The 60,948-nt window shown below is 35.5% G+C and overlaps 5 protein-coding genes across 8 annotated transcripts; 4 read left to right on the forward strand and 1 right to left on the reverse strand.

Annotated features, from left to right (window-relative positions):
- Positions 1-5,243: 5,243 nt before the first annotated feature.
- LOC144568045 (AT-hook motif nuclear-localized protein 15-like) lies at positions 5,244-6,564 on the forward strand. Of its 2 annotated transcripts, XM_078318274.1 has the most exons (2): positions 5,249-6,251; positions 6,285-6,564. In XM_078318274.1, exons 1-2 carry the CDS (start codon positions 5,406-5,408, stop codon positions 6,393-6,395), a joined length of 957 nt encoding a protein of 318 aa, XP_078174400.1. In that variant the 5' UTR covers positions 5,249-5,405; the 3' UTR covers positions 6,396-6,564. The 2 variants fall into 2 exon arrangements, with proteins under 2 accessions (XP_078174399.1, XP_078174400.1); XM_078318273.1 differs by having other exon boundaries at positions 5,244-6,564.
- A 7,068-nt stretch (positions 6,565-13,632) lies between these two features.
- LOC144568046 (splicing factor PWI domain-containing protein) lies at positions 13,633-18,434 on the reverse strand. Of its 3 annotated transcripts, none has more exons than XM_078318277.1 (13): positions 18,174-18,434; positions 17,884-17,973; positions 17,663-17,785; positions 17,342-17,509; positions 17,123-17,212; positions 16,917-16,993; positions 16,530-16,574; positions 16,342-16,386; positions 15,865-16,206; positions 15,610-15,669; positions 15,317-15,532; positions 14,672-14,776; positions 13,633-14,551 (listed from the first exon to the last, which is right to left on the reverse strand). In XM_078318277.1, exons 1-13 carry the CDS (start codon positions 18,192-18,194, stop codon positions 13,864-13,866), a joined length of 2,070 nt encoding a protein of 689 aa, XP_078174403.1. In that variant the 5' UTR covers positions 18,195-18,434; the 3' UTR covers positions 13,633-13,863. The 3 variants fall into 3 exon arrangements, with proteins under 3 accessions (XP_078174403.1, XP_078174401.1, XP_078174404.1); XM_078318275.1 differs by having other exon boundaries at positions 14,672-14,782; XM_078318278.1 differs by lacking the exon at positions 15,610-15,669 and having other exon boundaries at positions 14,672-14,782.
- Positions 18,435-36,126: 17,692 nt separating this feature from the next.
- Positions 36,127-39,234, forward strand: LOC144568285 (endoglucanase 7-like). Its single transcript, XM_078318579.1, has 3 exons — positions 36,127-36,684; positions 37,610-37,822; positions 37,937-39,234. Exons 1-3 carry the CDS (start codon positions 36,478-36,480, stop codon positions 39,080-39,082), a joined length of 1,566 nt encoding a protein of 521 aa, XP_078174705.1. The 5' UTR covers positions 36,127-36,477; the 3' UTR covers positions 39,083-39,234.
- A 7,094-nt stretch (positions 39,235-46,328) lies between these two features.
- LOC144568100 (uncharacterized) lies at positions 46,329-49,550 on the forward strand. The gene has a single exon (XM_078318330.1). The coding sequence runs from the start codon at positions 46,329-46,331 to the stop codon at positions 49,548-49,550; it is 3,222 nt and encodes a 1,073-aa protein (XP_078174456.1).
- A 4,397-nt stretch (positions 49,551-53,947) lies between these two features.
- LOC144567977 (pyrophosphate--fructose 6-phosphate 1-phosphotransferase subunit beta-like) lies at positions 53,948-59,846 on the forward strand. Its single transcript, XM_078318184.1, has 16 exons — positions 53,948-54,338; positions 54,753-54,914; positions 55,383-55,504; positions 55,603-55,656; positions 55,791-55,897; positions 56,176-56,281; positions 56,353-56,416; positions 56,712-56,800; positions 57,078-57,209; positions 57,780-57,950; positions 58,373-58,488; positions 58,604-58,715; positions 58,847-58,931; positions 59,078-59,122; positions 59,226-59,294; positions 59,574-59,846. The coding sequence occupies exons 1-16, from the start codon at positions 54,164-54,166 to the stop codon at positions 59,651-59,653; spliced, it is 1,689 nt and encodes a 562-aa protein (XP_078174310.1). The 5' UTR covers positions 53,948-54,163; the 3' UTR covers positions 59,654-59,846.
- The last annotated feature ends 1,102 nt before the right edge of the window (positions 59,847-60,948 follow it).

The following is a 60,948-nucleotide window of genomic DNA, read 5'->3' on the forward strand; positions in this document are numbered from 1 at the left end:
ATTAAATTCATAGATATAAATACTTGAAAGATAATAAATTAATACTTGCATGTCTAACTTGATATGAATATAAAGGAAAACTACTCAAACTACATGGGGAGAAGAATTATACACGTTTTTAGAGGTGAGTTTTTTTTTTCCTTTTTCAATATCGTTCACATTTCTCACGATCTATGAGGAATTTTGCGAATCTAAAATCACGAACTTATTATACGCAATTTTATCTTTCAAATGAGATCTATGATGACATACTTTCGGGCTCATCATCACACAAGTATTTATACCTCGTCGTGCAAGTATTTATACCTATACTTGTAAGTACTTATCTCCAATCGTGGACCCCGCATCTCCGCATCAACCTTTCCCAATCGTCCCTGCATCAACCCTTCTCTAACAAAAGTAGTTGACCACATAGATATAAATACTTTAGTTCATAGGTATAAATACTTGTAATACTTGATATTAATACTTTTAAATGTTAATAGTGTCATATGTGAAAAATACTATGTATAAATATTTAAATGATGAAGTATAAATACTCGTGTGACGACGAGCTCGAAAGTATGTCATCATGGATCTCATTTGAAAGATAAAATTGCGTAGAAGACGTTCGTGGTTTTAGATTCGCAAAATTACTTATAGATCATGAAAAATGTGGAGGAGATTGAGCAAATAAAATTGAGGGATAGTGGGGGGGATGGGAGTGGGAAGCAGATCACCTGCCCCCCGGGGTGCAGGAAAATCCTGCCCCCTCAGTCACTGTGGGGTGGGGTCGGGTTTAGGGTGGGTGGGGCCGGGTTTAGGGGACCCACTAACAGTGACTCTGGGGACAAGAGATTCGATCCCATGGGAGTGGGGGAACAATTATCAGGATCTTTTTTTTTAATTGTCTTTCACGTTGTACTGATTGTCTTTCAAATTCGCTGTATTTCATCTTCTACTACTAATTTTTGTATTTTTTTTCAAGTTGTATTTAATCTTCTATTAGCACTTTTATGTAATTTATATGATATCTTTAAAACTGGTAAACAATAAAAAATATCTTTCTTATTTTTTCAATATTGCGAGACACTACTTGAAAGTTGAAACCGAGTATTATTACAACTCGTAAACAACAAAAAATCATGTATATTCCTCAAAAATATTGAAATTATGTATTTTTTTTCTCTAAAATTCATAATAATTTACTCTTTTAAATTTCATAAACTCACAAATTTTTCTAACTAATTGATTTTTCTATTTCAACTCATTTTAAATTTATAAATGACCCATTTATAAATTTAAAATGAGTTGAAACAAAAAAGTTAATAAATTGGTTAAATTTGTAAATTTTTTAAATTTAGAAGAATAAATATGATATTATGAATTCTAGAGAGAAAAATACTTAATTTCAAAGTTTTTGAGAGGTATATGTGAAATTTTCTCCAAAATTATCTTAACCGGATCTAGAAGAGTAAGTTTCGGCCGAATATTCGTATTCGGTTGGAAACCGAATAGGAAATGAGTATTTGGTCCAATATTCGGTTTCGAATATTTGATCGAATATATTTTTCCGCATATTATCTATTTGGTCGAATATTTTCGAATAGAGAATAAGAATCCGAATAAGAACCGAATATTTCTGAATAGAAAATAAGAATCCGAATAAGAATCGAATATTTCCGAATAGATAATAAGAACCGGATAAGAACCGAATAAATTATAATTTTATTTATCCTTATTTGTAGTTTTGTAATTTGTACTGAGAGTTGTTAACTTGTTCTAACTTGTGTTATGTTTTATTTATGTTTATTTGTAATGTTTATCTATGTTTATTAGAGTTAATGTCTATGATTTTTTATTTGAAAATCCGAATATTCGATCACATACTATATATTCGGTAATCAGTGACTTTCTGAATACCGAATAAGAACCAAATATTAAAACACCGAGTAAAATAAAATGAGATGCAACGAGAGTACAATAAGTAATTTATTTGTGAGAAAAAGGAAAAATAAATTAATTAATAAATAAATATTTTTGACGTTGGTACTTGATATTTTGTCGGGACTCGAGACACTGAGGGTTCCACTGGACCCCACTTATACAAAAATTCACTTTGATGCTCTCGGTGCACAATTTAATTGAACTCCTTGCGCCACCCCTAAGAAAGTAGGATGAACAATTTTGAAAATGAACAGTGATGAATTGGTACGAGGTGGCATTCCAGGAGCATAGAGTGGTTTGCTAGCTTGATGCGCACGTTACATCCGCACCGCTGCCACGCTCCTCAATCCCAAAGTAGCCCAAATATTTGAGAGAGGGGGGATTTAAGAATTTTTTTTATAAATCATAAATAATTAAATCAAATTTACGATACTATGATTATTTTATTTTTTTGAAAAATCTTAAGGATCGTATGGTCCTTACGGTCTCCAAAATTATATTTTTTTCAGACCGTAAGGACCATACGGTCTTACCTTTTTCTTTTTTCTTTTTTTTTCATCTACCGCCACAGAAGATCCCTTCCTGCTCTTTTTTTTCCCAGACCGGACCAACCTCACAGTTTCCATATCTCTGTATTTTTTTCCTATTTCAACCATTTTTTGCTATTGTTTTTTTAAATAATTTTAATAATGTCAATTTTTTAATTTTTCTAAAGAAATAATTATTACTAGTTTGATTGAACAAGTGTTATTATTGGCTTGAGAATTTTAATTGGAGACTGACATATAATTTAATTTTTTTAAATATAAATATCCATCTTCTTCCTTCCTCCAACAAACAATTGATTTCTTCTTCTCCACTATTTTCACTTTTTTTTCAGCTAAAAACCAAGCTTTATTAAAATATTGTATTTTTACAGATCGGCCTCTGCATTGTGTTGGTAGCTTTCATCTAAATATTGTAATAAATTTATTTTTTCAATTATGATCATATTTTAGATTGTAAAATTGAAAATGGTGGACGATTGATTGTGAATTTTTTTTTTTTTTTGGGGAAAACACCATGTTTCTCTTTTCATTTCATATCATTCATATATATTATATATTTGACATGTTAATGTAACAAATTAAAAAATAGCAAAAAATGATTGGAACCCCACGGTCTACTCTAATAGCTAACAGACAATAAAGAGGTCTTTAATGTAACTATTTTTTTACTCTATTACCACAACAGACAATAAAGAGGTCTTTAGTTTTTTGCTATTTTTTAATCATATATATTATATAATTGCTATTGTTTTTTGAAAATATAGGCAGACCATGGGAACCACGGTCTCTATTTTTTTATTTTTATTTTTGCTACAGATCTCTTGCGGCAGATAATTGGAAAAACTGAAAAAAAAAAAAAAAAAAATAGAGACCGTGGGAACCCCACGGTCTGGAGAATTGTGAGACTGTGGGAACTCCACGGTCCTTATGGTTTTTTAAAAAAAAAAAGTCATCGTATTGGTTCCATAAAATTCATTTAATTATTTATGGTTTATAAAAAAAATTCGGGATTTAATGTTGAGCATAATACATAGTGGAACGCGATTGTGGAAAAAAATACAGAGGCGAAGACAAACTAACAAAACATAGTAACAAACAACTAATTTAATGTTTGGCGGTAATTATAAGGAGTACAACTAGGGTGTTCTTAAGTTCACTTGGTGAACTCAATTTTAAAACTCGTCAAATTGATTTTAAATGACGAATTGGAATCGTTGAAATCCGCCTGCTCATGAGTGATGCATCTACGTATGGAAATTTTAAACATTCGAATTAATTTAGTATAAAATCAAACTGTCAAAAAACGTTCAAAAAATGAATACATTAAAATTGATTATTAACCTTCTAATTTTGACCGATTGACTTTATACTAAATTAATTTGAATGTTTAAAATTTTCACATGTAGACGCATCACTCGTAAGATAGATGGATTTGAATGGTTTGGATTTGTATTTGAAGCCGATTTGACGGGTTTTAGACTTGAGTTTATCAAGAGACTTGATGAACTTAAGAACACCCTAGTTCTACTCAAATATAAGATATTTTATTTAATGCACGGTCAAAGTCAAACTTAATTACTCAAGCCTAAGGGTGTCAATGGGTACAACACGGATAGGATGGAAGTATTTTCATATTCATGCCCACTAAGAATGACTCTATCTATATCCTACCATTACCCATTAAGATTTGATTTTATCCTACCCTTACCCATTAAAATTATTGGGTAACGAAACGGTAGCGGATGAATAACGAATAATACTACTATAATAATTAGTTTTATTATATTTTACGAATAGAACATCAAAACTCATTTATTTCGCGCATATGCAATGATATTACTTATAAAAAAAAAATATACATTCAATTTCAACTAAACTGTATATTTTTTTATAAAACAAGAGAATCTAAAAACAAAAATATATCTTCCGACAAATTTAATTATTTAATTAAAAAATAATACATACAAATAAAAATAATATTTTAATTACAACAAAAACAATACACTAAATAACAAAAGTACTCACTAATTATTGCTCAAATATTATAATATTATCATATTTTATATAATTATCCTATTGAGTAACGGGTAAGAAATAGTCCTTACCCGTACCCTTACTCGTTTAGGTAATAAAAAAAAATTTCATCACTCATATCCATACACAATAAGGTAACGAAAATAAAATCTTATTCATCCTCGCCTTATTGAATACGGTACGAATTGGATAAATAGCTAAAAGGTATGATTGACACCCCTATCCCCTGACAATACATTCACCTGCGTATTATTCAAATTTATTAGGGTGTAAATGGATTCCGAATACGAAATTTTTCGGGTATTATTACAAATTTATTAGGGGTGCACCTGTCATCGCTTTTTATTATCAGATATAAATTCGGATACAATAAAAATCTATATTCCATTTTAAAGTTTAAAATTAAAGTGATATATGAATTTATAAAAAAAGTTAACTTTAAAAAAAATCTGAATACAAATATAATTATTTATATTTATGTTAATATTTGTGTCTGTATCTATTTTCCAATTAAAATTTAAAACCAATAAATATTCGATGCGTTAGATTTGTGCGATGCACCGGTGTCAGTACTGTTCCAAAAAAAAAAAAAAAAGAACCGACAGGCACCTCCCTGTTCCCCAATTGAATTTGTCTCTTACTATTACCTCTTTATTTTTTTTATTTTTTTTTTGAGCAAAGTCTCTTTACCTTATTTGGTTGAACCAGCCTTTAGCCTTACCTTCTACTCACTATTTTCCCTTCTTCCCGAATCCCTCCTTTCTTATATTTCCATTTCCGCTTCTTCAGTCTTCCCCCCCCAAAAATAGAAACATACATAAATATACTGATACTGATAGTCTATTACAAACCTCTCTTTAGTCTTTATATTTGAGAGAGAAACAGAGAGATCGAGAGATGGCTCATAGTCATAGTCATAGGTGGTGGGCTGAGAACGCAGCCAATCACATCATCAATTCCACCTCCGCGGCTATGTCGCCGTCGTCTCTGCACCTGCACCAGCATCAGCATCAGCTCTCTCATCTGAGCGCGAACCGCCTCGACTTGCAACAGGACAACATGCCCTCCTCTCCCAACAGCAGCGGCAGCAACGACGACGACCACTCTCCATCCGCCGCTGCCGCATCAGATCCCGCCTCATCTGGCGGTGGCGGCACTTCCTCCGGACGTCGTCCCCGCGGACGCCCTCCCGGATCCAAGAACAAACCCAAACCGCCGATCATTGTCACCCGTGAGAGCCCCAACGCTCTCCGCTCTCATGTCCTCGAGATCGCCAGCGGCTCCGACATAATGGCAGCCATCGCAGGTTTCTCAAGGCGCCGTCAGCGTGGCGTGTCAGTGTTGAGCGGCACTGGTGCTGTGACCAACGTTACGCTGCGGCAGCCAGCAGCGCCTTCTGGCTCTGCTGTCATCGGCCTCCATGGTCGATTTGAAATCTTGTCTCTTTCAGGCGCGTTTTTGCCAGCACCATCGCCGCCAGCTGCCACGGGACTGACAGTATACCTTAGTGGCGGGCAGGGTCAAGTAATGGGGGGAAGTGTTGTGGGGGAACTGATTGCGTCTGGACCGGTGATGGTTATCGCAGCCACATACTCTAATGCAACATATGAGATGTTGCCACTGGCAGAGGATGAAACTGATGCGGGGCCACAGCTGCAGGATAATACAAAAGGTATGAAAGTACCTCAGAACGGGTCGGATGGCAACGTGGGCGGCGAAACAAATCAGGATGCGAATGCGAATGTTAATGCAGTGCTGGTTTCAGGCGGCGGGCAGAATAATTCGGCAGTGGCAGCTGCCTATAATATGCAACAACAGAGTCTGATGCAAAACGGGCAGTTGCCGCATGAGGCGTTTGGTGTCTGGGCAAAGCCGACGGCCTACTAGCACTACCATTATCTGTTATTGCTAGTTAGGTCGATTGATCTGCTAAATTTAGGGTTGCACCACTTTTGCTTTTCTTAATTTGTAGAGAGAGAGAGATATATGTATGTTAATTATGTGATCATGTTTCATGTTATAGTTCAATTAGTTAATTAATTAGTCCGGTACTGCATGCATGCATGTTGCTTCTTTAATTAATTATTTTAATTAGGCATTGGCTTTCTATAATTTTCTATGGACCTGCAACACTTTCTTGTAGAAGCTCTCGCCGTTTTTTGCATATATAGTTAAATTAATGCTTTCCTCAGTTCCTGCTTGATATAATCTTCTGACTTTAATTTTAATTTTATTGATTAATTGCGCTGGTTGTCGGATAAGGCTAATTTTTGTTTCTCTGATATAAATATAACAATTTCTGGTACATAACACTTTCCAATATGTGCATGTCCAGTTGATGTAATTCTGATTTTTTTTTCCTTTTGTTGCACTGCACGATGAGCGCATCAAATTGCATACTCGCTCCAAGAGAATATATATATATATATATATATATATATTGCTAAAGAAAATTAATATATATTATGTTCTTAATTTTTTTCATTTGATTGCATTTTTTCTAGGTTAGTAGATACATTATATGTTGAAGTTGGAAGGAGATAGTTGTAGTTAGTGAGGGAGCTTTCTAACTTGAGACTGGGACCCAGAAGGGAATCAAGTTGGATATGTGATTGACTGCTTGTTCTCCGGGTTCTATTTGTAAATAGTGAAGCCATAGTAGAAACCAATTAATGCCATCTTTAATCTGGCCCTAGCTAATATCTGATTTGATTTGATTTGATATGATTTTGATTGCTCTCCTGCTATATGGCTTTCCTAGATGCTTCCAGTCCTTACATTAATTAAAATATGATCTCATATCATGTATTCCTGTCACCAATGTATCCATAATTACATGAGTAGAATTGGGGTGTTCTCAAGTTTGCCAAATTTTTTGATGAATTCAAATTTAAAATCTGTCAAATCGACTTCAAATGATGAATCTGAATCGTTGAAACCTGTCTATCTTACGAGTTATGTGTTTGCATGTGAAATTTTTAAACATTCGAATTAATTTAGTATAAAGTCAATTGATCAAAATTAGAAGAATAATAAATTAATTTTAATGTATTTATTTTTTGACTGCTTCACATTATACTAAATTAATTCGAATGTTTAAAATTTTCACATGTAGACGCATCACTCGTAAGATATGCGGATTTCAACAGTTCAGATTCATCATTGACGAGTTTTACACTTGAGTTCACCAAGAAGCTTGGTGAGCTTAAGAACACCCTAGTTCTACTCTAATTACATGCATGCTGCCTAATTAAGCCAATGCCTCCAAATAATTTTGTACTAGGTTGGTTCCCAGGCCTTTGATTCAGAAAGAGAAGCTTTTATTTATTTAAACGAAAAACTAGAAAAAAAAATATTAAAAAATTCTTGATAGAAAAAAAAAAAAAATTTCCGAAACAATGCTTGTACAATATAAAATAAGAAATTAGTTGCATTGGAATTCCTAGAAAGAAAAATAAAAGAAATAACAGAACTATATATGCTTATCAAAGATCTTTTCCTTGTCATTGCAACTCATGTCTCACTTCCATTAATTACAAATTTCTTAATTTTTACAGAGAAGATAAGATAACATAGAGGCTAAAAGATTAAATTCATCTTTATAGATTATAGATTAATTATTTTATTTTAACAGTGCTATTATGAAAAAGAGTAAAATTGATAATCCTGCCATATATCCTGGGGTGCTTCTTGCGGATATCCTCTTTATGTAATTCAAAAATTGGACGAATTAATTACAAGCTCTCTAAAAATTCATAATTGAAAATTGGCAAATAATTAAAGTAATTAGAGAGCTGTGCCAGTGCCAGTGCCAGTGCCAGTAGAAGGCCAGCATCCATCAATTAATTAGTTCTGGTAACAAACACCATTAGGTGCGTGAAAGTGAAAGCCCGATATTTGATTGGATATATATATGTTTTTCAAGTACCTTTAATTTGGCCGATGAGCTGCTTCATCTCTCTCTATATAGTACTTAAATCGTGCGATATATATGTTGGGATAAGGGTATTATAATACAAGAATTCAGATTTCTTTTTGATATTTTCCATTTTCTATATTTTTTTTGGTATCAGCTCCTACATGTTAATATTTTAATATGTAACAGTCAACTCATGCCGCGACAAATGCAGAGAGAAACCCGATCAATGAATATGATGATGGATGCATTTTGGATTTAATGGTTAGTTGAAGGGGCAAAAAAAAAAAAATCCTCTTTTGAAGTTTGAAATAGGTAGGAGGTGGCGTACTGACGCTACCAATAAATTAAAGTCCTTTTTGACTTGGGCTATCGTAGCTTTTTGACGATATCAATAAACTAAAGTTTGAAATAGGTAGGCGAAGTCAGGCCCTATCGTGTTCATATACATATATATTCATATTTGTATTCATATACATTTTTAATATATTGATCCTTAACGTATGCATGCATGTTTTCCCGTTCAATTCAAGATAGATAAGTTTAATTTACAGAGAATGACTTAATTTTGTATTCTAGACCAAGTCCACAAAGCATGCAGTTAATTCTCAAGTTATATACATCTACGAAGTTTTATAAATTTATAACAGTTAAAGGCAACCTAATAATCTATATATGTAGGGGTATTCCTAATAATATTTTTAATAATATCTGGAAAGCAAAGATTTCTCTTAAGATCAAAGTTTTTGTTTGATTGCTTCGGCAGGATAAAATTCTTACTAAATGCAATTTACTAACTAGAGATTGGCAAGGCAATGTAGATTGTGTATTTTGTGGTGCCCCGGAGACTGTAGATCATCTATTTGTTACTTGTCATTTTATTTCTACTTTGTGGTCTTGGATTGATAATCATAATAATTTTGTTTATAATTGCACGCATGTATCTGATCTATAGAATTTTGAGTATTGGATACCATTAAAGGATGCATTATTGGTTGAATTGATTAGGGCAGCTACTTTGTGGATTGTTTGGTTAACTAGAAATAAAATTTGTTTCCAAAATACCCAAGTACCATCTATTAGTTATGTAGCATCTTCTATTATTGCTATGACATCATATTGGTGTAAAGCGCGTTTAGATAATTCTTATTTCAAGTTATCATTAATTTTACCTTTTGATGTTTCTTCTTTGCCTCAGACAAGTACTATGATAGTTCTACCAGACCCAGACTCACAGGACAGATCCAGTCCTCGATTGGATTCAGACGTGGACCCTTCTCTTGGTTTCGAAGGATCGTCCCTTCTGAGTGATATTAGTGATATTAGTGCTATTAGTGACATTTAGTGGATTTTCTTGTGATTTTTTGCTCTTATGTTAATTTTGTATCTTAGGGCCTTTTATGTTCTTATGATTTGTGTTTTGTGGATAGTAGTTCCTAGTGGTTGAGGTTCCACTAGTTGGGTCTATATTCGGTGCTTTGCACTAATTTTGTATATACTTTGTAGTTTCGCAATGAAACTGGTGGAATATTTCCACTTTTACCAAAAAAAAAAAATCTATATATGATGATGATCATCATTCGACTGATTGAACAAAAGGTTGTGCATTTGTTATATCGGAACATATATATACAGTAAATAGTGTTTTTTTTTGGAGCATCTAGCTATCCCCGTAACAATCTCCCATTTCATCCCCCGATCATTAACTACTTCAATAACTACTAACTACCTAGGGGGACCACTTACTATTTGGGGACCACATAATATTTGAAAGATTTTACAACTAGCGTGCGCAAGTATTAATCTATAATGCATCAAGTATTCATCTATAACACATCAAGTATTCATACCTAATATATCAAGTATTTTTAAAAAAAAACTGGACACGTTTTTAGAGGTGAGATTTTTTTTTCTTCGTTCAATCTAATCAATATTTCTGACAATCGGTGAGGAATTTTGCAAATCTAAAATCACAAATGTTTTTGACATAATTTTATCTTTAAAATGAGATCCATGATGATATACTTTCGAGTTGTCCGTTGTACAAGTATTCATCCTTATCGAGAAAATATTCATCATTGTCGTGCAAGTGCAAATATAGAAACTGGACACATCACTCATCCATCTTTTACACGTTTTTAGAGATGGTTTTTTTTCTCCGTTCAATATAACCAATATTTCTGACGATCTATGAGGAATTTTGCAAATCTAAAACCACGAACGTTTTCTACACAATTTTATCTTTCAAATGAGATCTATGATGACATACTTTCGAGTTGTCCATTGCACAAGTATTCATCTCTTATCGAGAAAGTATTAATCCTCATCGTGTAAGTGTAAATATAAAAACTGGATACATCACTCATCCATTTTTTACATGTTTTTAGAAGTGGGTTTTTTTTTCTCCGTTCAATTTAACCAATATTTCTGACGATCTGGGAAGAATTTTGCAAATCTAAAACCACAAACGTTTTCTACACAATTTTATCTTTCAAATGAGATCCATGATGACATACTTTCGAGTTGTCTGTTGCACAAGTATTAATATCTTGTCACGCAAGTATTCATACATAAGATATTAAGTATTCATTTATACACATTGAAGTATTCATATCTAAGACATCAAATATTCATTCATATATCTCTATTTTTTTTTCAAAATTTTGTTTTTATGTCATTTATTTAATACGCAGTGGCCTAATTCACCATTAATAAAGCTTTGTTCTTTGCAAAACTCGCTACTTCATGAGCAAGGGGAACATAAACATGAAAAAGATTAATTGCATATACATATACAAAATTATTTTGATACGATCGACAGTGACGGATTTGACTCGGTAGAGACGTGCTCTAGTATTCATTCATACACATTGAAGTATTCATTCATACACAATGAAGTATTCATTCATATACGTTGAAGTATTCATTCCTGGCAGAGGCGTGCTTGATTGGGATGGAGTGACGGATGATCTCCGACAGAACGTTCGCTGGAGCAGGAGTAGCAGGCATAGAGGGAAAAAACTGAGGCGAAAGTGTAAGAGGGAGGGAGCTTATTGTATTTGCCATTTCGAGGTGGGAGAGGGATGGGAGCTTATCAAAGGAAAAACGGAGGCGGAGGAGGAGGTGGGATGTGGAGGTGGGAGAGGGAGGTAGAGGCGGAGGTGAGGTGAGGTGTAGGAGGCGGAGGTGAGAGAGGGAAGTGGGAGGCGGAGGTGGGAGAGGGAGGTGGCAGGCGGAGGCGGAGGTGGGAGAAGAAGATGGAGGTGAAAGAGAAAAATGGAGGTGGAAGAGAAATGGAGAAAGAGGAAAGAAATAAAATGTTGTTAGAAATAGTAGTTATAGTTATAGTTAAAATATAAAGTTAGTTGGGGGATGAAATGAGGGATGGATAGGTGGGGGAAATTATAATTACCCTTTTTTTCCTTCCTTTCCATTTTCCATGAACAGATAGTGGATTTATTTATTTATTGGCACGAGACGAGATGATAAGAGAATTCGTATCCTCTGCATTAACTCAAAAAATTTTGAGTTAATGAATCTTAACCGTTCGATTTGTTTTAAGATTTATACAAATTAGATCTGCACTAATATTAAAATACTCCTATATTATAGACAAGAGCCGATTTAATTCCGTTTAAAATTAGACGATTGAGATTCTTTTAACTCAAAATTTTTTCTTTTGAGTTAATGCGGAGGATACGCATTCGATGATAAGAGCGGTAGCGGAGGTGTTATTTTATTAATTAATATTAATGATTGGAAGAGGTGCCTCGTGCGTGAGTGTGGGGACGTGACACCGTGGCAGGACGTTACAAGCGCATATTTCCCACGTGCGAGTGAACCCAACCACGCTCAACTGCACAAAAATCGATCCGTCTCCTCTTCATGGTCCCAGCTTTAAATGTACTAACATAAATAACTTATTTATTTATGATATATTGTTAGGTTTGCGTGTAGGAACCCAGCGGTGGTGCAAGTTGGAGGTGGACTGGAATGGAATGGCAATTGATAGTTGCTACCGTATTTGACCAGAGGCAGAGAGATTTAGAGATAGATACAATGCATCATGCATGCATTTGCTGACTTGAGAGTAGAGAAGAGGCGGCAGCGAAATTGACATGACCCAGTCTAATTGAATTCACGACTGTGATTTGTCGGACGATATTTGTATCATTAGTTGAAACTGGCACAAACTGCCAGTACTAGCAAGCCACCTGATTTGAATTTTGATTTAGATTGCTCAGTGCTTATCGTAACCATAGCCCATAGTTATTACGGTACCAGTACTAGTTTGTATGACTAACGACTAAATATCCCCCAAGTCAGAAAGAACCAATTTTTTAATCTGTAGCATTTAAAATAGTAAATTTAATTTATGACATTATATCAACATTCGCAAGATTGCAAAAATGTCGTCGTTAACAGTATTTTTTTTCACCTCTATTACAGAAACAAAAACATTTTTTAGTTCAATATATTCTAAATAACATTTACTTTAGGACAAAATGTTATTTTATGTCATTGACTACGATTTCACCTAAAGAAAACATTTTATCCTAAAAGAAACGTTACTTGAAATATTAAAATGAAACGTCATTTTTATACTAAGATCAAAATTCAAAATATTGTCAATGACAATATTTCACTCATAGAGGACGACAGAATTTCAATAATTTGCTGATTTGACATCTACGGATAAAAAAATCTGCAAAAACAAAGGCAGTTAATCAACCCTAACCCATAAAGTAGCAAGTAGCATGGGTTAGTACAAAATAGCAAGTAGCAGTGTTATTAATAACAGTATGTGCTAATCGGACGGACATGCGATTAATAAAAAATAATCGACCGATTAGTCAGGAAAAACCGTGATGGTTTGGTCACTGTCAACCGACTAATCAGCCAATTAATTGACTTAAACGCATGTTTTTTACAACACCGGTAAGTAGTAACAGCATGTCGAGATGCATGCCAAATCTCCATCTGCAGCATGCTTAATCATCTCACATCTGACATCTCTATGAGAAATTATATCATTCATGAACAACAGCTATAAAATACGCATATTCAAACAAAAATGCCAACCCATACTGGGAAGCCCAAATCATGTACCTATTTTGCTTCACACTCAGCCTTCTGTACTAGACCCAAGAATATATAAATAAAATCCACCTACCAAGAGAACCAGACAACTCAGAAAGAAAACAAAACTGATGCATACAACAATTCATTCAAATTTGAAGACCTACAAGATTTTTTTTTGTTCATTTAAAAGCAGAAAAGGCTAGCAAAATGTTGTCACGTACCTAACACTTGGTCGCAACCAATTGTGCAATAATCAAAAGAGGAAGTGCTTAGTTTCTTACCTTTTTTTTTCTTTTCTTTTCCTTTCTTGATATTGTTCATCTGCCCAGCATTCTTTTGGATAAACAACATACTATCTTAATGCGTAGCAGCGCTTTTCTTTGCTCGGAAGGACTGAAGAGCCCTCTCCTTCAACTCAATCTCCAGCCTCTTTTGTTTTTCTGACTCCAGTTCGTCCTCCGATCCGTCTCTCATATCAGCATCGATTCCAGTGTCTGACAGAGGCGTGGCAGCAGATTTGTGCTTCTCCCTGTGCTTCTCTTCACGCCGCTGCCTTTTTTCCTCTCTCTTTAGACGTCTCTTCTCCTCTCTCCTTTTCCTCCTCATCTCCTTCTCAGACTCTTCGGATGACTCTGATTCCGAGCTCTCATCTGAGTACTTCCTATGCTTCCGGGACTTCTTGTGCCGTCTCTTATCTTTGTCACGTGATCTCCCTTGCTTCTCCATATCATCATCATCATCTGAACCACTGTCGCTTCTCCTTTTTAGTTCAAGTTTCACAGGATCAGGGTCTGGCCCATATTTCAGTTCTTCCTCGGATTCATAATTTTTTTCATTAGAATGCTTCTTTCTCTGAGCTTCTTTCTTGATCCTGTCCGGGGAATAGTACGTCTCTCTTATAGATTGTTTGTCAGATTGGTGCCTCTGAGGAGAGGTGATATCATCAGGGCTAAAGGCATCTCTTGCTCTCTGTTTGGTAACATATTCTCTTTCTTCAGGCGAGACTGATGGACCATACATGTGTTTCCTTGTCAGAGCCCTCCCTCTGAAACACATTGTAAGAAAAAAAGAAGAAGGTAAAGACAGGTATTACACAAAGTTACTTAAGTCAAGGCATGGTTAGCACGTCAAATAAAAGGAGCTGGCAAGAACAAAAAAAATTAACCTAGAACGAGAAGGTGGCTCCTCTTCTACACTGTCATCAGGGCTATCACGGGGGTGCAACTGTTTCCCAACATGTCTGACAGGACTTTCTGAGATGTTCTCAAGCCTGTGCCTTCCAAAATCATCAAAATGATTTATTTTAATAGATTACAAAAAAAAACATGAGCGAGTCTATGGTACTATGCATATCATGGGTTGTTACCGTGCTACGGCTCTATATTCGAGTTTTCAAATCCTAACCGTCGATCCGAACCGTTCATCTTGTTCTCCATATTAATATGTGTTTGGAGACCAAATTTTACATTTTTTGAAATTTTTTTACTATTTTTTTAGATATTTAGAAAATCACTTGATCTGAAAATTCTGGACCATCCAAAAACAGTGATTTTCAATAAATAAAAAAAAATAGTAAAAAAATTTCAAAAAATGTAAAATTTGGTCTCCAAACACATATTAATATGGAGAACAAGATGAACGGTTCGGATCGACTGTTAGGATTTGAAAACTCGAATATAGAGCCATAGCACGGTAACAAATAGTAATATGCATAGTACCATAGACTCACTCAAAAAACATTCTATTTCAAGGGTTCATTTATTTGGTTCTGTTTGATACAACATTTTAAGGTCAAAAGAAAAAAGGAAACCTTTTATAAATAGGAGAAGGATCATGGTATGCAGATCTGCGAGGCGATTTCGAGCGAGTAGGGCGAGCAGGTGAGTTTTCAGGAGAAGATTGGGGACTCGACATTTTATCTCTCACAAGTACTGCAATCGAGTCTGGACCCTTGCGCTTTGCATAAGCTCGTTCAGCCCTTGCTCTCCCATTAATATGCTGATCTGGCGACCTTCTTTCCATGTCCCTAACAAAAACAACACACTTAGTTTTCCAAATAAACAACAATGCAAGCAAATACAAACATTATTCTGCAGAGCTCACCTTGAATTCACCCTGGACCGATAGGAAGGACTACCACTTTGATCGGGACTTGAACTATTCCTGCAAATTTTATCCACTATCAAACTCAAGTGCCTTCTTGTTTTAATTTTTGAAATTATGCAGGTTCCACACATGAAACCAATCATATCCCAATGTATCAAAGATGAAAACCTTTCTTTCAAATTCCATGATAGTTGCAAATTTCAAATCAGAGTATCAGACAGAAAAAGGCAATTGATTCTGTTGACTTCTTACCTCTTTCTACGAGGAGAGGATCTCCTGGGTGGAGGCGGGGGCACAGGAGAAGGAGAGAGGGGCCTACGCTCGGGCAGCGATGGTGACCTACGCCTCCTGGCAGGAGGAGAAGGGGATCTTCTGGGTGCAAGCTCTGGAGATCTACGACGCGGGTGCGGAGACCTCCTACGCCTAGATGGGGACGGCGATCTCCTCCTGGGGTAGTAAGGAGACCTCCGTCTTGGAGATGAGCGCCTGGGAGATCTATACCGCCGCCTCACAGGAGATATGGATCGTCGCAGAGGAGGTGACCGAGAAGCACGTTTGGGAGACAATGATCTGCTCCTTGCCCTACCATCATTTCTACAAAAATGCAACATACTAGTCAATCAGTAACGGCAGTCAGAAAGAACAAAAAATAAAAGAGCCTTCAAAGGAATTGTAATGGTATCTGCGTAATTATAAGAAAGGAAGTGCACGCTTGGTCAAGTGCCAGACCTGGGAGGTGAGATGCTACGTGATCTACTTGCTGGAGGAGACTTCCTGAAAAGAAACCACCGTTATCCAATTGGTGGAATATGCCAAAAATAATAAATAAAAATACACTTAACTATTAACTTTCTATTTTCTTCCTATTATTTTTTCTTTTTGTGTTCTAAAGGACAGAAGAGTTTGGAAAACATTACCTATTGGAAGGAGAATGATCGTCAAATCCAGATTTTCTATATCTCCTAAGGGTAAAAAAAATAGTTGATTAGGTTTGAAGCCGGAGAAGCTTATAGGGCAAAGAAACACAGGTACATATTTGTCTATTGGGTAATGCACAACAGAGACCCACCAGAAAAGAAGCACACACCAGCACACTATAACGGACAGATTGCTTAAAAATTCACCAAATCTCTGACTTCACAGAGATCATTTGGTCAAAAACATAGATGACAGTGTAAAATTTATAAGACATATCAGGAGTGGCCTCAAAAATGAGAGAAGCATTTCCAGCTTTGCACAGGCTCTGAATGCAGATATATCACAACAACAAATGAAAGAGAAAAAGAGGGTTTTTGAATGCAGACCTTTCCCTTGATTCTGATCCATGCTTTGATTCGCTACCTCTGTTATCATCGGTATTGTGGGTCATTGGTTTCTGATCCTACAGTAGTTTTGAGGTAAAGAAGGATTATCGGGTGGAAGCAATCTATCTGAAGAAACACAAGAAATGTCACAACAAACAAAACCGGTAACCGATGAAAGATATCTGTCTCGGACAAGAAATGCATACCTTTTTCTTCAATTGATCCAGTAGTTGTTGCTCCTTAGCTTCTTTCTCCCGTTTCTTCTGGATCTCCTGCACTATCCTATCACTCTCCGCCTACGCAACAAGCACACATCACACTTACATTCTAATTTCTACCAGATGATTAAAAAAGAAGTAAAATCTGAAGATGAGTTGGCGAATGTGAATTAAAAGATGAGAGAAAGGGGCGGAGTGGGAGTGGACCTTTTTCTTGATGATTTCTTCAGCTTTGGCATCTAAAAACTGTTGGGGCACGCCACTGGCATTTTGCTGGGCACTGAGGAGAAGGCCCCAGAGCTCACGCATGAATTTGGCGGTGTTCTTCTCCATGAAGCCTGTAAGCTGTATCTGTATCTGCTTGCCATCCACCTCCTGCATCTCAAATTCAGTTGACTCTATTAGTCTCACACCAATTAAAATGACATGTTTGTTTGGAAGTTTAGAAGGTCAGTATTTTGCAGTAAGTAAAGCAAAGTGGGAAGTAAAAGTGAAGCAAGCATGTTGAAGAGGGGCAGAAAAGAGAACCTTTGCATCGAGAAGGCCGAAGATGAAGTTGATAAGCACTTCGTCTTCAAAGCCAAGTAGCTCAGTGACACGGGTGGCAATCCATGGTTTCATCACCTCCATTTGCACTTTCCTCATGTCCACCTGCAATTCCAACAGTGTTGACAGATCGTGTGTGTGTGAGAGAGAGGGAGGGGTAATTTATTAATTAATTAAATTAAATTAAATTAAAAGAAAGAAACCAATTGGTCGAGCTCCAGAGGGAATTTCTGAGTTTTGAGCAGCTTGGCTTGCTTGTTGGAGAAGCGAGTATCTTGATCCGCAGAGGTGCCCTGCTCATTCAATCCATAAATTATTCACACAAACTTCACTTGGGTTAATTTTAAGTTACAAAGCAACCGAACTTACTGACATCCGACGGGCAACACAATGAATTAATCAGTTAAGAAGGGCAAGTTAAAAGTAAGAAAGGAGAGGAGAGAGCGATCTATGACTATGATCTATGTGAGTGAGTGAGGTCTATGCGTCTTACCCGGAAGAAACCGCCTGACATCTTGGGTCTACTCAGTCGTTCCTCTAGTCAGAAATCTAGGGTTTCAGAGGAGAGGCAGACCCAGAAGCAGATGCTACGATGCCACCACAACGCAAGGCAACTAGGCAACTAGGTAACTAGGCAAGGAAAGAGAGAGCGACTCTGCGGCTGGCCAGGTCAGGGTTAGAGAGTAGAGAATCGGGCTGGGGAAGAAGGAAGATGCTGTTTCAGTTTACTTTCGTTTCTCAATTTCAACTTGCCAATTAGACTACAGAGACGAAGACTATTATCATTCTATTTCATTTTCATTTTCGGGCTTAGCCCGGGCCCATCTAAAACCTCTCATATCTTCTTTGAACAAAAAAAAAATCGATCCCAGCCCATCTCATCGGTCTGTCCACCTATTGGATTCCATTCAATTCTTATTCGCCTTTGAAATTCTTATTAATTGCAAAAATTTCTCACCAAAGATTCGTCTTGATCTTTAAATGCATATAAACCGCCTTGAAATTTTCAATTTGGAGATAATTTGTTCCTATAATGCTATTTTCTTTTCATCAATGCGACTGTAACGAGTACAATATTATATATATTTTGCACCTTAACTTAATAATATGTTTTCGCTTTAATTATTTTTCTTTTGATAAAAGGCTTTGTAGCCCGTTTTATTAAAGAAACCATGCAGTCTCTGTTACAAAACAAAAAGGTACGAACTATGCTACGCTACCAGAGTCCATTGGTACCAAAATACTCTAGAACTATTGGAGACAACAACCAAAACATAGAAGCAGTATAAGCATATATTACAAACGACCCTAGGAACTAAATAAACTTGGATAAGCTAAATAGCACTGACTTCAGTAGACTCGTCTCCTCCAGGAGAAGGGGGCTTGTATATGACCATTTGGAGTCCTGGTTCCACCTCTTGCACACTAGTGGGGTCCCACACCTGCAGGGGAATGAGATCAATATCCTTTGGCATCCACTCAGCTTGCACAATGTCTTTAACCTGTTTTTTGAAATTTCCTGCCCAATAAGTGATAAGAGAAATGATTAACAATACTATTGTTCTAAAAGTTTTACGAGATGTTGGATTAAAGCAATATTCATTTCTCAATTTCTATATAGTCCAACAAAAAGCACTAAACATGATTAAAAATGATGTTTTGGAAAGTCCTGAGAGAGAGTTGGCAAAGTGCAGTATATCAGTTATAGAAGACCAGTTGGAAAAATGATGTTGGCTTAAACCCATCCAAAACCATAATTGTTGAGCTAGGGGATATAAAATAAACAAGTGGTTGGTAGTTTCCTCTATTTGACAAAATTGACAAGTAGTGGATCTAGTTCATCCCCTTCTACTGAGATTTCTTTTTGTAAGGATTATGTTTCTAGCTACAAGCCACATGAAAGTTTTAATTTTGTAAGGAATAAGTAATTTTCACCAAATCATTGCATTGGGAAATCTAATCCCTCTAAAATTTAAGATCCTATATAGAGATTGAATAGTAAATAACCCAGAGGGATCCCATTTCCAAGACATGATGTCATGAGCATGTGTAAAGGAGACTGTACTAGTAAGATGTCAAACAGATAACCATTCCTATAAGATTACTTGATCAAAATGTACCGAGGATAATATTTTTATTAGAACAGATCTCATACAATGTAGGATATTGAACATGCAAAGCTAGTTTATTATTCCATGCGTCAGTTCAGAATATTTTTACGCTTTAATGTTCCGCCCAAGAAAATATGGAGGATTTTCAAGGAAACTATGCCCTGCTCAGCTCTACTTGTACATTTATTATACCATCCCCATAAAAATAAAGCAGCAACAGTTTATCAACAAAGATTCAGTTTTTATTAACTGTAAAAAGTTTTTACAAAGCAGCAGCAACAAAATAAAAATAGAGAGTTGGTACTAACACATTATTTCAATTTATATAGTATATGTCGACTAAATTATGGTATATCAGAGTTGTTGCCTGGAAAAAAAATCCATTAACTGCCATCCCACCATTGACACAGACAGTTTGGCCAGTGATGTGAGAGGCAGTCGAGAGGCACAAATACCCAACTAGAGAAGCCACCTCTTCTTGATCCCCCACCCTACGAAGTGGCGTCTGCGCGATTATCCCGTCCCTGACTTCCTTCTACTCTAGCAATTGCACATACAAATTCATTTATCAAACACAATTTATAAGGCTTTGAGAACCAGTTTTTGATCTAGTGACAAAGGCAACGCTCAACGTGTGAGAAGTTGCAGGTTCGAAACCCAAAAAGAACAATTCTTTATACATATTAAATAGTTTGATGGCTTGAATAAGCCATAGTTTGCAAGTTCAGTACAACACTTCATGTTAATCTTTACTCTTCATCAACAGTTCTACATTACACTTGCACGAAAAAGAAATGAAAAGAAAATTACATCCTCTTCTTTCATGAACTTGCTGTGCAATTTTTGAGGGAAAAATAATTTGTACACTAAACAGAAATCAACATTTTTTAGGGTATCCAGTCGCTGTTCACGTATCCAAGACGTATCCAGAGGTGTCAGAGCTGTATCGGAGACCGTATCAAGAGATCAAGGATACGCCACGTCAGACAATACGCCAACTGGCATATCCGATACGTATCGGGTGCATATCCGATACGGATACGGAGCCTATATCGGAGTATCCGAGTAACATAGGTTACGAGAAAAGTGCGGATGTACCAAGGGGCGACCGAATTTACTCTTATGTTATCTTTTGCCCTCTCACATGCCAATATTTACCAACTAATTAATTACTGCTGATTTATGTTTGCAATGGCACAAAAAAAAAATTCAATGAATAAGTTACGAATTTCATAAGCAGAGTGAGTAGACACGAAGTAATTTATATTTCAGAGATTACTTGGAGTTTAATTTATACAATCTTGTTGATGAACAGGAAAAAAAAAAAAAAACATAATTAGTTATTTTGCAGTCGTGACTTTGCTCTAGTGTTAGTGTGCCAGTATTTGGTGCCAGTGTGTACTAGTACCTGGTTACAACAAATCAAAAGATGAATTAATTGAAAAATGAGGAGTGATTGCTGGATTATTTCAGCAACTAATGCTGCATCACTAGAAAAAAAAAAGATAAAATTAATGTCTAGAAGTAACTATTAAATAGATATGAACAGAAGTTAAGAGATACCTTTATCTTTAGTGGCAGCATAGATGGATCCAGAAAAAATGGCAACGACTCCACCAACAAAAGAGTCAAGATTGATACTCATGAGGAATGAGTATTCCTCCACCGAGTATGCCATAGTCGGCTTCCTAATGTTGGTGCCGACATTGTTTACCTGAGGCCCCCGTATGAAGAAATATTAATTTGAAGATGAAGTAGTGATAGGCCATGAAAGCAGCGAACGTGTGGTGTGCATGTAAATCATTAAGCAATATAGAGTCGTGTCATATATTTGAAAAATTGAAATTACAAATAACAATATTTTAAAGAAAATAGTATTATGTTTTGTAAAAGTTTAATCGGAAGTACATGGCATTTAAATGTATGAGAATGCATGCGCAATTGAATAAGCCGATATGTATACTCTAAAAAAGGTTTAATTCGTAAATAACATAATGCACTAAAAGTTTGACTTAATTTTGGATCAAGTTGAGGTGTCACAACACAAGTATGTCTCCTCCTCAATTTAGTTGACAAAGTATTATCTCAAATAAATAGCGGAGAGCCGGAGACTGTGGAGTCATTTTGAAAGAGTCCCTCGACCTGCTAACAGTCGCCATTGCGAATTGCCATTCATGAAAAATTAAATGATTGCTTCTTTTCTAATATCTCTTGTTAATCACATCATTTTTTATTTTTTTTAAGTGCGAACTTCAAGAGATGTTGATGTTGAGAGTTTGTCAACTGTTAAAGCGATGAAGCCGAAACTGATTTTGGGCTTCGGCCCAATTAGCAAATTAACGGAAATGATTTCCGAATCGAAATGAAATATAGAGAGAATGTCACGAAGGTATGAGCTATGAATTTCATTTTAGGAAATCTTATTCTTTTGATTTAATCCACGTATCTTAATATACTAGGAAACTTTAAACTAGTGTATGAAATTATAAAAGAGTATCAGAGTAAGTGTTAATAGTTTGATTTAATAAATTTGTGCCATATGCTTTTGTGATTTTTTTTCGAAAGAGTTTTTACATAAAATCTTATCTCTTTTGTTTTCTGTAATTGATTGTTTGTTATTGTTGACTTCTTGTGTGACTTTCATGTTTCTTCATTTGATCGGAAATTAATGCATGTCCGTAAAGTGTTTGATAAAACTACTCCTTCAACGTGGATACAATGCACGTTATAGAAGCATAATTAATATTGTTAGAACACCAATTTTACAGGATCTATTTTGCGGTTCTTTGAATTCGCATGCGAGCACAAATGTAAATTAAGCTGCATGTATTGTCGAGAAAATAATAGTAGACAGATTTAAAGAACTCATAGATTAATATCCAATTAATTTTATTCGTTTTGCCGAACAAAGATAAGATTTAATTAAATAAATAAATGATGCATATATGTTTGTCACAAGTCGGTAGAGAACCAATTAAAACTAGCAGTGGTGGGTCAACTTTAATTAGACAAAGAACTGATATTTCATGCACCTATATAATTCATGAAGCATTTAATTCTTCTTTCCTGCTTGATTGAGCATGAGCAGAGATTAGAGATGCTATCGGGTCGGGTCCGAATACTATTATATTTGAACTCGTACCCTAAAAGTGTTCGGGTCCGAATTTCAATCCATATACTTATTTGATTTAAATTGGGTTGGGTTTGGATCTGAATACCTATCTACCCGAAGATATTTCGGATCCAGTCTTTCGGTTCCGGGTAAATAGATACTCATAACTTGTTTGTAAATTATCGGGTCCGATTCGAATACGGAGCGGTTCCGGATCTGAAGCGGATATATGTCACAACTCCAAAGCATTTGAAAAATCATTTACATTTAAATATAATAATTTCTTAAATATCTCATATCATAAATCATTATAATATAAATTTAAAACTACTGCAAAATAAAAATTATACTATTGATCTTGTTCATAAATAATAAAATATATCATGCTACATAAGACAATAAAAATAATAACTCTATGGTTGAAGAAGATATATAATTTTTAGAAAGTAAAATATTGGAGATGACGATTTTCTTTTCTATGGTTCAAAAAAATCTATGAATTGAATACTAATAATTTGTAGAAATGACATATTAATGAGCAATAAATTTTCATTTTTATGCAGAGGATATTAAGGCAAATATTGAAGGATGTATTCATAATAATAATTTACTTAAAAAATTAATGCGACCGTTACGGAAGAAATAAATTTGGCATCTATCTGTGTGTATAAACATAGCGAATATGTGACTGCATTATATTTTCTCACATTCAAGTTGTGAAAAAAGTACTGAGCTCACCACGGCTTATGCAAAAATTAATATGCAGTTGTATTTTTATATATTAATAGTTATTAATATATGTTTTATCGAGTATTTATACGGGTATCGGGTCGGGGTCGGTTATGGGTCAGATAATTAAATGAAACCCATATCCTACCTATTACAGTATCGGTTCCGATTCGGATCCGAATAAGATATTAAATTATTACTTTTGTAACCATACCCATAATTTAACCGGTTATATTTTTTAAACCATACCCTATCCAAAATAATCGGATCCGAGTCGGTTCCGGGTCATATCTAGTTCTGTTCTGGATCGAATTCGGGTAATCGGGTAAAAATAGCACCTCTAGCAGAGATAAAGGTTGAGATATTTTGTTAAGATAATCAGGGGCGGAACTAGAAAATCTTGATAGAGGAGACTAAAACTCAAAATGCATAAATTGTGATTGGTGGGAATTGAACCCAAGTTCTCCACCAACACAAAATAAGCTCTAACCACTAGACTACAAGTATATATGTAATATTTATGAGAGGGGGCTAACTCTATATAAAATGTTCTAGAAAAATAAAATTCAATTAAATCTTAACCTATATAACAAAAATTTTGAAATCATAGAAATAACTTAGCCACCGTTTGAATAGCTTTAGATCCGCCACTGCAGAGAATATCACATTCTCTCTATCTGTACTGTAACTCCTGCTCAACACCACCATAATAATATTAAATTATTAATAATAATATATACCAGTAATATTATACTATCTCTCTTCGGTTTCATCGATCCCTTTCTATTCGAGCCCGCATCTTCTGCATTGAATATCTTTTGAGTTTAATACATTTTGACAGTCTAATCAGGATTGAGGTCAGGTCCACGCTTATTATGCACGAAGTCCTTTGATATTAATTAGTACGGACCTCAATCGGACGGTCCAGATATATTAACGCACGTTCCGTTAATGTAGAGGATACATATTCTTTCTATTCTCTCTCTCACTCATAATTTTTTTTTTTTTTTGAAAACTTGATAGTAGCTACCAAGGTTCGTGAGGGGAAATCGAACTCTTGACCTTTGGATACAACAACTCTAGAATATTTTCCTAGCCAATTGTGCTCCCTCCCCTTTCTCCTCACTCGTAATTTTTATCTGGAATGTCAATAACACTATTTTTAACTGTTTATTCTATCCATATTGTATTAGATAAAACAGGTATAAATAAAGTTTTATTCGTTGACTTATCGAATATGTATACGGATAAGTTTTTTTTTTTTATTAACTAAACGGGGTAAGGATACAAGTTAAATTTATCTCGTATTCATTAATGTAAAATAAAACTATATATAGATATATAAATATTATATTCAGTTTTTTCTCTTTCTATTTTCTATTTACATTGAACCTAATTTTTGATAAAAAAAAATTATTCATTTTTCGTCATTATTGTCTTTTTTTTCAATCGCTAAAATAGAAATAATCTACGGTACAATATGACTCCCACGTTCCATTCAATTTTCTCTTATTGTCAATCTGCCTAATTCAATCCTCTCCCTCTTCCCCTTTCTTGCGTGGTTGTAGGCTTGTAGCTTTTTCATTTAAGTCTCTTCAAAATTTGGTTTTCTCTTTCGATTATCACAAGTAATCGTTGTAATTTAGTAAAATGAAATTTATAAAACACTTGCAGGCTGAAATTTTTGAGTTGATTTGATAGAGTAGATACATACTTATAAAGTGTTTGATAAAAATGCTTAAATCAAATATTTACTGATTACAAGGTATTTGATTAGAATTCCAAGTTGGAGCATCTAATGAGTGTATACAACTTATAATCTGGTATCTCATATATGGTATCTAGTTGTACGGAGTTTGTATGTAAAATTGTAGGATATGAACGGTTTGTTCTTGAGAATCACTAATTCTGATCCGAGAATAATGGAGTTTCATTTGCTTTTGCATCTGGATTTAAGTGGTAGACTCGGTAGAGAAAGTACAAATAATAATAAAAAAAGAACTGGTTCTTAAGGAGCAAGGGTAAAATTGTCCAGAAAATCTTTAAAAATGGCTCTGAGGGGTCGGATCTTAAGGCGAGGGGATTGCCTCCTTAAGCCAATTCACTAAAGAGCTCTCTTAATCTTACCTAAGGAGTGCTTGTTTGGCAGGATTAAGAGAGATTAAGGCTAAAGAAAGCTTAAGGAAGTCACGCCGAACATGTACATATGATTAACTCCAATAACTTGAAAATCAGTCCCTGTTTTTTTTAACAGTTTAATTTAGTTGTTTAAAATCGATCTGATCGATTTTAAAGTTATAATAATGAAATCAATTACAGTGATAAGTATAGTACACACTAAATTTACTTACATTATTATATTTTTACTTTTTAAATGTATAAATCTTTCGCCGAGTAGTTCGGTTGGGGATGAAATTCTTTTTACAATGCTCGTCCATCTCGTTTTTCCGAGCATAATGAATCTAACATCTCATTGGTTTCTGAACTGTTACGTCCATTTTAGTTTGTCTTACAAATTTGTCCAAATAATATATATTTTTTTTATATCTTATTGCCATAAGTATTATCTAAAATATAAAAAGATGATGCCTTACTAATAATCTGCATTCCATGCATATAGTTGATCCCATAACATTAGAAAATATATATATAGGTTGGCTAATATCAAAGTGGTAGTTCCTAAGTTTTGGTGCTACCAATTCGTTTTTCAATTTTTAAATTTCAAAACATCGATCTGAACCGTTCAAGTTGTTCTCCATATTAAATTATGCTTGGAGACTAAATTTTACATTTTTCTAAATTTTTTTACTATCTATTAAGCCACTTTGAAAACAGCTGATCCAACGGTGGCTTCTGATTTTACTGTTTTGTTAAGCCACCGTTGGATCAACGATTTTCAAAGTGGCTTAATATATTGCAAAAAAATTCAGAAAAATGTAAAATTTGGTCTCCAAGCACAATTTAATATGGAGAACAACTTGAACGGTTCGGATCAACATTTTGAACTTTGAAAATTGAAAAACGAATTGGTAGCACCAAAGCTCAGGAACTACCACTTTGATCTTAGCCAACCTCTCTCTCTCTCTCTCTCTATATATATATAGAGAGAGAGAGAGAGAGTTGGGCTATGGTGCATTGCAATGTATAGCCTCTTTTGTACATTAGACTATAAATTACCGAATTCAAAGTCCAAATAATCGATCCAAACCGTTCATCTTGTTCTCCATATTAATATGTATTTGGAGACCAAATTTTACATTTTTTGGAAATATTTTACTATTTTTTTAGATTTATTGAAAATCGCTACTTTTTATGGTCCAGATAAAAAAAAATAGTAAAAAAAATTCAAAAAATGTAAAATTTGGTCTCCAAATACATATTAATATGGAGAATAAGATGAACGGTTTGGATCGATTATTTGGACTTTGAATTCGGTAATTTATAGTCTAATGTACAAAAGAGGCTATACATTGCAATGCACCATAGCCCAACTCTCTCTCTCTCTCTCTCTATATATATATATATATATATATGAAGAGATGGGCTATGGTGCATTGCAATGCATAGGCCATGGTGTGCATTGGACCATAGATCACTGATTCAAAGTCCAAATGACCGATCCAAACCGTTCATCTTGTTCTCCATATTAATATGTGCTTGGAGACCAAATTTTATATTTTTTGGAATTTTTTTACTATTTATTAAGCCACTTTGAAAATCGTTGATCCAACGGTGGCTTCTGATTTTACTGTTCCAAACAGTCACCGTTGGATCAGCGATTTTCAAAGTGGCTTAATAAATAGTAAAAAAATTCCAAAAAATATAAAATTTGGTCTCCAAGATATTAATATGGAGAACAAGATGAACGGTTTGGATCGGTCATTTGGACTTTGAATCGGTGATTTATGGTCCAATGCACACCATGGCCTATGCATTGCAATGCACCATAGCCCATCTCTATATATGAATATGCTAGCATGCTATGCATAGCATAGAGTCCCTCCATGCAATGGCTCGGATTTCGAGTTTTCAAAATCCTAACGGTCGATCCGAACCGTTCATCTTGTTCTCCATATTAATATGTGTTTGGAGACCAAATTTTACATTTTTTGGAATTTTTTTACTATTTCTTTAGATTTATTGAAAATCGCTGTTTTTTTATGGTCTAGATTTGCTGAAAACAGCGATTTTTAATAAATATAAAGAAATAGTAAAAAAATTTCAAAAAATGTAAAATTTGGTCTCCAAACACATATTAATATGGAGAACAAGATGAACGGTTCAGATAGACCGTTAGGATTTTGAAAACTCGAAATCCGAGCCGTTGCATGGAGGGGCTCTATGCCATGCATAGCATGCTAGCATATTCCTATATATATAAGTAGTATTTTCTTAGGTTAATTTTCAAACTTTGTGAATTGCGAGAATATTACGAGAATATTACGTCTCTCTCACGTCACCCAAGTTTTATATTTGCTCCGCTTAAACCACTTCATCATTTTTCTATCAAAAGAATATATAAAAATTGACATCGTTGTACATGTCAATGAAACACGTACGACATCATCGTTGCTATTTAAAATATAGGGAAAATTTATGTTGTGCCCATATAAACTTTTAAAATAACCAATTTTTCCATCAAAACTGCAAAATATCTAATATTCCCATACAAACTTTATATAATTTATTCTATCCCCTTTCATCTATTTAACTAATTGTTTAATTATTTTAAATATTATTTTGACAAATATACCCTTCTCTCTCAACAAATTTACATTTTATTTTGAAAATATAAAGGACTATACGGGTATTCAATTTCCTCTCCAATTCCTTAAAAATTGGCCACGCATGCAAACCGATCAGGTTCAAATTAAATTATTTTGTCCATACCTTATTAAATTATTTTGGCCACGCATGCTGACCTGGCACATGAAAGTTATAGGTGCGTGGATAATTTTACCAAAATAAAAATGGAACTCTGTTGAAAGAGAAGGGTATATTGGTCAAAATAATATTTAAAGTAATTAAATAAAGAGTTAAATAGATATAAGAGGATAGAAGAAATAATATGAAGTAAGTCTTGGAGATATTGAATATTATGTTGTTTTGATAGATAAATTAGCTATTTTAAAAATTTGAATGGGCACACCAGAAATTTTCCATAAAATATATATCTTGTGTCCAAGAAAATATCAAATTCAGATCAATCTCTTATATAAACAAAGGTGTCGGTGGCACCGGCTGCGCAGTGGTCCCGATTGCCCCACACGCTATACAATTAATCACCGTTTGACCGGGAGCAGCCGGTCAAAACACAGGAAGAAAACAAATTAGCAGCCTAATCCAGGTCTGGACCATACATACTCCGAAAGTTCCAATTTGGTATTATTAGCAACTACTGTACATAACAATAACATAATATGGAAAACAACTTTAATAATACAAAGAAATTGGGTGATCGAATAGCTCCAAGACTTTAGGTGGTGTCTCCGTGTTTTGCTTAATTTTTTCAATGTACTTCATTCCAAGCGTTTTTCAAACCTCTAACGCGTTCCAACTGGAAGGATATATTGATTGATTCCCTCGCTCTCCACCAGCCACTAATTAACCACTTCAAACACATACATTATCTCTTTTAATTATACTCCTTAATGATTAGCATTTGCCTTAATAGGGTACCTAGCCTACTGATTTTTTTTTGTTGCTATTTGGGATTAAGTATAACCTATGTACGGTTTACTTTATTTATGGATAGTGTGCTCCCGCACAACACATTTATAAAAGATGATTCAGTAATTAATTTTGATCATCCAATCAATTAAGTGTAACTAAAACATTTATTTTGCTTTCAAAAGTAGTTTGTAATTACTAAGGTGTCAAGGACACTTTTTATCCGTTTCCACGATCTGTATCGTATTCGAAAAGATGTATAAAGATAAAAATTTGAAATACAAATAAAAATATACTATTGACATCTTAATTTGTAAATATTTTTAAAAACAAGACAAAAAATTAATAATGAATACAACTAATGTATATTACAAAATTTGGTAAAGTACAAAATTTCATAATGTTTTTGTTAACATATATAACGAGTAAGGGTGCAGGTAAAGATCATTTCTTACCCATTATCCTATAAGATAATTTATAAAAATAAATTATATACATAAATATATATTTGTATGAAGATGATACAGGATAAAATAAAGTTTTGTACTTTATTAAATTTTCATAATATAAATTAGTTGTATTCATTATTAATTTTTTGTCTTGTTTTTAAAAGTATTTTATCAAAAGCACGAATTGAGATGTCAATGACACATTTTTATTTGTATTTCGAAAGACGGGTAAGGATAATTTTATTTTGTTAGCTTATCAAGTACGGTAAGGATAATTATTTTTTCCGTTATCATGACAGGTATGGGTATAAAAATAATTTCACTTGATCTGTATCGTACCCGTTGGCTGACACCACTATTGGTAACTTTCAGTAAAATAAAAATATTCACAAATAAATTTATATTATAATAAAAAATAATTTATATCTTTGTCATTTCATTTTAAAAAGCTTCAACAGTGCAGTATAATCATCCAATGAAATAAATATGAACCATCTAAAAAAAAACCTTTAAGTGTACTGAAGGGATTGTCTATCATTATTGTTTTTATTTCCTGAAGGCAAATATTGTTAACCGCATACAATGGGCCAAAAATAATATGTATGAATGGCGATGACAAATTATTTGTGGTTTGACATGTTACATCATATATTTTATTAAGTGATAAAAATCTAGTTAAAATAAAATCGTTAGATGTGATCTATGTTATTTTCTCTATGTGATCATAAAAAAATATTATATTTTGCTTTTGCTTTTATATGAATCAATAAGTTGAAAAATTAATGTCTAGAAATTATTAACATTAGTATGCATTTTTACAAGTTCAAAATGACAACCAAAACAAAGTGGAAATGTCATAATTTTTTACATGTGCATAAATAAAATAATGTAGTTCATATTCAATAGTTTTATTTTGAATTTTAAGATTTAAATTTCGAGTTATTAAAGTTTTAAAAAATAGAGACATGATGGAGGCACAAAATGAATGGAGGCATTTGAACCCCCGTCCTTTTCATATTTAAAAGAAAAAAAAAATCTAGTTACTTTTCAAATATCTTTTTCAGGGAAATCATGTTTAGAACAACTGATTAAGGCAATGCCTTTCATATGAAAGATTGTATGTGAAACTCATGATCATCAATTTGATTACATAAAAAGAAAACCTACGGGCGTTATCTGACAAAAAAAATTTTGATTACATAAAAATGGACTCACGCCAAATTAAATTTAGTATTTTTATAATTTTTCAAAGATGACCATAAAAAAAATAATAATAAAATCAATATTTGCATATCAAAACATGATAATTTTACAAATTAAATAGAAGTAAAGCAACGGTCGATATGCTAATATTAATACATTAATTAGCATTATTTATATGAGTGTGAAAAGCTCGAGTGGAGGTTTAAGGGAATTGACTGATACAAATTAAGTCTAGATAGTGAATTAAGGGAATCAATGGATACTTATTCGGTGCTTAATTACAAGCAGTAGCCTAAATTTCTATCCGTCCAAATTAGTGCCCCTCCCCCACCCCAACAAAAAATAAAAACAAAAGAAAGAAACACAACACTAGTACAAAAAACGCGATCTTCTTGGGCTGGTTGGGTGATCGGCCCCCATTGACGACCGGCTTGTTTACCTTTGGTATGCAGCTGCCAAACATGGGACAAAATGAATATGATCGGTTCTTCAGCTGCCTTAATTTGTATCTCCAAATTAATATGCATTAAAAGTCGGAGATAATAAAAAGTAGTAACTCCTCTCTGTAGGAATAAGTAACCTACTAATCACAATAAAAAAAATGGGCTTCTACATGGTTTTCGAACCGTGTCTATGGAAGTCATGTACACTATATCGCTAAATTTTACATGTTTTTTGAACTGTGTGCAAAAACAATAATCCTATATAGTTTTTTTTATTAAAAACCGTATAGGATGTTTTTTTTTTTTACACAGATTTACTTTAAAAAACGTGTATGATAACTTTTGGTGAAAAAAATTGGTGATTTTTAAAAAAAATTGTGTATAATTCAAGAATTATTTTTAAACAAAAAATCACATCAAATCCTAAATCTGAATTCAAATCAAACTCTATCGGATCCAAAATAAACCCTAGATCTAAATTACAAATATATTCAACTAAATTTTGAATATAAAAATTACAACACTACAACACTACAACACTACATTTATAAAAATATAAACAACAATTACAATTACATCACATATAAATAGTTACAGGAATAACATTATAACTAAAAAAATATATGAAAATATAACAAAAAAAACTCTAGATTTGAGACTTCATATATTTACATGAACAATGTCTAAGAGATATGGTAAATGACAAAAATATCGAAAAATAGAAATGAAAAACTTAATCAGAAATTTCAACTCAAGTTTTGAGGCTCTTCCCTTTGTTTTTTTTTGCAATTATGAATTTCGGAAACAATGCAGCGGTCATAAACACATGCATCTTCTCGCTAGCTTTTCGAAAAGTGGTAATTTACTGAAATTGAACACTTGAGCATCGTTTTATGGCCATTTGAAGTTTCGTCGTCGGAAATTATCTTTTTGGTGAATATATCGTCTCTTTTGCCTTATCTCTCGCCCTAACCTCATATGTGTAGATTTACTTGACTTAGAGAACGACAATGTATTGTCTACAGAGAAGATATAATTTAGAAAAAATAGAGAGAGATACATTATAACAGAAAGACACGGATCAATGATGTAAAAAAATTTGTATTTCTTTCATCACGCACAGATTATAAAGTAAAACCATATAGAATTGTTGGAGCATCATAACATGCCGTCCGAAAATATGCTCCATAATCTTCGAAAACGCCCTCCAACATTCATACACGGTTTTTAATAAAGAAACAGTGTATAATTTGGTCAACTTGTACATGGTTTTACTGTTTACAATCGTGTATGAATATTAGAATACATTTATACACGGTTGTAAGTAGTAAACCGTGTACAATTTGATCATATTTTCGGAGCAAATATTTGGAACAATGTTGTTGTTGGTTTTTTTTTTTTTTGCTTTGAAGATGGATCGATTTAGTGGAAATTTTGAGCAAACGTGTATAATATGCAGTGTATGAATGTTGGAACACATTTATACACAGTTGTAAATAGTAAATCATGTACATTTTGATCAGATTTTCGGAGCAAATATTTGGAACAATGTTTTTTTTGCTTTGAAGACGGATTTAGTAGAAATTTTAAGCAAACGTGTATAATATGCAGTGTATGCTTTGCGTTTATGTACTAGTGCAATAAGCTAAAATTTTAAGCCCGCTCAATTGTAATTGATTAAAGCCAAAAAAAAAAATATATATTAATTTGATTCCAGATCGATGGTGTGCCTATTTTCTTGGACTTTTTTTTTTTTATTTCACTGGAGGACAGAAATGTGACACATAGTTTTGTACAATAAATGAATGCATTTCTTTAATTTGTTTAATTTTCTTCCTTGATGGAAGGGAGCCATCACTCAGATCACAATCAATTCAGTTAAGCAAGGCAATGACATAAGATCACAGGGAAGAAAGATCAAAAGCCATGCTCATAGTTTCTTTCTTTCTTTTTGCAAATAAAAATAAGGTCTATATATTAATATATACCTCCTAACTTTAAATATTCACAAAATATTCTTTAGTTGGATTCAACTTAATTCTTACACAAAAGAGATATTGCCTTAGCCGCTAGATTAAAAATTGGATTTTAGCCAAGATTATTATGTTCTTTTTAAAAAAGAAAAGAAAAAGCAATGTCCAAATCAATGAAATTATCAGATGTTGAATTGGCCATATCACGGTCAGAAGCCCAGTCATGGTAGCTGGAGCAAGAAAATATGAGAACTGAGATTGCTGAGAGGTTTCTTTGTTTTGTTTTTTAATTTATTTTTCTTGAAGTAGATAACTTGCTATCTAAACCTTCTGCAGAAAACCAATTAAGAAGGAACAGTGACTTGGCTAATTTCCTGAAGAAATGTTTGAATGCTCTTTTTTTGTGGTCCTTTAATTTTTTTATTCGGTAAAATGAAAACAAAATTCAAGAAAAAACCATATATACTCCAAATCTGAAGGTTTTAAAGTAATTAAGAAAGATAACAGACATTTTATGCAGATTTTTCTTGTGGTGAGAATGTGAGATCATGTCAGCGATTGAATAGTGCATCTAACGGTTGACATATCAGTTTGCTAACTACAGGTAGTACTTTAATCAATTAAAGTTGCTTAAATTATGCAATGAAATCTCTTTCGTTGGTGGTTCATGCATTTCCATCAGACCTTTTTTTAGCTCATTATCACACATTAGTTGGTAATATCATGCTCACTAATCACGTTGCTTTACTAATTGCACACCTAAAACACTTACAACTCTTAGAGGCTCAAATTGTTTTCCTCAAGTCTAGCTAGGGAGAAATCAACAATTTCAAATGTTCTAATTCGTCTAACAAAAGTACTTTTCTTTCTATCTAAAATATTATAAAAAAGTTTGTAAAAATTTGCAATAAATGTAAAGTTTAATTTCCTATAAAATTTAGATATGTAGATCGAATTGAATGAACTGTATAAATTTTTTAAATCAAAATTTAGAACCATAACACTGACTTATTGATCGATACTATGCATAATACCACAGCCTTAATTATTCTCTCTGTATATAGATAGGAGTGAGTCTATGGTACTATGCATATCACGGGTTGTTACCGTGCTACGGCTCTATATTCGAGTTTTCAAATTCTAACAGTCGATCCGAACCGTTCATCTTGTTCTTCATATTAATATGTATTTGGAGACCAAATTTTATATTTTTTGAAAAAAAATTTACTATTTTTTTAGATATTTAGAAAATCACTTGATCTGAAAATTCTGGACCATCCAAAAACAGTGATTTTCAATAAATCTAAAAAAATAGTAAAAAAATTTCAAAAAATGTAAAATTTGGTCTCCAAACACATATTAATATGGAGAACAAGATGAATGGTTCGGATCGACCATTAGGATTTGAAAACTCAAATATAGAGCCATAACACAGTAACAAATCGTAATATGCATAGTACCATAGACTCACTCTATAAATAGATACATGTATACATAAAATTTTCTTCCATAGAACTCCCTTTCTTTTCCTAGCTATCCATGGTCCAAATAATTGCAATTTTATATGCAATAGTAATACCTGCTCCTCTTCACCCACTAAAGCAACAAATTAACATGGGAGAATACTAGCACATGCACAAAAGTATTTATTGTGATACAATTTTAGAGATCTGATTGTTTAGTTTTCATGTATTCATAAATTAAATTAGAGGAATTTCATTCTCTTAAGCTAAAGCACTCAAAACTTAAATCTATTTGACTTGTTTGAGAATCTTATTGGTGTCAGACAATACCAAAATGTATTTGGGTCATTTATATTTGATTCTGATTTTCTTATATGTTCTCTTAATTTCTCAAATAATCTCTTAAGCAAATTAAGGAAATGATGATAACCTTCTTCGTATATAAAATCATTAATTTATTGTTTAATATTGAATATGCAACCTTTTGCATTAAAGATATTTTTTTAGTTAATTGTCCTCTCCTCTTTTCTCATATTATTTGGTTGCCTAACAAACGCAACTGAGAATTAAAATTTTGAATATTCAATACCAATGGTATTATTTAATGATTCAAGCATGCATAAGCTCCACAACAATGAGTAACACGGTCAAAACTAATTAGGCACATTTTGTCGCTCCAAATCCAATTAATATGTAAACACGCGAGAGGAAGTTGTCAGTCAAAGAAGGCTTCCATAAAATTAAATAATTGCAAAATGAGCATAGTCTAAAAATAGTTGAACGAAAGCCCCACCAAGAAACAAAAAATAAGCCCTTGCATGACTCGTGCTCAAAATATGTACACACACAAAAAAAAAGGAAAAAGACCCTAGAACTCTACAAGGGAGCATCACCATCCAAGAAACATCTCCTGGTCAATATCTTTATAAATTATACATATGTGTGCCCCAGTCTAGATTTCCTGATGCATATATAATTATATCATTCTATGCAACATGTCACTGACAGATGGTGGGCTGTGAATAAAAGGTGGGCTGAATACATGGCAGCGACTTGTTACAAGATGTGGTGCATCATACTCGACGCAAGGGATTTGTTATATTTTTATGATTATTATACCGCTTGAGAGAGGTTCTTTTTTCTCACCATACAAGACCAAGTCACCAACCCAGCGACCCTGATAGATACCGTCTTCAGTCTCACCTCTCCATCTCCATTTCCTTTTCCCCGTATAATATTTCATATTTTTCATTTCCCCTTCCTCCTTGAATAGTACTTCCCAAAACATCCATTATATACGCTGACCTCCCTCTTCCTTTCAATTCAAACCTCTCTCTTCTCTCTCTCATAAGAGAGTCATTGGAAAAAGAACAGCAAAACCAAAACCACAGCGCGTGTACGTACACTTATTTGCAACCTCACTTAGCCTCCCTCTTGGCCTCCTTTCTCTTGCAAATATAAATCATCCTCAGAGAGAGAGGTCATTGGAAGAAGTCGGAGAACATCGGCGTATATAGCACTAGCTGAAGAGAAAACAGATCTATTAATTATTACACGAAATATTAATTTGCGAGATAGATAGACATATATGTGCTGGCAACAACGGCAAGTATCAAGGAATTAAGGTGCTAAATATTTTGGAAAATGGAGATGAAAGGAAAGGTATATGTTGTGTTGGTGATGGTATTGGGCATATTCAGTTGGAGTTGCGTAGCCCTGGAGCATGAATACGGTGATGCTTTGCACAAGAGCTTGCTCTACTTTGAGGCGCAACGCTCCGGTCGCTTGCCGTACAACCAACGTGTGACATGGCGCGGTCACTCCGGCCTCACTGACGGGCTCGAACAAGGGGTTAGTATTTACTTAACTATATATTAATTATGTATATGTATATATATATATATATATATATATATCATCAAATTTGGTAAACATTTTATATATATAGATATACCTGATTATATTTATTGCAAATGTAAGAAAGTAATTGGTATAAATCAATAAATCATGGAGTTGTTTGGTCAAGTTTTGAATTTTGATATTGAATTGTATTAATTAAGAGTGTGAATGCGGAGTTAGGAAAAGTCCACAATCAAATTTGTTTGCTCCATGAACTTTGAACTTTTCAAAAAGTTTAATAAATGCAGTGGTTCACATGGAAAATACAATATATGTGGGGTTGGTTGAAATGATCATCTACGTACAGGAAATAAATCTGCTACGATCCTCAAAGAGATTGTAGGGTCCTACGATTCCAAATCCAACCTTTTATTTGTTTTAAGATTCGTGCATAAAAAACAACTTTTATGGAGATTCATAATACTTATAAAATGAAAGGTTGGATTTGAAATCGTAGGACCCTACAATCCCTTAGGATCGTAGCAGATTTATTTCCCTACGTACATACATACTTTCTTCCAAAAAAGAGGAATAAAGAGTAAACGGGTCACCCACGTAAGATGACGTGGTCAGAAATATATATATATATTATTTCTTAAATGATAATTAATTTAGTACCTAGAATGACAGAAAAAGGCATAATTAATTAAAATAAAATCAAAATGAGAATATATAGGTACGGTTGCGGGTTGCCAATCAATTTATTACAAGCTAGGCTTAGTTTGTTGGAGTGTACCATCAGAATAAGCAAAAAGAAAATTAGGTTGGTTTGGTAATTTGGTTTGAATAAATCAATCAAATCAAACAATTGGTTTGGTCGTAAGTTAACTTGTTATTGATAAAAATTAATTGGCATTTCATTCAAATATTCGTTTAGGTGGATTTGGTGGGAGGGTACTATGATGCAGGAGACCATGTTAAATTCGGGCTGCCCATGGCTTTTACGGTCACAATGCTATCATGGAGCGCCATAGAATTCGGGCAGGAGATGGAAGCCGCTGGAGAGCTCCAGTACGCGCTTGAGGCAATCAAATGGGGCACCGACTATTTCGTCAAGGCCCATACCGAACCCAATGTCCTCTGGGCCGAGGTACTAATTACTACTTGTTTTTCTTTCTTTCCCATTAACCAATTCATTTCCATGAAATGAAATGAAATGAAATGAAATGAAATGAAATGAAATTTAATCCAATGATACGTGTAGGTGGGGGATGGTGACACAGACCACTACTGCTGGCAACGGCCGGAGGACATGACGACGCCTCGCCAGGCCTACAAAATCGATAAGAACAAGCCCGGCTCTGACCTGGCCGGCGAAACAGCTGCAGCAATGGCCGCTGCATCCATGGTGTTCAGAAAAACAAACCCGCACTACTCCCATCTGCTACTGAACCATGCACAAGACTTGTTCGAGTTTGCCGACAAGTACAGGGGGAGCTATGATAGTAGCATAGAGGCTGTGAAGAGCTACTATGGTTCCGTCAGCGGCTACAAGGATGAGCTACTTTGGGCCGCGCTATGGCTGCACCGGGCCACCGGGCAGGAGGAATATTTAGACTATGTGGTGGAGAACGCAGAGTGTTTCGGAGGCACTGGCTGGGCCATGATGGAGTTTAGCTGGGACGTCAAGTATGCGGGTGTCCAGATTTTAGCTGCCAAGCTTTTGTTAGAAGGAAACTATGCACCTCGTCACGAGCGCACTCTGCAGCAATACAAAGCCAAAGCCGAGCACTACATATGTGCATGCCTTGGCAAGAACGCTGGCAACAACCTCGAGAGAACCCGCAAAGGCATGCTCTTTGTCCGTCAGTGGAACAACATGCAACATGTCACTGGTGCCGCCTTCCTACTCATGACCTACTCCGAATACCTAGCTGAGGCTGACCAAGAGCTTGTGTGTCCTGATGGGCCTGTGCAGCCCGATGAGGTTTTCAAATTTGCCAAATCACAGACCGACTACATATTGGGATCCAACCCGATGCGCACAAGTTACTTGGTGGGGTATGGACAAAAGTTTCCTAAAAGAGTGCATCACCGGGCCGCGTCCATAGTGTCATTCAAGAAAAGCGATGGCTTCATCGGTTGCACACAGGGTTACGATGATTGGTTTGGCCGATCAAAGCCCAACCCGAATGTGCTGGTGGGAGCTATCGTTGGCGGGCCCGATCGCCGAGATAGATTCCGGGACCACCGAGGAAACTTCATGCAGACGGAGGCATGCACCTACAACACGGCTCCTATGGTAGGAGTTTTTGCCAAATTGAACAGCCTACTGGTACCTGAACAAGAAATGGTACCGGAACAAGAAAATGATCAACAATCATCAAATCCAGGCTCTCAGTCTTCATAGGAATTGTAAATACAAATAGAGGATATAGGTTTTGTTTTTCTTTTTAAATTTTTCCATGATTAGTTTATTTTTTTATAACCTTTGTATCTATACGCCGGAAAGCTGTCAAATATACACAGAGTTCAATAAATCATATAATTGAATCAAGTTCATTTGCTCACCTCCTTGTACATCATTTAAAAGGAGATTGTGTTCATAGGTGCTAGAACTTACTGCACGAGATCATATGAACATGATCTAGGATAGGATGAGAATTGTTTTACTTTATTTTACTACTTGTTAATAACCGACCGGCCCAATCATCTCGTATCAATCACCTATTTACAAAATTATATTTTTTAACCTAACTACTTGCATCGAAATAGAATAAATTTGTAGCTTGCATTTGGTACCTGCTAAACCTATCTTATCTCATATTCCGAACCATTAGCAACTGAACACGACTGTGATTCCTTTATTGGGTAATAAAACTTGGGCCTATAATAAATAATAGGCTATGGGATTTGGAGTCTTTGAATATTACACTTGGGCCCTTTACAAATCGAAAGCCCGTAAATAGATTATCTGTCGCTCTAGAAGGAAGGGTTTCATTTTGGTTCATATTTCTTAATCACAATTAGCACCGAGATCTGACTCATCTGAGGCTGATGTAGAGAAGGACGATGACGCCAGATGGAATTACCCTAATACCCCTACCCTAATACTCTAAACAACTCCAACTCTCATTCTTTCTTCTACTCTTTCAATTTACCAATGGAAAAGCTCGAAGAAACGGGTAATTTTCAGAGATTGACGCGGCCAGTTTATTAAATTATTAAAAAGAGAATATCCGCGTATCTAAGGGATTTAATTATTTTGGGTTTATTTTTCTAATGGGAATCGGCGGTAATGATCAATGCTTAGAGAAACAGGGGAATATTACGCAAACAAGGGAACAAGAGCAAATTGTTTTTCATAAACCATGCAAAACAAAGTAATAAAAAAAACTAGAGGTTTTTTATGTGACGAAGACTTCGAGAATAAAAAAGAATAAAAAGTACATAAAAATAGTTCTAAACTATATCCCTAATAGGCAATAATTTATGTATATATTGTCTAGTCGGTCAATCTAAAAGTGCTAAAAACAGATCATTTTTTTTTTGAAAAATGATCAATGTTTTTAATACAAACAACCAAAACTCCGCTATTAATGTTTTTAATTAAAAAATGATTAATTTTAAGCATCCAGCTAATATGGTAATGATATACATATTTTGATACAAATTAAACGACATATAGAGAAAAACTAGGTTGTTCTTATGTTCACCAAACTCTTTTGTGAACTCAATTGTAAAACATATCATATTAGTTTCAAATGATGAATTTGAATCGTTGAAACCCATCTATCTTAAAGAGTGATGCGTCTACATGCAAAAATTTAAAAAATTTGAATTAATTTTTTTATAGAATCAAGTGGTCAAATTAAAAGGTCTAGAAACTAATTTTAATGCATTCATTTTTTTGAATATTTTTTACCACTTGACTATATACAAAATTAATTTCAAATTTTAAAATTTCCGCATGTCGACGCATTACTCGTAAGGTAGATGAGTTTTAACTGTTCGGATTCGTCGTTTGAAGTCAATTCAATAAGTTTTAGAGTGCATTTCAAAAAAAGAACTTAGTAAACTTAACAACACCTTAGTTCTACTCGACTTATATATAATAACTTAATAAGTATAAAAGAAAAGTGATAGAAAGTTCTAATACTATTTTTTTAATAAGGTTAATATGGTCCGTTATGTTTGTGCCATAATTATGCATCACATTCTTATCTTTATTTTTAAAGTCTAAAAATCCGATTTGAACTCAATGTGATATCCATATTCAAATATATTTTGAAGACTAAATTTTTATATATATATTTTTACTTTGTTTTAAATAAGTATAAAATCACTATTTAAAAAAAATAGAATACGAAAAGAACATGGCATGACATTTTAAGTTTTTAACCCTACTTGTTTTTTTCTATAGTCTATAAATTAGCAAGTCCGAAAGAAAAAAAGAAAAAGGGCCCAACGATCCTATCTACATAAAATAATAGATACGACTTCAGATGATTACGATATACGGGAACACTTTTTTTTTTTTTTTTTTTTTCAGGTTCTACCTATAAATCTCTTATCTGCGTGACTGCGTCAAATCGCCTCACACCAAATCTCCGAATTGGTTTATGCGTGCGTATCCTCTGAGATATCTCAACTTTTGCGTGACCGACGTGTCCGGTGCCTATTCGGGGTGATGTAGGGGATCAGTATTATGTGTGCTTTGAGATTCGTGTAGAGCGTATTTAAACGGTTGGAATTTTTCATAAAGTCACGCAAAGTTTGAGATATCTCAGAGGATACGAATTCATTGGTTTATTTGGGTGCTAGGTGCTAACAGAGTAACAGTGCCGTTATTGCCTCAACATGCTTCTCGCCTTCTCCATTTGATCCAAACAAAAAGAGACGACGAATATATAGACCATGCAAAGATAAGTTCTTCCACAACCACAGTTCTTCATCCTCTCTTTTTACGTGCCACACTTAATTGAAACTTTATTCAAATATGCACTGAAATGTATTACATTAAAAGAAACATCACTTGATCGAAAGCATTACGATATTTTCTCCACTTTTTTCTTCTGCTTTTATGATAAATCAAATGTCTCGAAAAATGAATGAAATTACGAAAAACTCAAATTTAAAAAAGAGGAGGGTTCAAATGCTTTCATTTTTTGTGCCTCTATTTTAAAAAACTTTAATAACTCAAAATTTAAATCTTAAAATTCAAAATAAAACCGTTGGATATGAACTACATCATTTTATCTATGCACGTGTAAAAAATTATGGCATTTCAACTTTGTTTTAGTTGTCATCCTGAGCTTGTAAAAATGTATACTAATGTGGATAATTTCTAGACGTTGATTTTTTTAACTTATTGATTATATAAAAGCAAAATCAAAATGTGATAATTTTTTATGGACACATAGAGAAAATAACATAGATCACATCTAACGGTTTTATTTTGACGTTTAAGTTTTTAAACTTTGAGTTATTTAAGTTTTTAAAAATGGAGGCATGATGGAGACACAAAAAATAAAGACATTTGATCCTCCAATTAAAAAAAAAAATACTATTTATAACATTTGTCTAGAATCACTGGTATTTTTTTTTTGTAAGTGACCTCTTAATTTTTTTTTTTTTTTTAATTCAAATCCAATGCAATACGTGATGGATACAAGGAGATTTGAGTCGTCATGTTCAGTCGGACACACATCTCAAAACAGGTCCTCTATATCTTTGACCCGATTGGGAGTATCATACCCAGTCTGATATCTAAGATATACATACTCCAGAAAGTTAAATTCAGAATACAAGAATGATTCCCCACTGAAACCATGATTCCAACTTCTCCATTAATGCAATAGCTTCCCATTTACTGCATCCAACCACTTCTCTCTACCATTTATTCTGAAAATTTCCTCTCTGCAAGCTCAAAACGTTTTGCATCTAGCTTTCACCTTTTTACAAATGCTGCTCACCAACTGTTTGAGAAATTGACTGAATGAATTTGCTTTCTGAACTGAAAATATTTCTTAAAATCAATTCCCTTTCTTAACCGGTACTATTTTCTGAACTGAAAATATCTCCTTTCACCTAATTCTTTCTCACACACCTGAGTACCTATCTAGACTTCTGAGAGATTCTTTTTTCACAAAAATGGAAATGGAAGGTAACTTCCCAATGTTGAGTAGGCAAATCATGAAAGGTTGTGTGTATCTTCCAACAAACGGGGTGTATGAATATCTGGCTGAGGGTCTCAGAAAAACAATCTCCGTAAGAGCAACCGATTGGAACTGTAATGGAGTAGGTTGTATCTGTGAGGTTCAAGCTTATCTAGCTAGTAAACATGGGGGACCCCCAGAAGCTTACACTCAAAGAAGACACTCTACTGATACTTACCGTGTTCAGCTCTCGCCTGGAATGAATAGAGAACAGGTAATAGCGGAAGGAGAGGCATGGTGTCACGAATCAGGTTGGCGAATGGAACCATGGGATATGGCTAAACAAGCTAACAATCAGCCGGACCTCTTTAAGGTACTCATCAAAATCACTCACTTCCCTCCAGAATTTTTGAATCCTTTCTTTATTGATATGGTTATAGCACAATTTGGTCAAACTATGCATATCAATGAGGAGAACTTGTGGGGAGATGAATGTACTGAACTGAACGCTAGCCTTACCTGTATTGACCCAAAACGCATCCCATACTCCACCATTTTACCGTACAGCTCACTATGGAAAGAATGTTATATTGAGATTGTGGGTTGGGAATATCTTGGGGATCCGCCGCCGGAGGCTAGATATGAACCTGGGGGCGATGAGGAGAGTCGATCCTCGTTAATAGCAGCTCATGACAAGATCCTTCTCTACACAGCACAAAGGAGCCCCGCTCCCTCATCTTCTTCTTCCAACTCTGCCACCCCTTGTCAGGATCAGGTCCATGATGGACCGGAGTCTGATTCAGTCCATCAAACACCGGTGCATACACCAACACCAGCCAACATACACCATCCCCACAACGGCTCTCTCTCGCACCTTTACCCAATCAAAGAACCTTTCTCCATCTGTCACCTCTGCCCCAAAAAGCCAAAAAATGCCAATGACAACAATACCCCCACCCCTATAGTCAAAAATAGGATATGTTGGGAAGACACAGTGAGGATACCACAGGCTGGTAATAGCAAAGGCTGGTATGCTCTTTCTGAACCCCAAGACAAGTACTCATTCAAGATAGGGGAAATTACAGTCACATGTGAGGAGTTGAAAATCAGGACCCTTTATGTTGGCTCACATGTGATCAGTGGTTATGTGCAAACTGACAGGTATGCGGTTTTCCAAGCTACTGAGCACATTAAATATTTCCATCCTGGGGCAACTCATCAAAAGCCAACTCACCCTAAAAAGGAATTTACCCTAGCACGCCTCAAAAGGCCCAAAAGAAGTTACTTGCCAGAACTAAATGACCCAAAACATTTAAAGCCCATTCACCTCAACCAACAGCTCACTACACCAACCAAGTCATATACCCCCACAAGCACTGCCCCAGGCCTTATACCACACAAACTCAAATCTATAACCACAGCACACACATCCACCCCATCAGCAACCATGAACTCCACTGATGAAGCTTTCATAGCCCAATTCGCGGCCTTAAGCTCCGATTCAAGCATATGCAAAGCTCCCTTGGTGAGGTTACCACATCATACCTCCACAAATGCAAATCTGGACCTCAGCTTACTAGCGCGTATCATCACCACCAAACAGGTAATGGGAGACCAGTTTGCGACCACCATGAAACGTGCTTGGGCGGTACGTGATCCCCCGACCTTCTCCATGATGGAACACAATGTGTGTTTGGTTGAGTTCGCAACAGAACCGGACATGCTTCGGGTACTATACAAGGGGGTGTGGAACTACCGGGGGGAGGTAGTGGCGCTCCGAAGGGTAAGAGAACAGTCAGATCTCATCAACCCCAAGGTTACTCACATAGAAATGTGGACGCAGATGCATCGCATACCGCATCGGATTGTGTCCAAGGAGGGTATACAAATAATAGCACAGAATGTTGCCCCGACACTATCACAGGTAAGTGAAACTTTTGTGGGAGGAAACAAGCACTACAAAGTAAAACTTCACTTACCTATTGATAAACCCCTCAATGACACGACAGGTGCAACCCACCCAATAATAGGTGACTTTCCGGTCTTCTTAGTATATGAAAGACTGTCCAAAATTTGTCTATACTGTTCTAGGATAGGGCATGACCACATGGATTGCCCGGATAAAATTCGAATGGAGAGTCTCTGTACTGATCCACGCTACAGCAACAGAGCTGATATGAGGGGCATTACAGACTTGCGAGTGGGCAAATGGATTAATGACTCCACACTAGTCCCAAACCAGGATACCATCACGTATCAGCCTAACCAACCACAAAATAGCACCAACAACACCATTCCACAGCCCGAGCAGCAACAACACCCTACCCAACCTGATCCCCAGCATACCACAACCCACATCCCACATCAACCAACGGACAACTCACCTTACCAGCCATCTCACCCTATGGGCATGGACCTAAATTATGCAAATCAGCAGGTATGGGCTGTAGCAGTAAATGGGCAGGACCAAAGCCCAAAATCACAACAAAACCACCAAGCCACTACTTCATCAGCCAACCCAAAAGTAAGACAGTTTGTGAATTCCATTGAGGCACGAGAGACTTCCCATGCAAGGAAGAAGCGTGTCATGGAGGCGACCCAGGTGCCGCCTCCGGATCAATTATGAATCTTTTGACCTGGAATATCCGTGGTGCCGGAGGGCCCCGGAAACAAGAATTCCTTATAAATCTCCTCCGGTCCACGAAGGCAGAGATAGCCTTCATAATTGAAACCAAAAGATCCTACAACAAATCTTCTTCTTACCTCCAAAACCTTCCTCTTGACAACTCTACCTGTGTGCCCTCAGTGGGGCGCTCGGGTGGACTATGGCTCCTCTGGGGCAATGATACCAACCTCCAAATAATCCAAAAAAATAAATTTTTTATTCAAGCAAGAATCATACCAAGTGACCAACCTCCCTGGACGCTCATATGCGTCTACGGGGACCCGCACCATTCGCATAACAGTGCACTGTGGCAAGAAATAAAACAGATTGTTCGTACGGAAAACAGATGTTGTTTAATGGGTGATTTTAATTCAGTTTTAAGCTTGCAGGAAAAGTACGGTGGAAGCTCTAGATTGAACAGCAACACAACACAATTTAGACGCTTTCTTTTTGACACAGGCCTTGTGGACCTAGGGTTCAAAGGACCTGCCTTTACATGAACCAACAATCAGCACACCTCCACACCCATCTTTGCTAGATTAGACAGAGTTCTGGTAACTCAGACTTGGTCACAAACCTTCAGCCATGCATACGTTAACCACCTCCCTCGCATACACAGTGATCACGCCCCAATCCTGTTAAGAACACAAAGCCAACCTATACCTAAACCCCAGTTCCGAACTGAAAGATGGTGGTTTACCTCTGATGAGTTTGAGACAGTTTGTAAAACAACTTGGAGTCAGGATACAAATATTACTTGGGACGAAAAAATAACTCAAATGAAAAGGGGTATACAGGCTTGGGCAAAAAACACTCCAACTCCTCAAAACCAAATGAGAACCCTCCAGCAAGCCATATTAACTCACCAGTCACTTCATCCATCCCAACAAAACCCCACACTAGAGGATAACCTGTTACAAAAATTTCACAAAGCAGAGGAGGATCTAGCTCTTTACTGGCGTCAACGAGCAAAGATCCTCTGGCATGCAGAGGGAGATAGAAATACTGCTTTCTTTCAAGCAGCAGCTTCACACAGAAGACGGATTAACACAATCAGGCATGTCCGAATTGATGAAGAAATGGTAATAACGGGTCAAGCACAGATAAGGCAAGCCTTTGTTTCTTATTTTAAGAACATTTATTGTCCTGTGCAAGATCCGCAGACCCTTGACCCAAAAGCCTACTTTTATAAGTTCCAATCTTTAGCTTTCCCACAAATTCCTGACTCAGCTCATCAATCTCTCATTACAGCCCCTTTAGAAAGAGAAATAAAAATGGTACTGGACAATATGGGCCCGGACAAATCACCCGGCCCAGACGGGATTAGTGCGCGATTGTTACAAACCCACTGGAAAATCTTTAAAGAGGATTTAACAGTGACAATAGGCCGGGCTTTCAGAGAAGCAAAGGTCCCGGACGAGTGGCTGCCCAGTTACATCACCCTAATTCCTAAAACTGAAGATGCAGAAAAACCAAAGGATTATAGACCCATCACTGTTGGGAATATAACCTACAGATTGTTGATGAAGATTGTAGCCCAGAGATTGCAACCCCATATGCGAAAACTGATCTCAACCGAGCAAACTGCTTTCCTCAAAGGACGCAATATCACAGATAACACCATACTAGCAAGAGAGATCATTCATTCCTTTAATTCAGCCGGTTATAAGAAGGAGTCATTCATGTTGAAAGCTGATGTGAATAAAGCTTTTGATACCGTTCAGTGGGAATTTATCTATGCAGCAATGCGAGCGGTTAACTTCCCTAATAACCTTATTAAACTGGTCAAATACTGCCTCGAGGCAGGAAGAGTGACGATAATGATAAACGGTCAAAAAGATGGTTTCCTAAAACCAAATAGAGGATTGAGGCAGGGATGCCCTCTCTCCCCGTACTTGTTCATTCTGGTTACTGAATTTTTGACGAAAAGTTTGCAGCTGGCGCAGATTAATGGATCAATTAGGGGAATTAAACTGGCTAGTACGGCTCCGGTTATAACTCACTCCATGTATGCAGATGACCTGGTGTTAATGGGATTAGCAAGTGAGGCTGAGGCTAAGGCATTCAAAGCGGTACTGGATGAGTTTGCGGAGTATACGGGCCTATCTATTAACCCTGATAAATCAATGATCTGGTTCAGTGTGAAGTGTGATGAGGAGTGTAGAGAGAGAATCAGATCAGTGCTTAGGGCCGCACCAGCAGGGGAAAGCGAGAAGTACTTAGGGGTCTATGTTGCACAAAACACAAATCAGCTAGATATGACACATGATATGCTGGTGAGCAGATTTAATGGAAGACTAGCAGGGTGGAAATTGAATATGTTGTCATACGCGGGAAGATTGGCTCTCATTAAGTCCGTCTTGATTTCACTCCCAGTCTACTTCATGTCCATCGCTCAACTACCAAGGAGAACAATTGATACAATTACTAGACTGATCAGAGATTTTCTGTGGGGTAAGGTTGATGGGGAACGGTACCTGGTACCGATTGCTTGGCATAAGATTTGCTGCAGTACAGAGGAAGGGGGGTTGGGGATTCGTGACTTAGAATTGTTTAACAAGTCCTTGCTCCTCAAAGTGGTATGGCACCTGGCAGAAGACCAAGACCGACTATGGGTCAAGGTCATGAAGGCCAAGTACTATTCGAGGGGTGGTTTTTGGGCAGTGAAGAACAAAACAGGTTGTAGTCGCCTCTGGAAAACGGTACAAAATCTGAAAGATTATTTCAAAGATCAAATACTGTGGAGCATAGCGGATGGTACTGGTATTCCGGCACTCAACCAACCTTGGTACGAAGGATGGGAACTGACAAGGGTGTTAACACACCAGCAGAGAGATGCCACAGTGGCTTCTCTAGTCTGCAGGAACACAACTGGGTGGGACCCGCGGAAGGTAACTGAAATAATGGGAGACAGATTAACACAAGTTGTTTTGCAGGTTATGCAGGTACCTTCGAATCACTCTTTATTGAAAGATAAACTCATTTGGCTACCGAGTAAAACAGGTGTCTACACTGCCAAGATGGGATATGAGATGTTAAAATCTCACATGCCATTGCCGGTGTATAATGCAGAAACAAAGCAGATGCTCCAGAAAATTTGGGAATGGAAGGGAGTGCTACCTCGAGTAAGGACGTTCCTGTGGAGAGCAATCCATGGAGGCCTACCCACAACAGCTATGTTGCATACAAGAATCAGAAGGGTGGATCCGGTTTGCTCACGCTGCCACATGGAGAATGAATTTCTCATGCACCTTCTCTTTTTCTGTCCTGGGGCAAGGGCAACCTGGCATTCCTCAACCTTTCCGCTAAGGGTCGAGCAATTGCCACTTGACTTCTCAAAAACACTGTTGATGATCACACAAGTGTTAGATGAAGATCAAATAATCTCATTTTGCAACATGCTATGGGAAATTTGGAAGGCCAGAAATAGTGAGATTTTTGCTGGTAAGAAAATTCCACCACAGATAATCATTAAACAAGCACGTGCGTTGACTCCACCAATACATCCGCCATGTCAGACCACAGGGCCACCTCAGGTAATACCAATTCTGATTCCATCTGGTACGAGAACGATTCTAGTCGATGCCTCATGGGAGACCTCGAAAAAGACAGGGACAGGAGTTATGTGCTTTGATGGAGGGGGAAGGCTGCAAGAGGCTCAATACACCTACATGACTGCTCACGACCCTTTCCATGCAGAGGCTCACGCTCTACTACAGGCAGTCAAACACATAATAGCTTCCCCAACCACTGTCAGATGGGTAATTTTTTCAGATTGTAAAACCTTGGTGGATGTGATTAACAATCAATCAATGGAATCCTTACCGTCATGGAAAGCGGGGACCACAGTAGAAGAATGCATAGAGGGCTGGAAAGAGGTGCAGCACTATACACAACTGCACCATGCAGGGAGGGAAAGAATGTCACAACCTCACATCTTGGCTAATGCAGCAAGAACAACTGCTCAGAGCAGCACAAGAGAAAATGGCATTGACCTCGTTAGGCAATTAGGAATTGAAATGTTTTTACTTCCTCAGTTTTTTAGTCTTGGTTAAGTAATCATTTACTTTGCTTTTTAGGATTAGTTTACTTTCTCAATTTTTAGATTCAGTAAGCAATTTCAATTTTCTCTTTAAATTTACTTCTGGTACACTCTCGTAAAGGGACTGATTATGTAATACTATACTGATACATTGTACCAACCTTTTATGCTTCAATAAATATACCTACGGGTTTCTATCAAAAAAAAAAAAAATATACATACTCCAATTTGTCTACCAAAAACTAAACTGCTTTTAGAGTCTGCTCTGAAAGAGTATGCGAAGGGAGGAAAAGTGGGCAAAAGTGAGGTGAGACATGACCGGATCTGACCGTAGCCGATTACTTGCTTTAGAACCACAAAAATTAGAGGTGACCGGAGGGGGGGAGAAGGTTAGTTGGAGATGGAAAAACAATGGCAACTTCTCAGTTAGATCCATTTATAAAATCCTTAATTTTAGAGAAATCATGCCAATACATGCAATGCCGTGGTGGATCATACCTATACCTGTTAAGATTATGATTTTTATGTGGCTTACTCAAAAAATAGGATTTTAACTACTGATAACCTCAAAAAGAAAGGGTGGGTAGGAGATGCCAAATGTCAATTTTGTCACCAACCTGAATCCATAAATTATCTTTTTGTTACCTGTCAGTTTACCAAGCAAATCTGGTTCTATTTGGGATCATGTCAAAATGTCAGCATTAATTGGACTAAGTTTATGGACATCATTCAGTTTGCACAACAACTCCCCCACCAACACAAAACAACTTTCCTTTTGGTATTCAGTGCAGTCTGTTGGACTTTGTGAAAATATAGAAATGATATATGTTTTCGAAAAAATCGGGTACACAGATCATTTTATTAATTATTTCTCTTGTACATTATTGGTCAGGTAAAGTGAAACCAGCTGTTGCATTATTCATGGCCTTGTGGCTTCCAGATGATTTGGATGTCCTCCCATTGACAAGTTGGCACCCAATAACACTGCTTTTGATAGCACTGGAGGAGATGGTTTTGGAATGCAAATTGTGCCTTATGAAGAATAGTGTTAGAAGATGGTCTAAGGCTGCAAAGCCAAAATTTTGTGTTTACTCATATTAACCTCAGTCCCATTGTGTGGATTAGTCATAAACTTGTTTGTGTGAATTTGTTAGGCTACTGTCTCATGCTAGTAGTAGGTCTTGACCAAGTATCTTTGTTGTTCTGCTTTAACGACTTGTGGTGGTATCCAGGCATTATCCTTACGTTATGTGGATATGCTCTTTTGGGTTGAGTTTGTTTTGATTAGGTATTTTGAACTCAAGGTTGTAAGTAACTATGTTTTCTTTTAATGGAAAGTGGACTTTGGCCTTTTAATCATTTTTTTAACAAAGGTGAATTGAGTTGAAAAACTAAAGAAAAACTCAGTGATTATGTAACCTTTAAACTAGAGTGTAAAGGAGATGTAAGTCACTAGTTTTCTCATCTCCCTTCACTTCCTTTAATTATCATTAATGTATGGGTTCTCGAACATGTTCTTAGTAAATTCAATTTAGACTAAATATTGAAAGCATTAGCATATATATGTTGAATAAAATAGAGACGGTAACTAGTGAGGAAAAATAGAATTTTTTTAGTTACCATCTTAATATTTAAAAATTCTAACTTTGTTATTGATATTTGAAAAATTAAAAATTTATCACTTACATAGCTTTGAACTGTGCATGATTTGGAAATCATGTGTACCTCATAACTGTGCACTGCAAGTTATATGTATCTTCAAACTGCACTTTGAACTGTGCATGATTTGGAAATCATGTGCACCTCGTAACTGCGTACTACAAGTTATGTGCATCTTCAAATTGCACATGACTTTACAATCAATTTCAATTAAATAACCATATGATTTCAATTAAATAACTATTTTTAACGATCCCACTAAAATGACACTTTAGCTAAAATAATTGAACAAATAATGTGGATCCCGTCAAAGCAATCTAATCAATTGGATCAAAACAATAAACTATTTTTTTAGTGGGTCACACCAAAATAATTTTTACTAAATTATAAATTTTATTGGAGCTCATTAAACTTTGTTCTTTGTCACGAATTAATCACTCAAATTTGATTTATCTCAATTAAGTCACTGAACTTTTTTTTTGTCCCAATTAAACCACTCTATAACCTTTATATCCAAAATACTAAGGGTATATTTGGATGAGAGCTAGAATAGCTAGAATAGCGAAATTTGAGAATAGTGAATAAGAATAGAGAAAAAATAGTGATTTTTAGATTAGTGTGAAAATGGTGCTATTCGGATTAGTAAAAATGTTGTTTGGATTGTACATTTGAAATAGTGAATAGTTGTAACCGATAAATAACAGTGTTAACAAGGTGTTAATTAAGATGAAATATAGGCAAATGGGGTCTTAAACGAATTGTCACAAACTCACAATAGAGAAATAACATAAAGTAGTGTCAATTTTGTAATTTCGGGAATGTGTTGACGAAAATCCGAGAAATAATCATTTTTCCCTCTCTTCACATTTTCGAATAGTAGCTATTTCAAAATTTACAAGGAATAGAGAATATCAGCTATTCTAACTATTCCGAATAACAAAAATGTTGTTTGGATGCACATTGTTATTCCGAATAGCCGTTGTTCTATAATAGCCTCTATTCTTGACATATCCAAAGTCCAAACATATCCTGACATAATATGCCCATTCCATCCAAAATGTTAACGGAATATGCTCATTCCATCCAAAATACTTACGGAATAAGCATATTTTGTTCAAAAATACTAACGAAATGAGAATATTCCATTAGCATTTTGGATGAAAAAATCATAGAGTGACTTGATTGGAACAAATAAAAAATTAAGTGACTTAATTGAGACAAATCAAATTTAAGACTATTAAGCTTATTTCATTGCATAAACTTAGATTACAAATACCCAATGTTGGTAGCCTATTAGATATGATCCAACAGCGCCCCTTGTCTTCTAAGTAAAAGAGACCACTAAACAATAACAAAAAAAAGATGTCCACAAAATATAAAGTTCAAAATATAGCTGATTGCAGTCAACAAATATAGCAGTTTTGCAAAATATAACAAGAGACAAATCAAATTGAGTGATCGATTCGTAACAAAAGACAAAATTTAGTGATACCCTTCAATTTAATACGGACAACAACTAACTTCTTTTTAAGTATTAGTATAATTATTATGCACACCTCAAAAGATGTGTGGGTAGTAAATTTTTAATTTTCCGAATATCGATGGTATTGGGTAATATTTTAAAAAAATTCCGGATATCGATGGTAGGATCGGAATTTTGAAATATTAAGATGGTAACTAAAATAAATTTTGGGAGGAAAAATGCCGCAATTTTTATTTATAGGAAATACAAAAATAAAAAAATATCAAAAATGAGAATGGTTGCGAAAAAATTTCAAAAACAGGAAGGCAGGATCGGCCGATGGCGTCCCTGCGGGACGCCATGCCAAACCTCAGCTCTGAAAAAAAAAATATATATTATAGTGGGATGCCATGGCATATCCCTCTTCAAATCTTAAAAAAATATATATATATTATAGTGGGACGCCATAAGCCATTCCAACCAACAAAAAAAAAGTGAGACGCCATAAGCCCATGGCGTCCCATATTAATTGTTTTGTTTTGTTTTTTTTCCTGTAGAATTAAAGTTTGGCATGCGGATGCCATGGATCAATCCTGCATTCCTGTTTTTGAAATTTTTCCGCAACCGTTCTCATTTTTAATATATATATATATATATATATTTTTTTTTTCTTTTCCTATGAATAAAAATTGCGGGGAAAAATAACTAGAAACAGTGCCAAAATTTTTATTAATAGAAAAAAATATTAATTAAATATCGAAATTAGAGGAATTACGGCCACGGGCCGTTACGGTTTATCACGGCCAGATTTAGACCTTAATTATCTAACTGAACCGGACGGACAAAAAACCGAAAAAACCCTATCCGTTATGGGGTAAAACGGCCTATGTCCATGATGCGCCATAACGGCCAGAGAAAACAATTAAAAACCAGGCCGAAAACGCTAAAGAGAGGAAACGACGGGTGAAAGGGAGCGTTTTTTTTAACGGGTGGGACCTGTCGGTGATGGCCCATCACGGCCTGGTTTTAATTGTTTTCTCTGGCCGTTATGGCGCATCATGGACATAGGCCGTTTTACCCCATAACGGACAGGGTTTTTTCGGTTTTTTGTCCGTCCGGTTCAGTTATTAGATAATTAACGGTTTAGTTAGATAATTAAGATCTAAATCTGGCCGTGATAAACCGTAACGGCCCTTGACCGTAATTCCTTATCCCGTTTTTTCTATTTCTAAAAAAAATTCAAAACCTTCATCTAATCTCGATATTTAATTAATATTTTTTCTATTAATAAAAATTTCGGGAAACAGTACTGTCCATTTTTGGCTAAAAAGGAGCGCAAGCAAAGCGTAAAACCCTGGGGCAACTCCCGTTGTATTGTTACTTGATTCAATTAAAGGCAAGACACGCAGCACAACACAAGGTTACACTGATCTACTCAGCTACTCTCTTTTCTTTTCTTTTTTCTCAGAACATAACCCCGATCTAAAAGTAAAGTTCCTTCCCCAATGGCGACGGCTGTGGCGAACGGCGGTGCCAAGGATCCGGCGACCACTCGCGTCATGTCGGTGTACAGCGAGGTCCAGACGAGTCGTCTGAACCACACTCTTCCCCTCCCCTCCGTCCTCAGAGCCCCATATGCCATGACCGACGGACCTCCCAGCTCCGCCGCTGGAAACCCCGGTATGCAACTCAAATCCGGATCTGAATCTCTCTCTCTCTCTCTATCTATCTCTAGGTCGGTAGATCGGATTTGTAACTGCTGATTAGTGAGGTCTTAAGCTGGAGTTTATCTCCATGGTGCTGATTTCTTCGTTTAATTTTTCAGCTTGGCTACTAGGTTTTAACCGAGCTAGCTAAAGACTTCATTCAGGATTCTAATCCTTAAAAAAAATCTAAGATTATTGTCGAATTCTAATTCACCAGGGTTCTCACTTCTCAGTCTATTAAATTTGTCAATTAACCAGATCCATATCCTAATAAAACAGACCTCTTATCTGTGGTTTTGAATCTGAATTTTGGACTGGTTATTACGTGTGATAACAGCAAGTCTTCACTTTTTTATTTTTATTTTTTTATTTTCTCTTCTCTTTGCAGATGAGATAGCAAAGCTCTTCCCCCACCTGTTTGGACAGCCATCAGCCAAGCTTGTGCCGGCCAGTGACAGCTCTGCAGCTCCGAGTGGCCCCCTCAAGATCGGTGTTGTGCTTTCTGGAGGCCAGGCACCAGGAGGACACAATGTGATCGCTGGAATCTTTGGTGAGCCTTTTCATCTTAATGTGATCAACACAATCCTTTGTGGTGCAGTATAGTCATAATATAGTATCAGTTTCCAAAAGATGGATTAATCACATCCCAACCCAGCCTCAATATAACCCATCTTGATTTGTGCAAAAACTACCAAATAATCCCTGGTAAAATTAAAAAAGTTAAAACATGATAGAAGTTGATTAATTTAGTAGAAGTGTGCTTGATCAAAATGGTATACAATTTCAGTATGCTAATTTTGGTTTATGCTCTAGATAGGCGGCTACCACTACCTAAGATTTAGTTATTATCTTAGCATTTTTCTGAATTACCTTACTGTTACCTGTAACTTCTCATACCTGTTAAGTACACATTCTGCTAGGTAGGTTAACCTTCCCTCTGTTCTAGAAATGCTACAGTTTTTATTTCTTGTGTTGCTTAGTTATGCGAGTTGTTTATTTTGGTTGAGTGTAATGGCAGATTATTTGCAACAGAAGGCAAAGGGAAGCACTGTATACGGATTCAAGGGAGGTCCTGCTGGAATTATGAAGTGCAAGTATGTTGAATTGACTCCAGAGTTTGTGTACCCGTTCAGGAATCAGGTAACCAAGTTAGCAATCTATTTGAGCTGTGTTCTGATTTTGTGATTTAATTTCGGTTCTAAATGAGTCTTCTATTTTCTAATAATTCTTTGTAACAGGGTGGTTTCGATATGATTTGTAGCGGAAGGGACAAAATCGAAACACCTCAGCAGGTACATGTTGTACTTGATGCATGCGTCTGTTAACATTTTTTAATATTTCACGTTGTTACTGTTTGGGGAACCAGAAAAGAGACCTTATTGTTTTATGTTCATAAAAATCACTATTGCTTACCTCGTTGATTCAGTTTAAGGAAGCTGAAGAGACAGCAGTGAAGCTTGATCTTGACGGGCTTGTTGTTATTGGTGGAGATGACTCAAATACAAATGCATGTCTTCTTGCTGAGTACTGCAGGTAGAATTCCTGACTGCCTATGGCTGTAATATTGCTTATAATTTATTAGGATCTAAATACCATTGCAATAGTGGCGGCATAGATTTTAAAAATAATTTCAAAAACGTAAAAGGTATAAGAATAAGAAGAGTAGTAAAGTGACTGTGGTTGAGTTCTCTTTTTGATGTTTATCTGTAACAAATTAATGAGTTACAAAATTCTGAAGCCATGTATCGAGTAGAAAATTGGGTAGCATATGTAAGTTGCTGAACCTTTCAATATATCTCTTCTATTGATAGGTCAAAGAACATGAAGACCCGTGTAATTGGGTGCCCGAAGACAATCGATGGGGATCTAAAATGCAAAGAAGTTCCTGCAAGTTTTGGATTTGACACTGCTTGCAAGGTACTATATATGTGTGCATATTGTCCCTAGTTAAAATTTGGGATTTTAATGCGTACAAATACTTTTTCCAGATATTTTCAGAGATGATTGGAAATGTGATGGTGGATGCACGATCGACCGGGAAGTATTACCATTGTAAGTTACCTATACAATATTAAAATTAGAATTAAAATTGTAGTTATTTACAATTCTATGTTTTATACTATTGTGGACAAATATACCATCTCTACCTATCTGATGATGTTTGACAAAGTAATCCAAGCCATATCACACGTACTTTCGAATATTGAATTATTTAATAAGTTCACTTTTGTACTTGATGGAAATTACACTTAAAGTTAAGTGCGAAGACCAGGTTTAGGATCTAGTTGATATATGGTTTCTATCTAGTATTTGCCTAAGGTGACCCTAACGTCACATCTATATGCAGTTGTAAGGCTCATGGGACGTGCAGCTTCTCACATTACACTTGAGTGTGCCCTACAGACACATCCAAATATTGCTATCATCGGTGAAGAGGTACTCTTCCCTAATGATCTTTTTTTGTTTTTCTGCATCTATTGCAGATAATTGGACTATTGCAACATATGTCTTAGGTATTAATACACTTTTCCCTTATTAAAGTGGTTTAAAATGGAAGGAATTTTGTGCTCCATTTGTCATGTTCTTGGTGTATGACAGGCCATATTGTTGTCAAATCTATTTTTTGGTCGTTTATTATTTCCTTATTTGCAATCTGTATCCAAAGTACTATGCCTTAATTTCTCAACCAAGGTGAATTTTGATCGTGTTACAGGTGGCTACCAAGAAACAAACACTTAAAAATGTGACAGACTACATAACTGACATCATCTGCAAGCGTGCAGAGCTCGGCTACAACTACGGTGTTATTCTTATACCAGAAGGTCTAATTGACTTTATTCCAGAGGTAAATTTATAAATGATGCTGATGGTATTATGTCTTTCTTATGTAAAACTAAAATTACTTGAGCTTTGTGGGGTTTCTTTCACTATAAGCCTAAATCCATGAAAAGATTGGGTTCGCAATTTTGGTGAATGTCTTTTCCCTTTTTTTTTTTTAATAATGATTAATTTCAGGCATGACCAGTAAAATGTCAAAATAGAATGTTAGAATGTCTGTTCCCATTTTTTCCTTTAATTATGATTAATTTCAGGCATGACCAGTAAAATGTCAAAATATGTTAAGTGCTGCAAAAGATGCATGTCCTGTGAAAAAACAAAATATTTTCAAATTGCTTATCCTGTTTACTATTTGTTCCTGGAGAAACTAAGGTTAGTTTTGCTACAGAAGGGGCATGTTAGATATCTCTTGTTTTTTTTTTCATGTAAATAATGTGATATTGTTTGCATGGTAGGAGTATTCATCCATTTAGTAATTGTTTATTTATGAGCAGGTCGGATTGAACTTGGCTTTGATTTGATTTTAATGAACATGATTTCGAACTACATTTATATCTGTTTAGTATTATTTTTATAGGTGCAAACACTGATCTCAGAGTTAAACGAAATCTTGGCACATGATGTTGTTGATGAGGCCGGTGTGTGGAAGCAGAAACTGCAACCAGAGTGCCAGAAGCTGTTTGACTTTTTGCCACAGGCGATCCAGGAGCAGCTTCTCTTAGAAAGAGATCCTCATGGCAATGTTCAGGTAACCATAAGAACCATTAATTGTTGTATTGCTGCTATATACTGTGGTATTTTTATGGTGTAACCTTTTTTTCAGTGTTAAGTTAACCTAATTCTGGTCAAATGCAGTGGATACACAATTAATTCAGGTATTGATGAAATTCACTTTTGCCTCAAGTAGTAGCAGTAAGTGAACAAGGAAAAAAACGAAGTTGTCAGGAAAAAGAGCCAAAATCTGGTGAATACAAGGCAATGTCTACACGGACATGTCAGGAGTCTAGTACATATACCAGTACTTGATCTTGCTGAATTTGTCCTCAGTGCAGTAATTATACACTGGAAATGACTTATTGAATACTTTTGCATTATATAGGAACATTATTGATTAATGATTTGTATTATTTTCTTTTGCTGATTAATGTATTCATTGATATTATCTTTCAGGTTGCAAAAATTGAGACGGAGAAAATGCTCATCTCCATGGTAGAAACAGAGCTGGAGAAGAGGAAGGCAGAAGGGAAGTATGCTGGTCATTTCAAGGGCCAGTCTCACTTTTTTGGGTAAGTTGGTCCCACACATAAAATCATTGTACTTCTGTATATATCACATGTATGTGATCTTATGCAGCTTATGGTAAGTTTATTTTTTTATATATATGTGTGTGTATATATTCAGATACGAAGGGAGATGTGGCATGCCTACTAATTTTGATGCTAGCTACTGCTATGCTCTTGGCTATGCTGCTGGTGCTCTACTCCATTGCGGCAGGACAGGCCTCATTTCTTCGGTATTGCTACTTACGACCAGCTTGGCAACTTATATATATTTGATGGATTAAAAAAATTAAAGCTTTTTTTCAGAAATTTGATGGATCCTGATGCTGGTGCTTCTACCTTTTTGTTTTTGGGTCAAATATAGGTTGGAAACTTGTGTGCTCCTGTAGAGGAGTGGACTGTCGGAGGTACTGCATTGACTTCCCTGATGGATGTCGAGAGGCGGCATGGTATATTCCATAATTAATCATACTCATGCATTTTTAAGATGTATTTCTTCTGGTTTGTCAAGTGCACAATGTGCCTGTCTGTCTAATTTTATTCAAATTTTATTTCTTAAAAAAAATCATTTAAATTAAATGTTCTTTTCCCTCAGGCAAGTTCAAGCCAGTGATCAAGAAGGCAATGGTGGAGCTTGATGGTAAGAATATATATCCACTGTTCCTATTTTTCTCGGCATTGGTACACTTTGAATTTTAAAACTGCTTACTGATTTATTTCCTTCTACAAAAAAAATGTTTCAGGTGCACCATTCAAGAAGTTTGCATCAATGCGTGATGAATGGGCAATCAAGAACAGATACATCAGCCCAGGTATGTTAGCGACGATAATCAGTGAAAATGTTTGAAACCCCTCAAGATGACTATAAAAGAGGCTCTGTGTTTGTGTATAGATCCTCTCAATTAATTGTATATCTGTATAAATCTGCCTTCTGCTATGAACAGATACATCAGCCCAGGTATGTTAGCGACGATAATCAGTGAAAATGTTTGAAACCCCTCAAGATGACTATAAAAGAGGCTCTATGTTTGTGTATAGATCCTCTCAATTAATTGTATATCTGTATAAATCTGCCTTCTGCTATGTTTCAGGTCCAATCCAGTTTATGGGCCCAGGTGCCAATGACGTGAACCATACGTTGTTACTGGAACTTGGTGCAGTTCAGGCTTAAAGCTTATCTTGTTGAACTGAACTGATGTTCTTTTTTTCTTCCAAGGACGAAATTACCTAGTTTTGCAGAACCGGGGCTTTGAATAAGTTTTGTTCTTGGGATTGTTTTCTCTTTCTTTTTAGTTTGTTTTAGTAATAGTATGTTGCGATTATTGGACAATAAATAAATGTTTTTAGCTGTTTGTGTGAATTCATTTATTTAGCTCCAGCTCTGTGCCTGTCGCCTTGTTTAAACTTTGGCGATCACTTCTAGCTTTTACATTTTGCTTGCGATGTAATTCTCTTTGAAATCTCACGGCGCAGTAGTCGTAAAGAATTTTCGAAGATAAAATTAAATCCTATAGACGTGCTTATTTCGTAAAGTGAGCAGTAGCTTCTCTTCTTTATCACAATTGAGTACTCTCTCGTTTTTATGGCTTTTCTGATTTGCTTTCCCCTTCTTTAAACCCTAGTTCAACGGCAATTTTTATTTTTCTCGATTCTCACGGATTGTATATTTGCTGGAGAATATTAAGACCCGTTCACAAAATTTCAATGTAAAATTATACCTTTTTGTTTCTTTTCTATTGTATTTGAATTAAGTCTTCTATCACCTCATTCCGATCAAGTAATTGCAATAATAATTATAAATACACCACCTTGTAATGATTTCTAAAATCTTAAATTTGTCTTGAACCTTTGAATTGTTAGTTTGTTACATCCATGTTACGTTGTGTGTCCAAAAAGTAAACGAAGATTGGAAATCGAAGTATTTCATAATTGTACAATAAAGTAATACATAATTGCTCGCTTATTTATGACCTAACGACAACATTCTATGGTCCTGTTAAATTTTTAGCATTGAATTTAAACGGCCTTCTAATGGATGATTACTAAAATTTCAAATTAAGTAAATTTAAAATGCATGTCCAATTTAATTAAGAAAAATATATTAATAATTTTAGTTTCTTTTAGTTTAAACAATATAGTGTTTTTTTAAGTATTAAATCCACGTATCATAATGGTTAGATATACGCTAGAGTTATTTTATTTTTGGAATTGCAAATTGCACGAACAATGTTGTATCTGTACTTATTCAGGTTAATCATCGGTGTTTGGTTCTTTTTTACCCATTTCGTTCACGAAAATTTGGAATTCCAGTGAAAAGAAAATTTAAGCAACGAATAGAGATATGAAAAGAAAAAATGTAGTAAGATATCGAACTGGAGATTCAAACATGAAGCAACTACAGAAATTATCTTTAATTCTTACATCTTGTAGTGAAGAATAAGAAAATCACATATTTAATTCTTATTT

This window comes from Carex rostrata, chromosome 17 (assembly GCF_964058835.1).
Source record: "Carex rostrata chromosome 17, lpCarRost1.2, whole genome shotgun sequence".
NCBI classification, from domain to species: domain Eukaryota; kingdom Viridiplantae; phylum Streptophyta; class Magnoliopsida; order Poales; family Cyperaceae; genus Carex; species Carex rostrata.

What these genes read in the sequence shown, in the direction of transcription:
- LOC144568045 (XM_078318273.1), top strand. Translation starts at nt 5,406, where the DNA reads ATGGCTCATAGTCATAGTCATAGGTGGTGGGCTGAGAACGCAGCCAAT.
- LOC144568046 (XM_078318275.1), bottom strand. Translation starts at nt 18,194, where the DNA reads ATGTCAGGCGGTTTCTTCCGG. An exon ending in CTCTGGAGCTCGACCAATTG is followed by an intron (nt 17,786 to 17,883) that starts GTTTCTTTCTTT and finishes TTGGAATTGCAG; the next exon opens with GTGGACATGAGGAAAGTGCA. An exon ending in GATCATTCTCCTTCCAATAG is followed by an intron (nt 16,387 to 16,529) that starts GTAATGTTTTCC and finishes GTTTCTTTTCAG; the next exon opens with GAAGTCTCCTCCAGCAAGTA.
- LOC144568285 (XM_078318579.1), top strand. Translation starts at nt 36,478, where the DNA reads ATGGAGATGAAAGGAAAGGTATATGTTGTGTTGGTGATGGTATTGGGC. An exon ending in CTGACGGGCTCGAACAAGGG is followed by an intron (nt 36,685 to 37,609) that starts GTTAGTATTTAC and finishes ATATTCGTTTAG; the next exon opens with GTGGATTTGGTGGGAGGGTA. An exon ending in CCAATGTCCTCTGGGCCGAG is followed by an intron (nt 37,823 to 37,936) that starts GTACTAATTACT and finishes TGATACGTGTAG; the next exon opens with GTGGGGGATGGTGACACAGA.
- LOC144568100 (XM_078318330.1), top strand. Translation starts at nt 46,329, where the DNA reads ATGAGAACCCTCCAGCAAGCCATATTAACTCACCAGTCACTTCATCCA.
- LOC144567977 (XM_078318184.1), top strand. Translation starts at nt 54,164, where the DNA reads ATGGCGACGGCTGTGGCGAACGGCGGTGCCAAGGATCCGGCGACCACT. An exon ending in TGTACCCGTTCAGGAATCAG is followed by an intron (nt 55,505 to 55,602) that starts GTAACCAAGTTA and finishes TCTTTGTAACAG; the next exon opens with GGTGGTTTCGATATGATTTG. An exon ending in AAATCGAAACACCTCAGCAG is followed by an intron (nt 55,657 to 55,790) that starts GTACATGTTGTA and finishes TCGTTGATTCAG; the next exon opens with TTTAAGGAAGCTGAAGAGAC.